Raw genomic sequence first — 71,920 nt, 5'->3', positions numbered from 1 at the left:
TTCGTTTAACAACAAAAACGTTCATCACAGAATACACATTGACCGTTTTGGGGAGTTTCCACAGTGTTAGTATCATTTTCAGCGTTTTGAGAATGGGATTTCCTTCATGTATGGAGAGGTAGACAGTTTTTTTTTAAAAAAACAGAGAGTATAAAACAGATCTATAATAATAATAAAAAAAGAAAAAAACAAAAAACAAAGTCATGGACAAACATTCTCTGAAAACAAAAATATTCAGATATAAATACATTGATTATGGTCTGATGGTCTTAAGGGCATAGAGCTGTCAGTTAAGCATCTTAGTGATCTAAAACTTCAATGGTAGAGTAAACAGGACTTTTCCAGAAGGTTTCTAGGAGTCCTTTTGTTTGAAGCTGGTCAGAAAGTTCCAAGGACAGTGATCATCTGAGCAAAAAAAAAAAAAAAAAACCCCTCAGCGGTGGAAGCTGTTAGGATCATAAACACAGAGCTCCACACAAAAACTGTAGGCAGCGTACACATATAAGAAGACCGAAAAGAAGTCTCAAACAGTCTGCTACTGCCTGGCTTTAAAGGTTTTTTGCTGAGTGACAGACCCATGCTGTCCATACACAGTCTGGTGAGGTAACTGACCAGAGTCTCTCTTCTACTGTTTTACATCACAGAAATGTGTTGTTGTCTGTGTTATAAAGTTTGTGTAAAATTGTCTGTACACAGTGCTCATACTGTGCTGCGCTACATAAGTCTCATCTACGAACACAGACGAGAGGGTGAGTCCAGTCCGAGACGAGTCAGAGACTTATAAGATGAGTTCCATCAGCTGCTCGTCCTCCAGCAGATCCAGAGACAGGCAGTTCATCGAGCGGCGGCCATAGAAAGAGGGCTTGCCTGGGTATTGAGGGCTGATGTCTCTGCAGCCTTTCATCGTGCCCTGGTGGTCTGGAAGTCCGAAGGTGTAGCTGTGGGAGGTGTCAGATGGGGCAGCCGTTCCCAAGGCGACAGAGGGCGGGAGCAGACGCACGTCGTCCAAGCTCTGACTGTGTCGATCAACTGTCCTCCATTTTAAAACCTGCAGTTTGTAAAATAATACACGAAGGGATTTAATGAAATGAGAAAACATGACTATAAACAGGTAGAATGGGAAAGAGGATGGAAGAAAGGACCAACCTGTTCTAATGTGTCTGTGTCGCACAGACTAGGACTCAATCGAATCTCTGTAGAGACCAAATCAAAATAAAAATCAGTCAATCAAATTCACGTAATTCTAGTAATTAACAGAGTATATCATTGCAGTACCCCATTAAAACATTCTACTATATTCTAAAGTTCAGCAAAATATTATTTATATATTTAGTCCAGTTAAAAGAGATCTCTAGTTAAAATGGTTACAGGTGAGTGAGAATCTCTCTCAATTAAGTAATATGGTTTGTAAACAGTGTAATATATTGACTGTCAGAAAGTGGACCCCACCTCTTGAATGCATCTCAGATGTGAGAATGGGACCATCTACAGACACGCCCTCAATCAGCTCAGCCAATCGAATCATCTCCTCAGGATCATCCACAGACACTTCAAGAGGCCCATCCACGCATGTTTGGACTTCTAGTCGAGGAATTCAAAATCAGCAAGTGTGAACGACATCCTGTTATCTTATTATACTATCAAGACTGTTCTTATTTCACTATCAAGACTGTTTCAGAGCAAACAATGAATCATATGCTCTTAAGTTAAACCATATGCACAGAATGCATAAGCTTTGCCATTGTGTAAAAGAAAAACAGAGACCAGGTCAAACATTCTTGTCTCCCTCTTGAACTACAGAGAGAGATAAGACACAAGAGGAATTCTTGCTATGCGTTATTTATCAGAAAAGCTTCCATGATTTATTACCTGCGGAGTGATGTTTTACGCTATTGCAAAACAGCTCCATGGCGCCTAGCTCTTTGCTAAACAATTTATGCTCTTAGACTACAAAGCCTTATACAAATATGTTTCACATTTCAGATCTGGGTTTGCATTTACTTTTAATATTAAAAAAAAAAAAAAAAATAGGTTGATTTCAGCCTGAACGCAGCATGCGGTGGACTTCTCCACCTGTGATTTTCCAGCCACTTTTTTGAGCTTTTCACGTCTCTCTCACCTTCCCCCTGCCACTCGTCTTCCTCAGTACGAGCTTTGCTGACGGTGTCAATGCCGGACGTACGAGAGCTGTCTTGACTGGCCGCCGAGCTGAAGGATTTCTCCGTCCGCCGCAGGGTCTCCTCATCCATGGAGACCATGTCCACGGATACGCTGTGCCGTTGGGTGTCAACCTCGATGCCAGAGCTACTGGTGGAGTGACGCGAAAGGCGGGGGCTGCCTTCACTGCACGGGGGGTCCAGGTCCAGATCATCACTGATGTAAGACTCCCTGTACCTTTTCTTTTCTGAACAGAGACAGTTAGAGCAAAGTTGAAACACAGGAAGAAGCGGTTTGCAGGAGAACCACAGACAAAAACAGTCTTTTTACAAAAGATAGCAAATAACCTTCAGGAGAACACTGTTATTCATCTGGAATAACCACAGACGGTTTCACACAAACTTGAACTTAGCCTCAGGTATCAAACAAAAGAACAGGTAATACAACATTACACGCAACTCTCCATTGGAAATTAGCACTGAACACTATTCAGTGCAAATTGAGCACTATGTAGCGTCTCAGACCAAATGTGAGGCAAGAAATTCAATTCGATTTCAGTCACCCCAATAATTTCTATTGACATGCACAAAGACACATATACAAACACATGTACGCACCTTCACTTTCCTCCAGCTGACGTAGGTGTTTGAGCGCGGGCTGGAGGTTGAGGTAGAGGCGATGGCTGGTGCTCAGGTGGAGGAGGAGGTGGCGGGAGCGGAAGGCCGAGCACGTGTAGTAAACCAGTTTCCTCGCAGACGGCAGACCGTCCGGCTGAATCTCAAACCTCTTCCCCTAAACAATGCAGTGGAAAAATAATTCTTAGAAAAAAAAAACTCCCTCTACAACAAATGTCCTGTGTAGTGTCATTTATAAACCAGAGACTTATTTACAGAGAATTAGTTGGATGACACAACATGCCCTTGAGCTAATAACCAACTGTCAACAATGCAGGTGAGGTTGTGAAACTCCCAAAGCGTGGCGCTTTACTCTTTCTGTTGCTAAGGGAGTTGTTTCAATGAGGAGTGGTGAGGACAGAGTGATGAACACTGTTAAATAACTGAACCTTGAACTTCTGTATGAATGCGCTATACGCAAAGCAGTAATGTGAAAGTACCAGAAAGGTGAGTCTGCCCACATTGGACCAGGGGAAGTCATAAAGCAGCTCACGCACGTTGTTCATCTCCTAGAAAACAAAACAAACAAAGGTGATGACATGGAGGGAGTTATTTCATGTGGAAATGTCTCTCTGAAGCCTACGCTTGAAATTCAAATCATTCATTCAGTGCACTTTTCTCTCCTTTTGAACCATGCAAAAAAAAAAGGACAGATATTAAAGAGTGTACTTTTATTTATTTATTTATTTATTTGCACTCCCCCCCCCCCGCCCCTGCATTTGGATCCCACAGAGAGGTCAGGTCATTGCCTTCATGTATCCCACAGGGCAGCGGGGCGCTAATCTTCCAGACACAGAGTCCTCAGTCTAATCCATGGTATACCCTTTGATGAACAGATCACAGGACTCGGGGGAAAGAAATGCCTCCCAAATCCTGTTTCTGCAATGTCTGTGGACAACCCACGCATTCCTACCATGTCTGCTCCACAGGGTACCATAGCAAAGGGTGGGCATTTTAGACAATGAGAAAAACACAGGGGGGGCAGGGGGGGGGGGCGCTCTGACTCACACACACATACACACCTGATAAATCTGCATTCCTCTCAGAGTGAGTCCAAGCAGAGCCGAGCCTTTTTCCTCTCTCTTGTCCTGGAATAACGACAGAAAACAGATGTGCTGAGATACAGAGCTTCTGAGATAGTGTTGCAGACCCACACTCTTTTATCACTCTGTTCATTCCCTTAGCTCTCCTGGAACTCTGTCCGCAGTAGCATCTCGGCTGGACATCAGCAGTTACTTTTGGGTGAGGTCTTATGCAACTCAACCTTTCACACTCACTACAGCAAATCTCCATAACGTGAATGAGTGACTAGGAGAGACTGAGATAAGAAATTACACAACCTTTATTGCCGTCTATTCTAAATTTATGATGACTGTCCTCTTGGTTTCGGGATTCAGGTGTGATATGTCTTTTTTTTTTTTTTTAACACTTACACAACAGCAGCTCTGCAAACCAAAACTCTAAACACATACACACACACACACACACACACACATATTCCAGCAATAGTGACACAGTGAACATGAATTTCATGTCATTTGGCTCAACTGAACACCTCTCAAAAAATGGACATTTAAAAGCAAATTTTTGTTTGGAATGTAGCTGTAGGATGTAGCTGTAAGTTCCATCCCCCACCATAGGTTGACACTAAAACTGAACCAGTTGGTTCCTCTCTGTTGGCTCTAACCTTCTGCAGCCAGTAATAGGTGACAGGCACATCCTCCAGTCGGCAGGACTCCCGAATGAAGTGCAGGATAGCATCACGGCTTGTCATGCCCCATAGTTCTTTGTGTACCTTTGGCCCGTGACAGAGGAGATAGTCCACTCCACGCTTGGCTACTATCTGTATGAATGGAAAAAGGGAAGGAAAAAAAACCCCATTGCACTACCTCTGTTGATACTATAAACACTGAACTGTGGTATGGCAGTTAAAATTTTGTTAAATATTAACCCCCACACAACACCTAATTCCATCCTGTTTTTTTAAACAGACCAGTTTATGAACTCTCACCCAGGGAGGAAAGTAGTCTTTCGGCTGAAAGTATGGCTTGCCTCCCTCTCGGTGGTCATGCGGAGGATGGTCTGCTAGGTCTGCCTGCAGCGCGTAGGCAGCTAACTGGAAATACACCTCCTCCTGCTGCCGACACTCCGACCGTAACACACGCTCCCGCACATCAGCATAGTACAGCTGTCTAGCCCTCTTCTCACTAAAGAGAGAGAGAGCATGTAACTTTCAGCGGATATAAATATACACATTTTTCACGTTAAACTCTCTTATCAAGAAGACATTGTTATCCACCAAAATGTTCTGAAAAGCTATTCTCTCTACTGCTGGAGTCGTGGGCATATTTACCAAATTAATCTGCCATTCTCCACATAGTACTGCACTTTGAGACAGAGCAGCAGGGGCAGGGACCTCTTCTGTGACACCTACAGAGAAACAGAGAAACACTGGTTTAAGCTGGGTTACTATGGCGACATCTCATCATGTTCCCATTCATGGAGCGCTGTCCCCGAAACAAAGCCCCTTAATGACATGGGTACTGCTGCACTGGAGTCTGCAGGCACGTCCAGGCCGGCAACAGAGAAACACAGCACGTTGCTAGGTTGACTCCAGCAGTTCTATTAACACTGAGAAGCTCAGATGAAGTTGGGAAAAAAAGAGAGGGGTGGAGATGCTTCAGGCCATAATTTGATGGAAAGATTAAGACAATATTTCTCCATTCCAGAGAGAAGCTCACCTTCCCAGAGTCTTGTTTCCATTCCTTGGGGAAGTACTTGACGAGCTTCTCCTCCAGATCCAGAAAGATGTGCTCGTTGTCTGAAGTTTTCCAAAGGGAAAAAAATAAAACCCCAAAAGACAGACAGACAGGAAATGAGAATGCTGTCATAGAGAAAACAAAAGCATAATGAATTCACACATGACATCTGCCTAACAATGACCTTAATTAGAGAGAGGGAGAGAGAGAGAGAGGAGAAGGGAAACAAGGCCTCGTTAAGCCATTGGTGCGCCTTGAGGGTCGCATGCAAAGGACAAACAAACAATGCCAGCATGCCTACATACATCCCCCACACTCTCACAACCAACCACAGAGCAACTCAGTGTTTACAAGTACCAAACAGCCCATAAAAAGGAACAAACTATTATTTTATGTGGTTTATGTAGTTTGGCTTAATGCCAGAAGTTTATATTGAATAGCAAATATCATGCACAGAATAGTCCTTTTACATTCCATTCAGATGATGACTGCGTGAAAGTGCCTGTTTATATCTTATCAGAGAAAGTAAAGATAAGGTTGTGCTATCAGTGTGTTAATTCTCTGAACTATTTCAAATAACTTTATTTTGTTTTTTTACACTCTCAAACGCCCACACTATGTTTAAACATTTTTGCATTATTGTTATTCATTCATCACATTCACCTCTGCACTCCTTTATGCCTCTTTCCATTCACTTGGTTAGACTCCATCAAAACAGTTTCAACAGTTGACACAGAGGGAAAGCACTAATTTGTTAAAATCTAGCGGCACCTATGGCCCTTTAGTTTATAGGAGGAGTGAGACTGTGCTGTTTTATCATCTAAGGGAACAGCCTCTCCAGAGACTCAGGTCACAGATGGAAACTGCTGCATTGCTGGGATCTGAAACCATGATCCCAGCTGTAAATAAATAAATAAATAAATGATTTAAAGGGAAAAAAACACCTCTGCACTTTGAGTTAATGCCTATGCTGGGTGTGCCGCTTAAGAACCAAACCCTGCCAACTCTTCCCATGCACCAATAGCCTTCCCTTTCAACAGCCTCCTGTCTTTCCCACTCTTTCTGCCTTGAAGTGGTGGAATGCCTGAGTACATTCCAGGCTTAATGAAGTTAATATTGGTGGAATTCAGGTCTCAGTGATCACTAGCCCCCACATCAGCAAAAACAAAAGCGTTCTTGTTCAAGAGGTGAGCAACACAAGATTACCAAGGTATTTGCAAGAAGAGAAAGTTGGGGAGCGAACATTAGAGAGGTAAAGAGAGAGAGAGAGAGAGAGAGAGAGAGAGAGGGGAACAAAGTGGAGCAATGGGGTGGGGCTGGTGGGATTAAAGAATGAAATTCTTCAAAGTGTAAACAGACTTAACACCTCTGCTGTTCCTTTCTGGAAACAGAATGAAAAGGTTTTGTACCATGAACATATTGCGCTAACCCAGTTTTTCTGGTGTATTATGTAAATAAGACAGAGTAAGGAAATTACCAAAACGCCTGAGCAGAAAGCCTGTGTGTGCATAAATGCCTTTTGCTTTTACATGTGTCTTTGCAGTGTAGTCTCCAATTATTCATCCAACTACTCCTTGTTACAGTAACATGAAATGAAATCTCTTAAGAAATGTGAAAATTAAAGGAAATAACAGACACATAGTCACTGACCTTTGACCACAGTCAGTCCAAAAAAGTGCAGTTCCTTTATACCAAGTTGTTCCGACACACGATTGAAAACATCTTGCCCAGTGGCCTTCACCTGCAGAAAATACGGCATGACAAAATGGATTCAAGGTCTAAGCCTTATGTATAAAATAGTTTACGATATTTCAGCCAAATAATTTAGACATCACAGGTTGTCATAAAGAAGGTATTTTCAAACTAGGTCAGGTGTGGTGGAAAGGAGGGAGCCCTAAAGGGGTCAAATGAAAGAGAAGAAAGGCCAATGAAGATGTCCTAGCTCAAACCCACCCCTACAGCAATGTCCAGCTGCTCCTTGGTAGGTAGAAGGACACAGACTGTCCTGTCTGGTTTGGTTGAGGTGGACATGGTTTCTGCCCTTCAATCAAAGGTCACTCAAACACTGTCCTTCCTCAGGCACTTCATATTTTTTTATTTCCTGTACATAAAGAAAAATAAATAAAACTTGAGAAAGAGGGAATAATTTAAAAGATGAAGACATATTTCTTTTACCCTAAGGGGAATTTAATATGTTTTAATTAAACAGAATAAAAAGTTTTGCACACAGTACAGATCCCCAGCATGACTCAGACCATGGTGATTATACTCTGAAAAACGTGTATTCAAATAAGGTTATACAGCCTAGCTATATTATATAATACTAAAATGATGATCGGACTCTTGGACATAAAGCTGGCTAATGCGTGTAAACTTCCCACAGTCAGGTTGCTATGTGAGCAGGTTTGTGTTGTTAAGCTATTGTAGTCAGTAATTTTGTTGTACGAGTTGGCCATTCAAGCACAACGAAGACAATATGACAGCCAATCCAAATATCACTGGCTGTGGAAACACAAGGGGAGAGACTGCATTCCTAACATTACGCAGTGCATTCCATCTGGTTCATCCTTTTGTGGCAGACATGAGCATTTTACAGAGCTGTTTGTTCAACGTGCTTGCTCAAAAACAGTAATTCAATAATAATAGTAATGAATCTATAAAATGTACAATCTGTACACAATGAACTGTACATGCAGTATTTTAACTAAAACAAGTTTGAGCAGTTAATTGACTTTTCCTGGACAGCATGAAAATTTGAAAACTTTGCCAACTTATGCTTTTTCTCAAACTAAGAAAACTAAAGGACCCCTTGCTGACCTCTCCTTGAGGCAGCTAAGTGTAGTTAGATTTTGAGTGTGAACAGGTCATAGGATTAAAAGGTTTGAGCTTAGTCAAAGTTTGGGACTCAAACATATTTCATAAAGGGATCGTCTAAAAAAGGTCCCAAATTGGCACTAAATGAGTACCTCTCTCCAAAGGTAAACTCGCGAATCTGAGACTTTGACGACTGTTGTCCTACATACCACTGTCTCCCTGTTGTGATCATTCTGTCCAAACTATTTTGTATTGTATGTGCCAAATTAAAACAGAACAGTTGCATATCAACTCAAAACCATGCAAAAAAGAAAATGAACGAACATTTACCTAATAGCAGTGTTGACGTTTCACCTAGTTAAAAATTAATATCCACAGAATCTCTGTTTCAGCATTATTTGGAATGGATCAGTGTGTTCCAGATTTCCCAAAAGATCTGGAATAATCTATATGTGTTTCATTGTGAGGTGTTTGATGATAATGAAACATAATCACAATTCGTCTAATCTCCCCAAGTGTTTGTTGGGACGCACTCTTCACAGAGCAAGGAATAAAGAAAATATCCCAGTAAACTTATTAACTCAGTTCGACACAGGAGCATCACAACATAGCTCAAGTCAGCATACAAACCAAAAAAAAAAAAAAAAAAAATCAGACAAAAGAGGCAGGTGGGCACCTGCCCTTCCCTTCCCTCTGTCACCGAGGCAAAGCCCCGCTTGGTACAATCCTTTGCTCATTAACGGCAGCTAATCTCTCCAGATCAATTAATCAGATTAATGAAAGCAGCATGCCTATCTGATCCCCCCTCCGAATCCAGCTATGGCCCATTCAAGGGGTAAACATAACAATCAAAGCTGCTCAGTAAACACAGCAGGGGAAAATGGCCCAGTCAGTACACTGCACGTACAGACGCTGTCTGCAAACACTCCATAATCTCAACATGCTGATCTTAACATATGATATCATCGCAGATATGACACATACTCAATACCACACAATCCCACATATTACAGAAATACATCTACATCTGTACATCTAAATAAATCAATAAATTAAGCAATTCATTAAACTGCAAAATAAATAAATCGGGTAATTGAGAGGTATGGCTTTGCTGAGGACTTGGTGTCAAATATACAAGGAACTGACCAAGTGTAAATCAACACACATATGTATGCTCTAAACAATTAAGTGGGCAGTGCTGAAGAACCAGTTACTATATTGGGTTTGAATTCCGAGAAGTAAAGAAAACCAGAAGCCAATGTAGTGTAAAGCTTCTTTCATGGCTGTATGATTATACACAGTCTTTATGGTGTGTGATGCTCTAATGCGAACACAGTAATATGTCAGCAGGTACACGTGTAAACCTATCCATTATTTCAAGTGTTGAGACAACATAACCTGCAAAATGGAGGGCAAAGCAGGTGTCACAACATATTACATTCCTTTTGATTACAGTACATAGATGACATCACTTTTCCACTTGGAGACAAGCATGGCAAGGGAAAAAAAAAAGGTTTGACCTCCTTCTTCAATCATGCCAAGATAACTCATCACCCTGTCATCAGGAATGCTGGCACTGCCTGGCAGTAAACAGGATTACAAGACTGGATTCTCAATAGTTTCTGTTATATTCATAGTTGACCACATTGCTCCAACTGAAACCTGACTAATATACTTGGACTTGAACCAAATGACTGAACAGTCCAATCATGTGGTACATTTGCAATGTAGTTAACCTGTATGGCTGCGATGGACTGGCGACCTGTCCAGGGTGTTTCCCCGCCTTTCGCCCTATGAGCGCTGGGATAGGCTCCAGCACCCTCTGCGACCCTAAATAGGATAAGCAGCTTAGATAATTAGTGAGTGAGTGAGTAAACCTGTATGGAACTCATAGCTGAGAACCAAAGTCTGGGACGTATTTAACGCTACCCACTCACATGAATCTGAAATTCATCCCACCCCCCCAGAGAATGAATGGTATTCCTGCTCATATGCTTTTCAATTTCTACTAAATTTGTAGAGACTCGTTAGAATAATATAATACATGTTGGATTTATTTAATGTGATACATAGGACAGCACTTTGTGGCTCAACATGCACACAACTGCAGCTAAGTGATTCGTGTTGAAGACCTGCCTTCTGTCCAAAGATCTTAGCATCACGTGAGAGGTCACCATTTGCGGATCTTTAATCCCCCTCAAGACTGTTATAATCCCCTTTGTAGAGCATTTGTGCTGGAGAGGCTATATCAGCACCTTGCCTAAGCCAATAACCACCACGAAAACCGGTAAAGCATCAAAATACAAAACAAAACCTGCCTCAAACCACATTCATAGAGATGAAAGTTTTATAGTAATATTTGGCATCAGGAAAAACATTTTACATTGTTTGTTATTACAATAACAATATTAAGACAATACTAATAAATAATATTAATAAATAACACTGCAAGATGCCAGGATGACAAATAAAAGCAGAATTGCTATTAGAGGGACATGATACTGAAGGTTGCTGGCGTAGGGGGTTCTAAATGTAGGTTACCGTGTCATGAAATGATGTTGAGGGAAAGAGCCAAAATATGAATGAATGATGGGCTGGTAGACAACAAAAGGAGCCTATAGGATAATAAAAGGAGCCTATCTTTTCTGAACGTTTGGGTCACATTTGGCTTTGTTTTTGACCACTAAAGCAGAAAGGAGAGTACACATAAAAGCCCTCTACACGCACCACATAGCTCCATGCTCTAACATGAACTGATGGCGCAAGAACTATTGAATCAACATTTTAATCTTGCCTTGCACGTTGAAAGATTCATCGTAAGTTTAAGTGTAATTTACTTTCCAGTTATGAGTGGGCATACGAGACAAGCGAAACGTCAGTGGGAGGGAATAACGATTACTTTAATAGAAAACGATCGATACTCGATCATCCACCCATTTCAGACGGCATTCTACTTAAGTCACGGTACCCATTGGATATCTCGGACCGTTGGAATAGGAGGTGCAAATTATTGTAGCTCCCAGGAGAAACTGACAAGGTGTACTAACCCCAATGAAATTTCCGGTGCTGTACAGCCAAAACTGAGAGCGTTGAAGGGTGTAGAAAACGTTAAAAAAGATAAATAAATAAAAAGAAACGCAATTAATCTGGGAGACACCTGCAACACTGTTCTTTACTCAGTCCTTACATCAGCGAACCGATCCACTAGAGAAAACCCATCACATCACAGTGACAAAGCGGGTCATACATCTAGAATTATTTTATGTATGTGATCTATATTGATTACCACGAATTTTTGCAACTGTTTAGACAGTGCAATATTTTAATCAAGAAGTACAATGACACTAAATATGTAGATCATCTTAGCAGAAAAAAACTACTTACCGACAGGCATATCAGAGAAGAAATGTAAGCGATGAATGTCAAAAAGTTGCTGCGCGATATATCAGAGATCGAACACAAATAGTTGCTCGTAAGTACAGTCTCAGTCCCTAATTTACGCCTGTTACAAAGTACATGCCCACTTAAAAACTTTTCTCTCCCTGAAACAAGGAGGAGAATGGACTAAACCAATACTATTCACTTACAGGGGGAATCAAATTCAGGCATTTTGGTCATGGTGCACCTAAGAATCAACATATATTTACTGTTAGTCTATTGATAGTATTGCAGGAGGATTAAGAATTAGAACCCCTCAACTATGCTGTTTATTATTGTGGAATATGTCATATTTAATTAACATATTTTAAAATTGACCCCTCCGCTTCTCATGATTCCTTTGGACCTTCTAGTTTAAATTAGCCAACAACAGGTTGATATGTTGTCCTCTACTGTAAAGGCTAGTGTAGATTATAAAGTATTTAAATGACAAGGCTCAAACTACAGGTTACAAACTACTTTCGATGTTTTCTGTTCAGGTTTTTATCGTCATGTGCTACTCATTGTGGGGGTTTTTTCCGCGCGTGCATTTCTTCGCGCGCGTGATTGATTGCACAACGACAATCATCCACCGGCAATAGAGTTCATGACGCAGCGTAAGCAATTAAATGAATGCTTTACTCCCCAACTCTCCGATAGAAGCATTGAATTAATTAACGATGTCATACATTCTTCTGGAGTGATGGCGTTACTCGATAATGCGTATTACTTCTTGATTCAAGTGCTGACTCAGTCTTTGAACCCGCAGTGTAGCTTTTGTGAAATGAATCACCTATATTTGTGGCAGAGGAGGAATTTTGATAGTGCTGATTGAAACAGCAAATGTTTAACCAATGAGAAAAAAACCGCAGACATCCGTTACAACTTTATTTATAGATTGAAATAGACAACTGATGCAGTCCAGATATTAGATAGAGTTGAAGATTTTAAACGAAATCACACGCAGTCTATAAAGTCTATAAATGCAGGCTATAGCGCAGAGTTGAAATTTTTGAGACTACTGTTTTGGGGAAAAAAATCGGAATCTTAAACTGCCCATGCAGAGCTGCAGGATTAATCCATGAGAAACAGATTAGTACGATTAGAATTAGTCTGAGATTACACAAAATCAGGCCACCAGAGACCACTATCGTCTCCCAATTAAATAATCTTTTAAATGCTGCTCTGATTTCAGTCTAAAGACAACTGCACTCATGCACATTTGGATTTCATTCGCTATTTTAAAGTGTGGCGAACCACGTTATTAACTTTGAACCAGTCAAACAAATTTTGTTTTCCTTACATTAAAAAAAAAGAAAAAAAGATTAACTCTCTTTTTATCGTCGTTGAATTTGGAGATGAGGCAAACAAAACAGACTCTCTGCAGTTAAGGACAGTAATGGTTCTGATGTGCCTAGTGTACACAGAAAGAAAATAGGTCTCTCAGAGGGATGAGAGGGCAGGAGAGGAAGGGGGGATTAGCGACTCCCACCACTGTGTGATCTGGACAAACATATTCTCCCCCGACTCTAGTCACACCTGGTGCCCTCTGTCTGTCCGGTGTTGCCATCCGTACACAGCTCCAGGAGGGAGAGTAGGTGCTTTATTGTCCCCAGTTATTGTCTCTGAGGAGGATGAGCACTCTGTTACACATTCCCACTCATCTGAAGACCTCTGACCCTGCCTCAGAGCCCTCCTTTCTGCCAGGGGTCAGCTCCCACAGTTTAGCTCCTTCTCGTTATTCGCCCACACATTACATCACCCCACAATACCATCCAGCTCTTAAAAGGGGCGGGGGGTTGGTGTACTCTGTGAGCTTCTTCTATTTAGGACTCAGGGTTTCCATGGAGAAGCGGCATTCCAATGATGAGCTGGCAATGGGAGGCCGCATACAACAGCATCATATCAGCCAACTCCAAGAAACGTTTCCAGAGAAGAAAAGACATTAAAAAGAGTGCAGCACACTGCATACATAATTGCAAACATTTTTGGATTCACTTGGCTTGGAAACATTTTTCTTCTTTATATAAGAAAAGACACAGTGCCACCTAGTGGGGAGTTGACCTCAAAAGAATTATACTTTTAAAGATTTTTGTATTCTTATTCAATCATTGAATAACTTTAAACGTTTTATAAGTTGACTGAATTAAAGACTAAATTTATGAAAATGAAAATCAGAGGCAAATTTGATTTTGAATACATTTAATGAAGAGTGCAGTTGATGATACAAAAACCATTTTGACATAAAAATGATAAAATTGATGTTTTTATTTAAAATACCATTTTGTTTGATCACAATCATAAATAAATCCCCTGGAGAAATCAAACATAAATACTTTCCTTAAACCATATTATCTGATAACCTTGAATTGTGCTAACTACACACACGGAATCCCTTGACTATACACACCCCTATGCCAAATCACATTGACTAACATCAAAAGTTTTAAAATCCATGTCGCAAAATTCTAGCATGCTATAATCCCTGTTCCTTCCCAACTCCAGGTCGGGTTAGAGTTATGCGTGATACTGCAGTGGCCATAAGAGATAATATAGAAAACCAATGCAAAGTCCAAGACTGTTTTTTTTTTTTTTTTCAAATTTTTCCTCAGCTACAATCAGAATTCTTCAAAGTTCATCTGGAAGCTTCTGTCTTTGTACTAAACCCCCCCGCACCCTTAAAAATGTGTTTAGTAAAATGGCATTTTTTTCCCCCGTAGCAAAAACATTTTATGCAGTTCTGATGAAAATCAATTGTAAGTACATTTGGATTTTAGACAAGGATGGAGGTCTTCTAGAAGATGAAGACAAGAACAAACTCATATGACTAGGGTCATCTCCACAAAATAAATAAAACTTTTTCTCGTTTTTTTTTCCTTTTTCTTTAGCAGCTACATTTCCAGTTCAGGATCATCACCGTTTAATTGAATGAATTGTAGAATAAATCAGTAAAATAAAAGTTAATGCATAAATAACACTGAAAATACCACAACTGAAAAGACTGATTTCATTACCATAACAGTACATAAAAAAAAAAAACAATTAAAATCATTCTTTAAAAAAAATGGCAGTAGAAAAATAAAAATGATAGTTCCACAATCACAACCGACTAATTAAAAACAAAAGAAACAAGATAAAAGAAAAACACTGATATCATTTTTATGCCCCCTATATGAAGGCAAAAGCATACTTAAAACAATAATAATAATAAAAATAAGGTAATATTGAGAATGTGTGTTTGGATGCAGTGAGGTAATAGCTCTGCGCTCCACCTGGCAGGTTACTGAAAGAATTTGAGTCCTGCCACCAGGAAGAACTTCTCCAGGAAAATCTCAGAGTCCAGGACAGCGATGTGTGCTGCCCGACCAATCAAAGAATTGGCTGTGTTGGGCAGTGCATGGATGACATCATAACGCACCAGGTTACAGTCTTTGTTCTGAAGAACAGGCACCAGCAAATTCTCAATCATCTCTGCATAAACTGGGCCTGTGGAAACGAAAAGCACGCAAAAATAAAGACAACAGAGGAGACGGAGGAGGAAAGGGGATCAAAAAGGACAACAGATTCACTGAGTCTTTTGGGAGAATCTGAGAACTAAATACGGACACGTAACCACCTCTTATTTATGTCGTTGTTTTAAAGTTTTCTGAGTAGGGATTATGAAAGGATATTTAAGAGGAGCTTCTGGACCTTGCTGAAAAAGAGAGGAGTATATGAAAAACATCCTGACCTGTCTGCTTGTCTTTTAAGGCCGTTTTGCACATCTCGATACGAGCGGAGTGATAGGGCACGTAGCGGTCCTGCAGAGAGCCCACAAGCACGACGTTCTTAAAGAACTGCAGGCCTGAAAAAAAAAAAATCAAAACAATCACACACAAACAGAAAAACACACAGAAACCTCAGAGTTGGTTACAGCACTTTCACCACAAGACACATCAGCAGGATCATCAAATCAACCTTTAATTTAAGTAAGACGTCGTACCCGCTTTCTTGCTGAGTTTGTAGAGGAAAGTCTGGCGAGGGTCAGAGTGATCTCGGCAGGTGAGCTGCAGCAGGGAGCCAGATTTCTTCCACTTCTGCATAAACCACAACCCTGAGAGAAAGGACAGAGTATCTCATCAAGACTAGTCGTTAAAAACAGGTTAACAGCTTCTTCCATTGCGTTAGTCACTTCCTTCCACATGAATCCAGGTTCTCTTCTTCTTTGGATGTAATACCCGTCCTATACAGATAAACGTGGCAGGAACACATCTAGAAAGAGGCAACAGCAGGCATCGCTGGTGTTCTCGTCTTACCTGTGTTGACCAGGGCGGAGCTGTTGTACAGGGTACCCAGGTGAGGACCGGACAGGGAGAGGAAAGTGTGTAGCCTGCTGAGGTAACATTTAAATCGAGGTCTCGCAAGCACAGAGCGCACAATCAGATTTCCCAAGGAGTGACCCACAAAACTGAGAGAGAGAGAAAGAAAGAGGGGCAAGAGAGAGGCAGTGAATGAGGGGTGGCCTGTCCTAGTCTTATTTTACGACGTAAGAACAAGGTTTTAGAAGGATATGCATCCCAAATGTCAGGTCACTCTTAGAAACACACTGTATGAGATGGTGTTTGAGAGACCAGGATAACGATAGTCACTCTTGAAATCACACTGTATGAGACGGTGTATGAGGGATAGCTGGACAATGATAGCTGAAAGTTCTTACCTAATTTTTGACACTGTGAGACTGTAAATCTGGATGTACTGCACAATTTCATCCAGCAGTCGGTCTGTCATAGACTCAAAATCAGCAAAGGTGTCATTCTGTGGAAGAAACAAACAAGCAAACAAAAAAACAACAACAGGTCAATAGCCTCTGAATTTAAATGGGTTACATAACAAACTGAAATTCAGTCCATTTATAGCTTTCTTTCTGCACCTATTTATCATATTTTCATATACCTATGAAGTACACTGGACACTATTCCAATGTATACTTCACATACTGACTATAAAGTACATTATAACATGTAAAAAAGTACTTTAAATTGTCAAATACGTCACATCTTTTACAGTTAATAAACTCGATCCTCCATCCCAGTCTAGACAGGTAATTACCTGGTTGCGTTCTGACATGAGGAAGTCTATACGGGCCCCAGGCAATCCCAGCTCTAGGTAAGTTTTCACCAGCCGCAGGTCTGCACTGTTGCCTGAGGATAAAGAGCCACAATCATGTGTCGTGAATATCTAAGAACCCATAAGTGTGAAAAGCTGAAAAGGATTTCAGGTAATTGATATTAATATCTAAACAAGTGTGTGCAACTTAAAGTGACAAACTGCAAGATTAAACGTTTGGTAGTGTACACAACTGTCTCTGAGTGCAGCTGAATGTGTGACTATAACTGACCATCTAGGCCATGCACACACACGATGAGGTGAATGCCTTCATCACAGCTGTCATCCTCCTCCATGCTGAAGTAGGGGACGCTAGAGGCCAAGTCAGCTACCTCACTGTACAGGAAACCAGGCAGCTTCAGCTGTTTCAAGTCTTCTTTGGCCTGAACAAAACTAAACATGCAGTCACCATACAGTTAGGTGGGAATGTGACAGGGAAACAACAGGACAATGGCTTAAATAAAAGCTTATTTCAGTAACACTGTTTTTTGACACTGGGGTCAATGGAATAAACCTGTGATGTGGTGCCACTGTTTAGATACTCGTGCACTTACATTGAATGCTATCAGACAAATGAAAAGGACTCACGCTTTCATATGGGCAGCGGGTGTACTCTCATACCAGCGAATGTTGCTGGTGGAGAGGGTGGGGTCAGAGGGGCGTGGCTGTATAGGACCAGAAAAGGGACGTGTCTCCTGAAGCCGCTCTAGTCCGAGTTGCTCGTAGAGGTGACTCCTCCCTTCTGCTCCTCCATGCCCCTCCCCACTCTTCCCCTCCTCCTCCTCAGGTAGACCGTTTATGTAGCCCAAACCATCTGTCTCCTCGTAGTAACCGTTCTCAATCATCTCATGCTCTTGTTCCTCCTCCTCCTCTTCTTCCTCGGCTGTTGGCCCCGTCTGGATTCCCAGCGTGACAGCGGCTGTTTCCACAGGGCTGATTTCGGACACATCCGTGCTGGAGCGCGAGCCGAAATAGTTTTCCACTAGGCCTCGTTTTACTAGGTCTGTGCTGCTAGTTGCTGACATGCTGGACTGAGCAGCTGTGTGGACTTCGTTGGAACCCTCAGGACCGCTGGTGGCTGCCCCAGCAGTGCCAGCCCCAGAATCCCGCCTGTCTACCCCAGGGTGTTCGCTGGTGGACTGGAGAACAGATACCTCATCCTGAAACACAGGTTCATCTCCATGGCTACCAATAGTTGTTTTGTGAGTGGTTGCCATGGATCTGAAGCTACCTGTAGAAGTAGCCAAAGGACGGCAGTCGTTTTCTCCAGAGAACACCAGGCTCTGTTCTTGCACCACAATGCTGGACTTTCTCCCTCCCGTCTCTCCCTCAGGCTCGTCGTCTGAAGGGAGGGAATTAATGGAGGTCAGGGAGGACTGCACTCCACTGACACCGCTGTTACTCTCTGGGCAAAGTCCTTCAACCATTCCCTTAGAGGCAGGGCTTAACTGAGCAGGCTTGGCTGTGTGGAACTGAGGTGGTCTCTCTGGTTGTTGCTGAGCCCAGTCCAAATCTGTCCCAGCCAATGTAGTGACTGTCTGTAACCCCGGCATGAGCTGGGTAGCAGAGCTCGGCTCGCTCTCAATGCCCGAGTCCGACAGACGGGACGAGGCACTGGGAGCGGCGATGTCTGGCAGGAGAAGGGTGGGGTTGCCTTTCCCCGCTGCGGCACAGCCATCAGTCCGAGTAACCTCTAAAACTCCCACTCCCACCCTTTCACCCTTGGTGGGCTTGGACTGAGAGAAGTCTTTCTGTGTGATCTCAGGAATGTCCCTCTTGGAGGTCCTGTCAGTGTGACACGGCAAGAGGACGGTGACCTTATCACCCTGGTAGGGGTCCTTGTCACTAGGTTTTACTTCAATGTGCCTAAGCCCTGTGGTTGGTGGTCGTGGCTCTCCTTTCTGCATTGATTTGCTGACCTCAGTTCCAGTTCCAGTTCCAGTACCAGCTCCAGTGCCTGCCTGGTGCTTGCTCTGTGCTTCCAAATTCAACAGATTAGTGAAATTGTCCCTCTGGGTTTCAGCATTGGCTTGGCTTTCTCCATCGACAATGCTGTGACCAGTGACACTGCTCACAATGTCGATGTCGTGACTGTGTTTAGAGACAGTCCTCAAACTGCTACTGGAATTCCCTAGCATATCCTCACGGTCCTCTTTCTGACTGGAGGGCAGCTCACCCTCTTTGGCCTTGGCTGTGGGTTCACCTTGGGGACCCTTCAGGTTTTTGTACCCAACCAGGACCACGGAGTCTTTTGAGCTCTGCCTGATCAGCTTCTTCGAGTTTTCGGTCTTGGCGTTCTTCTTCAGTTTGATGGACCTAGCTTTGGACTTGAGGGACGGCTCGCTCTGTTCAGGCCAGGCTGTGGCTAGGGCGGAGTGCCGGGTGTCTGGGTTGGGACTGAGGATACCCACTCCACTGGCACTCGGGTCTTTGGAGTTGGGTTTTTCCCCTTTACCGGATACTGACCCACTCCGAGTGGTATGCATACCGAGCCATGGGCCATCACGATCTTAACAAAGAGAGAGGAATATTACCGACATGGTGAATATTTTGCTCAGCAACAGTATGTTTTCTAGGATCTCAAAGACCCTTTCTCAGTAATGGGAACTAATTTTTTTTTTTTGTTTCTTTCATATCATTTACACTTTTCCTACTTCTGTATGTGATGATAAGGTGAATCATACATCATCCTTAAAATGTGCTTAAGTTTCTGTCATTCATTATAAAAGTACAACATTTAACAGACCTTCTGTGATGGACTCAAGGTAGCGATCCTCAAATATGATTGGCAGAGAGTTAACATCACCATCTAGCTCTGCACATTCAACAGGAAGTGGTGGCAGGGACAGGAAGTAGGAGGAACTCTTGATTGCAGCTGTCATCTGTTGATGACTGTGTGCACTGTAGAAGCATGAGAGAAGGCATGTTCATCAAGATATTTGTGTGCACATCACTCCTGTCTCAAATATCAAAAAGCTGGAGTAACAGTCGTTCTCTGGGGACTCACTGAAGTTCCTGATAGGCCAAAGCGGTTTGTCTTGGGTGTTCGAGGCAAAAAAAGGCCTCAGCAAATCTTCGTACCTATTGAGTCCATAAATGACACAGAGAACACAAATGACTCTGTAATGGCCAAAGCTAGTCAGAAAAACACTCGACCTAACATTCCAAAATATAGAAAAATTCTTTTCATTCATATGGCTGCTGTACATGTAGAACTTGACCCGATGTATAATTAGTCTTCTTGTCTTGCAACATGGCAACTACACATCAGCTAATACAAAATAATTCTAGGACATCTATTACATACTCAAATGGCGTGCCAAATGAACAATCAAGGCAAATGACAAAACATTTAATCTGAAAATGGAGTATAAACCTAGGGCATGTGAAGCAACCTCCTGTTGTCCCGTCTCTGTGGGTAAGTTAGGTGGCTAAGCGTAGCTTTAGTGCAGACTCACTCTGAGCGTGTGATGTTCCTGGGCCATCATAGCCGCGATGCTTTCGTGCAGTGACACCACCTCGAGGAACTGACCCCACAGCGCCATGAGAAGAGAGCACAGCTGGGCCAGATTCATATTCACCATCTCAGCCAGCTCGTCTGGGCTCTCTGCCTTCTGCTGTAGAGCAACAGCAACACACAATACACCAATCAGCCATCAGGGGGCACCAGCCAACAAACTACATCTAAACTCTACAATATCAAGACACATCTCCCACTGGAACAATTACTTAGGATTCAAGTGAACCACAAGGCATCATTAAAGGAAAAATATCAAAGTTCCTAAAATTTCAATATCTTTGAAATTGTTTTTCCAGAGATGTAAAAACACCAACAGCTTTCTTATTAGCAGTTCGACCATCATACACGGTGAAACTTTTCATCCTTAAAGGCTGTGTACCAATAGCTCTGGTGCATCTCAAAAGATAAACTGGAGTTCAGAGACACTACACGTACAGGGATTTTATCAGCCTCATCTAAACTTTCTGACAAAAAGAGTTATATTTAAGCAACTGTTACATCAACAAGACCCCAACCAATTTTTACTCAGAAATAAATTTATGTTCTGATCTGTATTGCAGGAGCCTAAAATGGGGGTCAATATGAAAAATACATAATGGCCAGGATGAATATTTCACAGCTTCTCAATTTTTGATAAATATGTAAAATATTCAAAGGGGCCAATAACTCTGAAAAGTGACGAAAAGTTAGCTGAAAATCTAAGATTTACAAATCCTGTCACAAAAACAAAATAGGTAACATTTACATCGCAAAAATTGGGAACTAACTAATCATAGAACATCTATTAACACTTAACATACCTTGACTTGATCAGAAAGATCTGCAAGACGTGTCTCCACATCAAGTTTTTCTGAAAACAAACGACGTGTGCAGATTAGAACAGTCTGACAACACAGAACAAGTCAACAGGAGGAGAATTACTAAGATAAAGACATAATGGTTATGTCTTTCAATGGAGCCTGAGATTCAAACTAGCAGAGTAGAATTAGTCACAGGAGAGAAGGCTTGTGAGTGGACTTTTAGAATGATGACAGCGGAAAAAGCACTCAAAGCCCAGGAGAGAGAAAAGGCCTGAAATATTCCAGCAATGTGACTGACCCTGAGATCAGTCCCAAACCCTGAATCACTTAGGAGAGGAAGGAGAGAGAAGAGGACGCGGCAGGACGGAGGAGTCCAGCATCCCTGAAGCGAGGAACACTAACCCCACACAGACACACACATACCCACCCGCACACACACGCGCGTGGGCGCACACAAACCCAGGTGTGCACACACACAGGCACACACACACACACACACACACACACGCAAGCTCAAGAGGGGAAGTCAAGAGGAAGAAATGCAAGAAAAAAATGGAAGGCGAAACGCATGTTGATTGGAGGGGGGAGGTCACATTGGAGGGACATACCTATGTAGACGTGCCTTTGGCTTCGGGGATAAGGTCTTCTGAGAACTCGCTCATAAAGGACCTGCATGCTGGGCTTGGCTAGTTGTGGGATTGCACATATATAGGCACGTTTAAAACCTCAAATTCTTCTCATCTACTCATAACAACGTACTATGTTCCCTTAAAATCAGGCAGTGTGTAACAGTCCAGTGCCAACTGGGAGTGATCAGTTAGTGGTTTAAGTGGGTGAGTTAGTGGGGATATGAACTGTTAGGGTCTCGAACCGATTTCAGGTCCCTTGACTAAAACAAAATGCATCCACACACGAAAATCTGCCAGGAGATTATATGTAAATTATTAAGTACATTCACACTTAGCTGTTGAAAGATCACACACATGCATACAAACTTGCGCAAAATGGCGAGTTCAACATATTAAGCTTCAGTTTGGAGAATAAGTTATAGTACTCTGGCTGTTCACAGTTAAAATTGTGTTCTCTTTTCTGGAAATGTCTGTTAGAATAAGTGGTACATAGATGTCTGTAATATGGGTGAGTATCTAACTGTGCCATGGTTACAGTGCCAAGTGCAATGCATTCTGTTAGATGGGATCAACTAGCTGAGTTTTACTGTGTTAGTGAGATTAAAAAAAATGGTGTGAGGTTTAAACAAAAATCTGATGAAATAAATGGTAACACACAGAACATGAACAAAAATCAAAAAACAAATATATATATAAAAAAAAGATCCTTTTAATCATTCAAGAAAGAGAGGTTCTCTCACAGAGATTTGGTCTTGCAGGGTGTAGAAATAACTAACATCACTTAACTGTTTCTCATCTGACATTTTCTCTGAGGTTAGGTTCTATTGAGATATAATTTGATTTTGAGCAATAAACAAAAAATGTGTCCTGTTGAATAACATGCTTAAAGCAAAGGTGTGCGTCGGGGACTTGCTGTATACCTAGTTCCATGCGATGTGAGGAAGGGAGGTTCTTGGTCACCGTGGTGAAGTAGCCGAACAGGCCCTGATAGGCTGACAGCAGGCTGGCACACAGGCTGTGGTGGAGGCTAAACGCATGCCGTAGACACTGGTCTGACACCAGGAAGGTCTTTCCCTGTGGAAGAGAGACAGAGAGAGGAAGGCCTAACTATACTGTACCGAGCTCCATTCATCCTACCTGCTACTACTCAACAACATATTTTTCTGGGCCAATCAAAAATCTTCACAAATTGCTACGGTGACAAAAATAACATAGTTACGGATGACATAAACAATGCTAGCTGGAATCCAGCCAACTCCGCTGTCAGCTTGCCGTTATCAATAAAAAGCTGACATAAGCTGATGTAAAATGTAGAAATTCTAAGTTGCTTTGGGTAAGAGCATCAGCTAAGTAAGCAATCTGTAATGTAAGCACTCTCTAACAAGCTATTGACTTTAAGATTCATGCGTCAATGGGTTTGGGCCAAAATGCTTCACCATTTGAGTTGCCCTAAAAAAAAACAAACAAACAAAAAAAAAAACAACACAACAACCTTGATTGGGAGTATCAACTTTACAATCTTTGCCTCAACAGTTTTTGAACAATGAACACTCAGGTCAAGACAAAAGCCTATCTAAACACTGTATAACTGCAATCCATGAAAGATTAACTAATATTAAAATGAGTTTGCCGCAAACTCCAGTGCTGTTTACACTTGTGCCAACTTCCCCTCGTTCACTTCTATAAACCCCAGAGAGAGTTAATGAGGTTTATCTGGGAGCTGTCTAAAGGAGCGTGGACAAAGCTTATGCACTAACTAAATGACTAAATGTACTATTTCTCGTCAGCTGCGATATCATCTCAAGCTATCATGCTCCGTTACACTCGGCAGTTATGTAACGGCACTGAGCCTAATTCTTGACAAACACAAAAGGTCAGCTGAACTGCCTTCATTTGAAAAATCCTATCAAAATAAAGTTAATCAGCTTCCTTACACGTCTTGCTTTTGCTCTCAAAAATCCAACTTAAGACCAAATAACCCATTGCATTAATGAGATTTCAGAAGCAAGTGTCTGTGAAGCTATACTGTGATTAAGCCCCTGCTAAGCCTTTGATATAAATTCAACTTCTTGTGTTTTTCATCAACGCTGCATGCATGCATAACAATCTAAATCAGTGTGTATGAGCGGAGGTGTATGTGTGGTAGCTTACATCTGGTGACACCTGTTTGACGTAGCTGCTGCCAAAAACCACACACTCCAGAGGAGGAATGAGTGAGTCTTTGCTTTGTGCTGGGGTGTTTCGGTTTAACCAGGTACTCTTGACTGGTCGAGGGAAACTGCAGACCAAATAACACTCAAAATAAATCACTGTAATTCTTCTGTAACTCCAAACAAATGCTGCCTGCAGAATTTTCCCTTAAATCATAATGTGGACGTATTGAAAATCCAGGGCCAGGCAGTAGTAGCATTCTAAAATCAGTGCGTGCACATGTACAGAACCAGTGGATGGTGATTGTGTCTAAGTTGTATCTGGACTCACTGACCTGATAAGGGGTTGATGCAGGGCCACCAGAGAGGCGTGGATGACCACAGAGATGACAGACAAGTGGAAGTAATCGAACATGACATTGACATGCTGGTGGATGCCTTTGTGAAGGCTAAAGTGCAAACGAAGGGTACGGCTGCTGATGCTCTGCAGAGAGTTGGGATCTTCTGGCCTGGAGAGGAACAAACATACAGTGGCTTAGTCACAATACACTCACCTGAGCCGTCTGAGAAAGATCGCTCTGACATCAAAACAGATACGTACGAATAGTCACCGTCTGTGAAGAACAGGTCCAAACACAGCTGAAAATCCATCTCATTTAGGGACTCCTCCACCTGAGCATGTACAATATAACTTAGAGCTGATAAGGGCTGTTTAGAGGCAAATTCTGATGTACATATGAGGGAGCGAGAGGACAGACCAGCTAATGGACGGATTCTCTTACCTTCTTCTCATCGAGCAGCATCATAACCTTGAATACGAGGACGTCGTTGACCACTATCTCTTCATTCTTATAGAGGATCTGAAACGTTTTACTGCAGATGACGTCATCCTGAACCGTGGCAGGGAAAGCCAAATCTGTGCCTGTCCAAAAACAAGAGTTTAAATTGTGAAAACCCACACGACAGCTGACCTGACAGACCATCATTCTGGTAGAAAACTTCCAAATGTTCCTTCCAGTCTGCGAACGTTTACATGTTTTTTTTCCCTCTGGTTTAAAGTCAGTCTCTTTGTTGGGATGAGCTCTCTTATGTGTAGAGCAAACAATCATTATCACCAAATTCTCCATCATCAAAACAGTTCAAGGACATCTGTACACAAATGACTTCTCTGGAACAGTCTGACCTTAGGCAATAACTCTGTTCTGTGTGACAACTGTTTTGTTCTTTTCATAATATTAGCTTAAAACTACACCGGTGGCAGGCCATGTAGGCAACCTAAGTGCCTTAACACAACCATCCAAACCTCTGATTTCCAGGCAGAACGGAAACCATAACCGGAGCTTGACTCACGGCCTGTTGCCTGAACAGTTCCTCAAGTCAACTAATCCTTGATGTGCCTGGGTTTTCAGTGTATGGTAGGCTCTGGGTTGTCAGAATAGGAAATTTATGTCACCGAACAGATAAACTAAGAGTGCCTACACTCTCCATGGCTCCAAAAACAACACCATATGTCTAAAATTAGATCATCACTTCTACATCCATGGCAAACTTCAACCAGACTCCATGCCCTTTGCTACGATGCAACTACATCATTCAAAAACATAAAGGTATCTACGGCTGGGTATCGTTCAAAAATTGCTGACACCAGTACTGGTACCAATACCTTAATTTCGATACTGGTTCCTGAATGATACTTTTTCCTATAACAATTTTATAAAATCCATTTTAGCAAAAAGAAAATTACATTACACATTACGGCACAAATCTTTAGTTTTATTTTTCAGGTCCTTAGCATTGTTACACACTCAAAGCAGTTTCATAACATAAAATATAAACCTATTTACCACAATTTGAAGTTGTCTATTAACATAATATCAATAAATAAAACTGTACAAAAGCCAGAATCGAGCTAGGAACCTTCAGATTACCAGATGACTGCTGTATCTCCTGAACCACTGCTGCCCCAACAAAAATATTAGAGTACAAAGTGCTCTACGTCAAGCGCTTTTTGACAGCTGACCAGTCACAAGCAGAGTAGTGAGACCTGTTGGTTCTCGTAACAACCACCAAAAATGGAGAAGGTAGTGGTGGAGAAGTTAATTGTGCTAGTTTTCGAGCACAGTGAACTGTACAACATGACAGTTAAATAGTATCATAATATTCACCATAAAGAGGCCGTCTGGAGTCAAACTGGAAGGATCCTAGGGGGGTGGTGTTTGTGTTTTTTGCTTGTTGTCAGCAAAACTAGTCTGTTAGCTGCTGTTGTTATGGCAACAATAGACGCTCTCAACTGCTTTTTGGAACAAACGCTGCAAGCGTTTCTTTCTACCTGAAAAAATGCTCTGGTTCACATGCTATATGTGAACACACCCTTAGACACCCTTACACCCACTACGCAACGCACACTGTAGTCAAGCCTCTCAAAATACAACACACACACACACACACACACACACACACACGTGAGCCCTGTCTCATGGAGTAACGTAATGTTTTTCCTGCATGCCTCTACGATGTGTTCATGTAACGTTACTGTAGACAGCCCATTGCCAGCATTATTAGATCTTGGTTCAAGCATGCTGCATGCTCATTGCCCCACTGATGCTGATATGACTTAGGCATTCAAATTTGGTACAGAATGACGAGAAATTTTTCGATACTCGTTAGTATCAAAGCAATTCGGTCTGTGCCGAGGTTCGGTACGCAGCCCTAGGTATGACAAGAATAAAATAGCAGTATGTGGATATGAATTGGAGCATCAGCGAACCAATACATGACACTCGTTTGATTTTCATCTTCAGCATCTGTTTCTTTTTAGATGAGAAGTATTTTTTAGATATTAAATAGCGGGGTGGTGGGGGGTTCTGGAGAGTTAAAAAAGATCTGCAAAATCTTATTCCTTAATACCCTGCAATTCCTTCCAACTAAAACGTATTATCTCACAAAGCAGTCATGCATCCTAGCTGAGAAGGCCTTTCAACAAAGCATTACTCATGCTCTACTTGTCCCACAAAGAGGCTGGCGCGGCTTCAGTCTGAAGCTTTATACTGTTCACAAAGATGACTTACACACAGAGAAAAAGTTAAAGGTGAAAGCAGATATCTTAACTGATGAGGGCTAGCAGTTGCGCATTTTCTATGAAATGACAGCGGTAATAACAGCGAAAAGCAGAAATGAGAGAATGAGATGACCCTGATAAAAAGATGAGGAGAGTGGAGCAATCAGGAAGTTTCCGCTCTAACGTCTCGCATTGTTGACTGCCGCCATGTTCCTTCTCACAGATCTCATTCCGGAAACTAGAATACACTCCTAGTATGTTACTAAACCAAAATCTACCCCTGCCCAAAGGAAATACATTCCAAACACTCAGGTCAAACTTCATTTCTCAAAAAAAAAAAAAAAAAATCTGCAAATTCACTAGCAGGACAGATGAAAAACACATCAGATTCTGCTCAGTCTGCCTTGAAAATGAAAAGAATCCAGAGATGGAATTCAATGTTGTTTTCTTGAGGTCTAAATTGTGCAACACTTTTAGACAGTCAATATCCTGAAAATACCAGCTCCCGGTGAGCCTGAGAGAATATCTACGACCCGTCGGCTTGACAGCCTTGTCTGTCCTATGCAGACGCTGACAGGAGGAGTATCACAGCGAATAATGAGAAATTTAACTGCATTCTGCCCTCTGGGCATAAGACATTACACACTCTGCTGCACACGTGGAAGCTGTTAATGTCTGTCAACATCTTGACTTGAAGGTAAAGAATCCAACTACCTGCAGTGCCAATCTTAACAGGCCTAAGGGAATCACAGAGCACGTCTTCACGCAGAGAGCCAAGGTGAACAAGGTTACAGGGCTGTTTTAAAAATATAAGCCTAAAAGTTGGGATAAAATGGCTTGTGACTGACGTTTCTGTGTCTTGTTAATGGAACGGATCTCTGTGTCAGGGACTTTATTGGAGCCCAGTACTTAACTCGTTCCAGTAACTCAAACAAAACCTCAAGATAAAGGTCTAATAGTACACTCTGTGTGTCAAAAGCATTTAGACAAGATAGTATGTGACTGTTCAGAGTGTTTCAAGACTTCAGATGGTTGCCAGATAACTCAAGAGAATCCTCTTTAACTGGAATCGAATTTGCCCGTTCCTTTTCACCCTGGGAAATGCTGCTCTTGTAAGAGAGAGTTCATCCCCAGGCTGAACGAGGCGTCTTTAAACGATGGCGTGTGACGTTAAAAATGAGGGGAGCAGAACAAATGGCCCAGTTGTTTGGACAGCTGTGGGGTACTGTGAGGACAGTCACTGACCTGATGGATGGAGTAAACTGGCCTCCACTCGGTGAGGGACCCGTGGTGGCACTTTCGCACTGGCACGGATCTGATAGAACCTGTCAAAACAAATGCAACATTTTCAAAGGAAGTCAGAGAAATCAGCCAAGCAACGTAATCGGAAAATTAGAATGTTTGGAACACAAGCCGTTTCAGCATCCATATTCCTGTAAATTGCGCACATGTTCTAACACTCACTCACATCCACACACACACACACACACACACACACACACATACACACACTCTGAAGGGGTCCACACAGATTACTGTGCACAGGGGATGTGAAAGCCTCTTTCTAAGCCGAACTGAATCTGTATAACGTCTAGAAAGTGTTGGGTTAAGGAATCTGACCAGGATCAAAACCCAGAAACCAGAGAACCAAGAGTGCAGGTCACTGGATACAAAAGCAAGTAAACTGACACCTCATGAATGAGTAATGGATACTTTCACTTCACCACACTCAATGACCTGTTAAACTCAATCTCTTTTTCTCCAAATGGCAGCTGATGCCAGTTAAGTGAGTTTAAAACATGTGATTTGTTCCGTTTGTTTGTTTTGGTTTTTTTTCCCCTTCCCTGAAGGAAGCTGAGATGTGTGAGGTAATTTTGGCGACTGAAAGGAGGTCCGCTGAAACCAGTCTGAGAAGTTGTGAGTTTTCCTACGTCTACGCTTGGCTGAATAAGCCGGATACACCATGGTGCATCACAGAGAGACCCCGTGGATGCTGTATCTACGCCTCTTTGCCTTTTTGCTTCCTGAGTCCCTGTGTGTTTCCAAAGGAAGGAAAATTCACAGACTAAAAATAGACAGAAATGAGCAGTATGGGGGGGGGGGGGGGGGGTTATCATTTTATAAAATGTGTGTTGTTTTGGGGGGAGGTCTTTAGGAGACAATGCAGCGGCCGGAACAGTGGCAGGGAGCAGGAAGAAACACAAGCCCCGTTGTGGAAACTCCTGAGGGGGAGCGGGCAGCACAGTTTGCTTCCTGCTCAACAGCTGAGCAAAGCCCTGAATCTCTCTGTGATAGCTGGTGTCATAGTGATAAAGTCAGCACTGATGGAATGTCAACTAGAGGTTGTGAACTGCTGTGCTAACATCACAACCCTCTCCGATGTGCTCGTTTAAGCTTTTCAGGTGGTTTCCTGGGTTTGGAACTGAAGCCTTTTGCTCCTTCATAAAACTGAAGTATAAAGTATTGTAAGGCGTATTGTAATTTGATACTCGTAGTTACTGTAAGCAATAGTTTGACAACCAGAACACTGTGGTGCATTAAGCACTGTTACTAAGCTCACTGTATTAAAGAATGGCTTTGTTGTCAGAAAAATGGAGTAGAATTACTATCTAGCAGCCTTTTTGATGAATACACTGAAATTGGTTCTGAACCTGATATTTAAAGTTGATGATGTTGCCATGACGTTCAGAATAGGCATCTTCATGTTTCCTGGTGACCTCTGCAGAATGTTTCACCCGCGTATCTGCTGCTGTACAAAGCTATGTGGAAATGCCAGTTTTCAGGGAGCTTGGCGACCAAGCAAACCAAAAACACTGAGATTCGTGCTGATGCATTGTGTACCTATTACTCCATTAGAGCAAGACTCCTGATCCATAAAGACTCTTCCGGAAGCCCGGTGTGGGACAGGATTCTGTTTGACTGCATGGTCAAATGGACAGCACATTGATTCAACTTCAAGGTCAACACAATCAAGGAGCTCCACCAAACACTCAGAAACAGTGAGCTTTAAAATGTTCTCAGCATCAACACCTCCTCAGCAAAATAAAATCAATGAACTAAGCACTCAGTGAGGCCATTAGAGTCTTTAGAGGATGGTAATGGATATTTTACAACAAGCCCAAATGCTCATCCTGTTTGAACAGTAAAGCAATGCTCCTTAAAGTGGCCAAGATCAAGTCGACTGGACAGCACTCTGCAGCACACAACCGTAATTAATGTCACACCAATTCTTTAGTTGGTTTCTTACCACCCATAAAAGAAAATCAACTTTCTAATAGCATGCCTCAAAATAGGGATAATCACTGTCGATGGTTTCATACGATGTGATCTAGAGCAGCACACAGACTGCAGTTTTGTTTAAAATGGGGCTGTCACAGTTAACACGTTCAGATGGCAGGAGATAATGTGATAACACAGCTGTCTCTAGAGAAGAGATGGTGAATACAGTAGGCTGCAAACATTTGTGTGTTGTAGAGTATGTACCTGCTTCTTTGCCATTCACTGGCACAATGGAGTCCTGTGCTTTTGTTTGCTAATACTCATATACATAGTTACTGGGTAATACTTTACAACACGACCCTTTTGTGTGTTAGAAAATTTTTAACAGTGTTGACCATTTTAATACATTAACTTACATGCCTCTAAATACTCTCTTCATATAATCCAAAGAAAGACATATAACCCAAAGAAACACAAGATGATGCATGCATAGATGCTCCCACAGGAATAGCACAGAAGAGCATGTACTGGTGAGAATAGTTTAGCGTTTTCCAGGAAAACCATACTTACATCCAGGATTATTTGTGTCCCACAGCTGTTTAAAATACTCTGATGGGTTTGTTATTAGTAACACCAGTGCTGTCTGAAGGTTTATGTTAACACTCATCAAATGAAGGAGTATTTTTCCACACTTCCCGTCCCTTCTCTGTTGTGCAATCATTACATTAAATTTTATTTTGGAAAAAAAAAATTTTATGTTACACGCAGGGGCTGTCATTCCACAACATTCAGCAGTAAAAGATAAATGCTAAGAAAAATTGCATATGAAGCCATAAAACAGCGATGTTTACGGATCATATTTCAAATTAATAATAATATACTAACAGGAGTCTTTAAGACAAATGCCTTTTTTTTTTTGCTGTGCTATCCCAGTTATCTCTTTTCTCAGCAATAGATCATAAGCTACCATATATGAGCGCTATGGTGTGAAGAGTTTTAATGGACAGGCAAAAACATCTCGTTCAGAGACATCTGTTGACGTGTTTCATGAATAACTAAAGAGTTTCACTTCCTATGACGTACATTTTTAAGACTACAGAGACTGCAGCGCTGGCATTTATGTGCGCAAGACTCAGCATGCACATCAAGTAAGTCTTGTTTGACTTTTTCATGAACACGTCAAAATGACACCAAACAGTTTTTAGAGTTTTACTCGCCATTTAACCGATACGTTCAAATGTGCCCAAAATCTTTGTTTAATACACACTTTGTTTAATACACCTCTTTCCTGCAATCTCACCTCAGGCTTAGCAACCACCGTCTATGCAACCAGCCCCCAGCAAGGGTGTTGCTACTTCCTCTGCTGAAAATAGGCACTATGAGTAAGTCCTCGAACCCAGCCAGACCTTCTGAGATACAGATCTGTTTTCACAGCTGCTGTCCACTGTTCGTGTACAGTTCATAATCATCTGGTTTGAAAACGGATAATGATACAAAGAATCGACAATCCTCTACAGAGGTGGCACTTCTAACGTTACGTGAGCAAATTCTGACCAGTCCACTTCATTTAGAAGCCAGAGAGTAAAAGCAAAAAAGGCGCTGTGCTAAAAGGGAAAGGGCTTGCTAAGAGCAGCTACACACTTCTCCATCTCTTCTTTTTAGACATGGTGCGTGTGCGTGTGTGCATGCGTGCGTGCGTGCCGAATCAGAGAGTGTGTGTGCTTTTACATGGAATGCAGCAGAAAGTGGGGGAAGGCTTTAGCCCACACACACACACGGCAGTCAGAACATCCGCAAAGCACATCGATTGATTTCAGTGGAGAAGGAGGGGGCTTTGGCTAACCTTTAAATGGACACTGGCAGGATCACAGGGTATCTGACTCTCCTATTTCCCATGCAGACAGACACACACACACACTCACACTCGGTGACCTACTGCTAACTCAGTTTAGCAGAGGCGGTTGTGTTCACACATCAAACTGGTGCCAGTCAAAGTGACCACAGTGAGCAGACATTTTTTCAGTTGTACGGTACACTGAAATCTAAATTCAACATATGCTTCTCTCAGTCTAGGACTGAGTGCTTTCTTATTTCACTTAGGTTGACTTCTCATTTATTCATGTATGTGACCATGATACTTCCAAGAGATCTTGAGCCTTAAGGAGTCAGGAGGAATACACACTCACCCTCTCTGGAATAGATCCACATTGTAGAACTTGTGGAGCTCCACAGAAAACTCCACTGTGGCCTGGACCTCACTCATATTGGGCTTCAGAGGTGGACACCAGCCAGTCTCACATTATCTGTGGCAGAACTGCACAGCAACATTTGTCATTCAGCAGAGTGACACCAAGGCAAAGAACATTTTACACTGTAGGTTGTTACTTGTCCTACTTTGTCGCACTGATCAGCTCTAGAGGTGTGTGTATGTATGTATGTGTGTGTGTGTGTGTGTGTGTGTGATATGAAGAACATTTACAGGAACCAAAGCCACATTCTTCTGACAACCCTATTTTCCACATGTCCACAATTTCTGTAATTAGGTGACATGACAGTCCCTCCCACAACTCAACATGATGTTGACACAAAGTATGAGTTATATTTCCATTACACGGACCAAACAGGAAAAAAATCTTGAAGAAAATTACGATTTATTCTCTCCGATTCACACCAAAAGTTAATCACAGCTCAATCCCCTGTGCACCTATCCAGATTTTTCTTAACTGTGCCAAATTCAATTCTCATAAAAAATAGGTTAGGTTTACTGTCGTATAGCCTATATCAAAACACGATGTGTTGATTTATTGTGATATGGATTTCTGGCCCTATCACTCACCTCTAGTACACTCATTCACATCTGAGCTGGACACTTAATTGAGCCTGTCCATAATGAGAGTTGTGAAAAGCACAGACTGAGTGAAGTCCTGCGCTGGAAATAACATGTCCTTCCTAATTGGCTGACAGATTGGCCAAACATAGAGAGGGCTAGACAGGCAATGAGAACGGAAAGGGCTATGAATCACTATTCAAAAATAGCCCTGCAACAAAATATTGAGGCTTGGACGATTCAGTTGGATCGAAAGAAATCATTGTCAAATTCTGAATTAACAGTGTGGACTAACCAGAGACCACAGCTGAAACGAAATGAAATGAAATTCTTATAAGCATTACTTCTCTGAGGAACTATACACTGACACAAACACTTTCCGTGTGGCGCTATCATAATATTGCATTCTGTGTTATTCAATGTGAACCCCTCGCTCAGTCTAGAGATAATAAATAAAGACAATTATTTTTGATCCTCCCATTTTCCTAGGAGGAGAAAAACTAAAGCTGACACTAGAGCTTTACTAACTGTTACTTTGCTGATTACATAAGAGAAACTGCATTCACTCTGAGGATATGGGCCAATTCCAATTTAACTCAAGTCGTTCTAGAAGGAATGACTGAAAAGACAATACAATTCCCATTCAAGAAATCAGAAGACAAATTGATGGTTAGTGGTAGTGAAATCATAACCCCATGGATACTCACACTGCAGCATCTGGTTACGATGGTCCAAGAGGGAAACGTGATACACTAACTGTAAATGACTAATTTAGCCAACGGCTGAGAACTCAAGCAGAAGTACTATTGTTATATTGCCTAATAATAATTACATTCTTGATCTTCAGAATACGTGGCAAGTAAACAAAGCTGTGTAGCTCTTTATGAGTTAGGAATACTACTGTTTAATAAAAATTCAGCTGAATTTAGGCTTGTTTTTCTGCTTAGGCAACGTTCTGTTGGAAAACATACAAAGCATCAAAAAAACAAACAAAACGAAACAGAACATGTCAGAGAGGGGCTGTGAGAATGGAAAGTTAATGGGCAGTTGAACATCACACTGAATCTCTTGTATGAGAATCTTTTTCTGTCTCCATTTACTGCGACCCAGATCAGACTGACAAACCAGAAAACAAGCTCCAGACCTTGATATAAACACAAGTGGAGACCATTATCACAAACTAGGTTACTGGTATGAAATGAAAGGCCATACAGATACGAAGCAGTATTCAGAAATCTATAGATTTACTTCCAAAACAAACAACTTTACCTGCATGATGCACTAGATATAGTCTGGTTCCATACAGCTACACAGCAGGCTGTCTGAGATGATTTGGTTAGGAATCATTTGCATAGACACACAGTTAAGTGTGCTGTGGTGTAATGAAAGCTCCTGATAAGAAAAGCTGGATCAGTTTAGAAAATGCTTTACTGTCCAGTGCAAACATCACTACCGATACTGATAGTATGACAAGATCGCTTGTGATTACCAAAACACAATTTAACTTTTCAATTAAATTACGTATTTGCCTTGTTAGCGCTTCATATGAATGAAACAGGCTTTACTTACTACAAAAGTTACATTACTCAGCCACAATCAGTTCAGTTATAATGCTAAGGATTTCGTTGATAACTGATTACTTGAATTCACCTCCTGAGCTGGTATTTACTGCAGGTGTACACGGTACACCCAACAAGCCTTAACATCCAAACTGACGTTTCAAAGCGTCAGAACTTGACATGCCAAATCTTCTTTAATACACTTGCATGTAACCGATGAATAATACTGTTGTCGCAAGATCACTTGTGCAATGTCACCCAGTTTCCTTCCTTGAACTTCAGGCTTGCTCATTAGCTCATTAGAATTAGTCTGCAGATAGTCTGGATCTAGAAACTTAGCTTGCTCCTCTATCCTCACTCGGCCTTCCTTCTCTTTAGGCTAACACTCAGCGGTCAACAAGAACAACGCCGAATAATTTGGTCTCAGACAACCGCGTTCATGTGTATTAAAAAGCAAAACATTTTACATAAGCTGCTCCACTTTTCATTTCTTTGTGTATTAGCTATAAAAGACTTGGCTGAAAATGATTAAGATGAGAGATACAGCGACATGCGACGGATATGTGTCTCGGACACTTTTACTTGGGTTAAATAAGGTAATAGACTACATTAAGTTTCTGCAACTGTTCAAGCTACTCACCCACCATGACTCCAGCTGGTAGAGTGCTCTCTTCTCGTACGGAGCAGAATCATTCTCAGTTAGTGAGACCCTTGAGATCCATGCCTGGGAATAAGCGAGGGTGGTTTTAAAAAAGAGCTCTTCTTGATGGGCATTAAATAATAGTTGTCTATAGTTCGTTTTGATTTTGTTTCATCCGTTGCTAACAGTGGGTGTTGTGGTTAACAGTTCCATATAGCAAGCTTTTATAGGTTCATTTTCTGACAACTTATCCGGCTAGCATAACCATTTCTAAAGCAACCTATCAGTTCAAACACGTAACCTAACTCGACAGGTCTATTAAGTAAAAAAAAAAAAGTGAAACACAGTCACTTAAGAAATGTTGGGATACAAGTAGCTCGTGCTAAATTAACTAAACATTTTCCACACAAAAGCAAATCACTCCGGAGGCTGACGTTTACGTTGAGGTCAAACGCTAATGTGAGCTGGTGGGGATACATTACCCAGAAAAGCTAGGGCTGAATTTTTTTGACAACGACTAACACTAGTTCTCTAACCAAACACTCCCTTATTTAGCTTCGTGATCCCGACGCTAGTTCTCGCACACCTAACGCGAAGTTAGCAAACAGCGAGAAATTACACTCAATTTGATTTTAGCGAACCTAGATAACCGGTTTGTCAGCTAGAACACAGACGATAGCATGCTCCAGCTACTAAGCTACCCTCACAGACTGTCTACCAAAACAACATGGGTCCGTAGCAAGCTAGGTTAGCAAGTGTTACAGGTTAATAAGACCTGATCAGTATCTGTAAACTAGGATAATATATCAAAGTGTGACAAGTTAAGTTCAGCATACCTAGTTAAGGCTACGGTAATCAGAGAGTCTTCTTTATTTGGACTTTGTCGATACCATTTTCTTTTGTCTGAAAATAGTAAATTACTGGGGCAAGTTGCATTATTATGCCGAGTGATCATGTTCTGGAAATATTACATTTAGCACACTGGCAAATAAGCTTCTGATATCTACAAATAACTTAAACAGCAATAGAACAACCACACTTTACACCTGTGTAGACAGTAATCAAGCCAGCAAACGCTAAACAATATAGGTTAGCGTTAGATTAAGAACTGCAGTGATTACAGCATAGCACTCATTGTCAGACTGCTAACCCAACTACTGTAGCTAGCATGCTGGGCCAGGCTATCGGTAGACACCTATGCGCTAGCTAGCTAACCAAAGCTAGACCTTTTTCGTGAAGCATACAGACCGTTGACTAGTCAACTTAACTGGTAGTAGCATTTGGGAAGCTAAAGGCCGTTACATGGCATAGAGGCTTTTTGCCTGTTATCGCTCACCATACTTTTGATAAGGATCCTACCTTTCCCTAAAGGAGTCGACGTAAAACGTTTGGGCCAAAGGCACCAGTCTTGATTTATGTCAATGAATTGCTCAATCCCCTCCTTGCCCGGCTTTCCTCTCACTGCCTACCGTTGTAAACTCCTCCCGTCACCTGAGTCCCGAATTTTGTTTCGAGAGACAACATAAACTGCAGCATAAATGGGACCGAAAAAACCCCCATCAAAGTTGCATTCATGAGTTATCGAACAAAAACATGATCTGTAGGTTGATAGCTCCAATATTTGTCCGGATAAAACACACCGCCTTGGATACACCGAATAGCAGGGCAAGTTCTTCAGAACTGACAGGAGGTGGAGTTTCACAGTTTTATACAAGTAGGCAGTAATGATGGCTGAGTGACAAGACACGCCAAGAAATTTTGCAATCGTGAAGCTAACCGTTCATCAAATGAATAAGCGTACTTTTGGCAAAAGCAGTAAACTGAGCTCAAGTCTAGCTTTCCCATTGAACATAAACACAGTTGGTCCAGGAACACCTGAAACTGCGTGTACCCCCATACAGCCACAGAGAGAATTCTTAATACAATAATGAATAATATAGCCTATCATAGTTAATTAGCAACCTACACTGAAAGTCACAATAACTTATCTCAGTTCTTAACACTGGACCAAGACGAAAACGGTGACCGCATCAATAAACGATTTCGCACAGAAACTCGGGTCGAGTTATTTTCATTTCCCATAGCCCACTTTCTGTCTTTGGATCACAAATTTTTACAGCGGACGTTAAATAAGTTAAACTAACTAAGATTAATGGAAAAAATAATCTGCCATTTACAGCTACTTAGCATGTATGTATGTCTTTCCTCCTTGAATTCCTCCCATGCAAATCATTACTGAATGAAAGTATGGTAGGAGCCCGTGGATATAGGCCTACCATATGCAGTGCCATATTGTTCCAATCTTGTTAATCACCCGGCCAGGCGTTTTTCCATGAGCCTTCATATGGCCATTAAATGCATAGCTTAAACACACAATATCTTCTCAGATCTAAATAAACCTAAAGAGAAACCTGTGTGGCTACATTCAGGGCTGTGTGAATGGAACTAAATCTAACTGACTAATCTGCTCAGAACTGACCTTTCAGTGTTCCCTTTTGTTCCTGATATTACAAAGCACCAGTGAAGTAATTCGTGGTGAAAAACTAGATGTTAAATGGAATAAATTCAGGAGTATCTATTCAGCCTTAAAATACCTTGCTAAATATGGCAGTGAGTCCCATTATGAAATAAGAGCACTGCACAGTTTCAGTGGGCCGATCATGACAAATCATAATGTAGTCAGTACATTGCAAATCTGATTCAGAGTAACTTAAAACTCCCTGTCCTTATCCAATCTGACTCCTATTTTGTGACTTCTCATTAAAGCAATTTTGGTTGCTAAGTGACATTATTATAACTCAAGCTCAGTCAAATGGCAGAACTCGTTGTGTGACTGAAACCCAGCTCCCCTCTTTTATGGAACCTGGGCTGGGGCTAGGTATTCTGTTTCATTAGAACAGCATAAAGACAAGATCGGCACTTCCCTTGGAACATACACACAAGGGAGTCATCTGAGAACAAACAAGTTACTTAAATCCCACTGGTTTGAAGACAGTCTCTGTGTAGTATCAAATGATTCATATTAACAACCGGTTACACACAAAATAATATAAAACACCATCTCAGTGTGATTAAATCTTACACACACACACACACACACACACACACACACACACACACACACACACACACATCTATTTGTTAATGATGAAGCCAAAAGAAAATATGAAAATGAAATTAGAGGTGCTTTGGATCATGACCACCCTGAGGGTTGCCTATAGATTTATAATATATTACACAAAGGCCCTGAGACAGTGCATGTAATTGTTATTATCAGTGGTGACTTGGCACAGTCTTCTCCCAATGTTCTTTAAAGAAGATAATGGTCTACTCACTGTTAACCATGGTAAGGAAGGTTCAATCATATTTGTGAGGGAGAAATGAAAAATCTATGATGTAGGATGTTTTAGGACCAATTTAAATTGATAGTTTAGGAACTGAAAATGTCTGGAACACAAGGCATCTGAACTTAAACAATGACTGTGTTAAATTCACAATGTGAAAGTTATTCTGAAAATTAATTATTTGATGTCAAACAGTAGAGGATCTTTGAAATATTTTACTTTAAATAACACTGGGTCCACACCTAACCTGAGCAAACAGGTATGCGTTTTATGAGGGAAAACTGTTTATGTACACCTATAAATCGCCTTATTGCACGCCCCTAACTTAATACCCTCAGCCAGTCAGGGCCAAGTAGTATAAGTCAGACAGTATAAGACAGTCCCTTAACTTGGTCCAGCTTCTCCAAGCACATTCCGTCGAGTGTTCCATAAGGTGGTGACAACGATAAAAGCGCGTGGACACTGAGCAACCACAACAACAGGGTCTGGCATGGGCATATTCCGAAGGTAACGTTATTTCTATGGAGCTGCATAAGGCAAACTCAAAGACATATTCGAATACTCTTCTCAAAAATGATGCTGCACATCAAAATGTATAATATAAAATGAATGTTGTCGATGATGATGTCTTTGCTGTTTAGGGAAGTCGTCATTTACCTTGTGTGCAATGTTATTCCGCAATGTTTCAGCACCGGCCTTCACGCCCAACGTAAGTAGGCTAATGTGTACCGTTAATTGATTAATTGACGAGAAGAGACTCATAAACGCCTTAACAGAATTTTTCGAGAAATGCATTGCAAGCAAGAAAATCTACTATAATATGTTTTGAGTAAAATTAAATTAAATTGCACCCCTTGTTGAAAACTGATGTTATTTTGATTTGAGATAGAGATGAACGGCTTCAAAGTGTGCTGTTGTAAGCGTGGTGACACCAAACTCCTTCAGGATATATTTACTCTCGGTCAAGCGGGGGAGTATTGGCACAGCTTTTCAAACACAGATTGATTTTACTGTCCACACAGTCAACACAACTTTTTTTTCTCGTTTCACAGGAAGATGGAGAGTTGACTTGACAAAAGCTATGTAACCATGTGCTTGTCAAGCTTACACACACACACACAGAGAGAGAGAGAGAGAGAGAGCGAGAATGAATAGTACAGTGTAACCTGGTTTACCTTTTGTCTCACAGGAATTTCTTTTCCTTCCGGGAGTGATATACTACATACTGAACAAACTACTTGTCCTCAGACCGTGGTTGGGGAGGACCGATTTCCAGGTAATTCTGTAAAGTAATGCAGGCTATGAATTGTAGACTAAGCAGTCTGATTCATTCTAACCATACATCACCCTCTCTATGTTTGTTATTTTTTGTAGGGTTTTATATTATGTCTCAATTTCAAATTGCTGAGCTGGCAAGAAGAGGTATCGTGAAGAAAGTGGCTGGATCATCGTCTCAGCATACTGCATTTAAAATAGGACCGGAGTTTAACTTCAGAATAAATACAAGGTTGTCGTGAGCTCTCATTATGGTAGTGGTTAGAGTTCATTTATTAGCGTGTGTCGGCACCTACTGTCCGCCTGAGGTACTTTCTCTGTCCATGGTACTGAAGCATAAAAGTTTGTCAGACTGACAGCACGCAGTGTTAAAACAGCAACCCCTAAATCGTTGATATATATTTGTACTTAAAACTGACATTGCTGTACAATAAGCAACACTTCTAAATACTGCTTACATGTAACGTGTTAGAATCTGTAAAATACTTCTTCGAACAAATGTTCGAAGGAGACGGTATTTCCCATCTAATATCCTCTTTTTACTGTAATTGTCACACCTACGTACCCGGGAGTGTTTAAATTATGTGTCACCAATATTTTGGTTGAAATATATGTTTGAAAAGTTAACATACAAATAAACGTGACTGCATACTTCTTTGATATTTCAGATCTGCTTATCCAACGGGTCTACCGGAGGAATTTGCATTTCAGTCTGTTTTTCGGATGAATGGAAGTACCATCAACAAGATCTGGAATATATGGCAAATGCAAGACATACAAGGAAATGAACAGCTAGCTGTCAGACTCAATGGGGAGGCCCTGGCATTAGAATTTTCCTACACAACAACTGATAATAAAAAACGGACGGCAGTTTTCCCATATTTGCCTTTTCTCTTTAATGCACAATGGCACAAGATCTTGTTGACCGTTAGGAAGAAGTCTGTGACACTTTTCGGAGACTGCTTCCTGATCGATTCGATACCACTGCCTCCTAGGCAGAAAGTTACCCTGGATGGCTTCACACATATTGGGAAATTAAAGGATAATCCTGCTATTGCAGTGCCGGTGAGATAAATGAATTACACATCGCTTACAGTTTGAACGGGGAAAACATGAGATGAGCATGCATGAAAAACGCAAAGTGTAGCGGTCTTAACTCTACCGTTTAAACTACAGTTCATTTTACACATTTTATTTAATCATTTATCATTGACAGTGATTTTCAAAGTGAGAGTTTAAAAAAAGTAAGCAAAATTAGTAGTTAAGCAGTTGTAAGTGAACACTTTTAAATGAGAGGGACATAGTTCCTCTCTTTGAAAGGAATCTCTGCTCTAGGAGATTTTTACAGATACGTGGGAATTTTAGCAGCGAGGTTCTACTCCAGCAGCTGTGGTTTACTAGACTGGTCCAGTAGCCTGTTTCCCCCACATTACAACAGTAATGTGATTGGTGTTGAGCTGCTCATTTAATTCCTACCACATTCCATTATTATGAAGTTTTCACCAGCAACCCTCCTGACTCTCTCTTTCTCACTCTCACTCACCGTCTCTCTGACTCACACAAACACAGGCAGACTTGAGCACACACACTTTAGTTTATACACAAGATTATACTGCGTGATGAGAACAGACAAGAAATGAAATAATATAACCAAAAACAAAACAAAATAATAACCATTAAGACAACAATAATCTATGCAAACAATGCCAGTTATTTAGGCCTAGATAGTTGAAGCTGAAGTGCGTGTGTAAAGTCAAATAGTAATGATGTTAAGAGCTGAGTGAATATAAATAAAAACACCTGGATTGTTTGGCTCTTTTTACAGTTCGAACTCCAGTCCATGCTGATCTACTGTGATGTTACGCTCTCACAGAGAGAGGTTTGTGGTGATCTTCCAGCCCGAAGATCGGTGAGACCTCATCACATTAACATAGTTGAATTTACACTTTATAACTATGAAACGTTGTTTTGTTTGTAGCCCGCCCTCTTTTTCTTATCAAAACAATTTTCTTGGTTGTCTGCTTCAAGGTGTTAGGTCAAATGTCACAATCATGTTAGATTTCCCGCGGAACTTTTGAATTTGTCTTGTCTGTTCAACCCCTCAGTGTTTTTTATCCTCCCATTTCCTCCTATTCTCCTCCAATCACTTCCCATGACAAACGGTGTCATGAATATACATGAGCCTTTCGTGGTTATGGTATCCCCTGACGTTCAGTTAGTTGAAACGGATTTAGTTGGGTGGCTTGGTCAGGGGGTCCGTCAACCCAACTAATCCCAGAAAAAGGACTTTTTGCCCTCTGTATACTGTGGGGAGACCATGGCTCGCGCCACCTGTTTGCGCGGGCCCCTCTTGGTGCTTTTATTGGAAATTGTGCTCCTGTGCTCTGCTCAGGTGAGTTTGCCTCTGAATTTTGTGCTTCTCTTTTCAGGTTTCCGAGGCAGAATTTGAGGTGAGCCAGAATGCTGATTATTGTGCAGTAGTTCAGAAATGCACATTCCGATTGCTCTCGGTGTGTTCTGAAAGGCTAGAGCATTCTCTGTAATGAAGGTAAAACTAATAGTGACATTTAAATGTTTCCCAAAACTACGACACGTAGTTTCTACGCATTTACATCGGGCATTTACTTTGCTGAAACATACTGGCATACACCTGTTGTAAAGCGGATACTCAATTAGTAACTCTAGTAATTAATTAGTTACAAGACATCGTCGATAAAAAGAAAAACTGGCACCTTTCTGATCTTGTCAGAACGAGCCAAGAATTATTAGTAGTCGAGTGGATACTATATGTAAACTTTGAAATATCAAGAATGGTTCTGTTTTGTAGTTCAAGCTAACTCTAGACCTACGACGGTATAACTGAGTGTTATATGCGGAAATAATATCGCTTTCATTTGTTTTAAAACAGAGAAATGGAGCCGGCCCACCAGGCCCTCCAGGAGTTCCAGGAATTGATGGAATTGCTGTAAGTTAACTTTTTAAACAGAAAAAAGAAATTAATTTCACTTTCATCTAAATTATAATGTGTCAGTCTTGCATTTCTATGGTTATCTGCCTTTCAAAATGAATATGTTGCAAGACACCCACCTTTCACTTATTCCTTTGATAGACAAGTGCAGCAAAATACAAATTTATTTATTCTCGTCTTGTCTTGCAGGGAGAGAGAGGCGACGATGGAGAAGATGGGCCACCTGTAATTATTACAGTTCATTTTTCTTTGCCTAGTCATTTGCTGTTTTGTCTTCATTACATGACGTTGTTTATGTGTTTTTTAGGGACCTGATGGAGATGCAGGTAAACAAGGCTCTGCAGGCTTGCCAGGACTTCCTGGAGCTGATGTAAGTGACTAAGCATTTTTTGTTATATGTTTCCATTGTTATTTTATGGTTCATCACAACTCTTGATGGGTACTATCGAAATTCATATTTTGTTTGAGGGATCTGATCAGACGTTTACTTTGTTTCTGAAGAGGGCAGGTTCTTCAGACATGCCAAAAATGCAGAGAATTTCTCGTGGTGGGCTTAGGTAAAGAAACGCCACTGCGCTTCCTTTTCAGGACAACAGTCTTTTTGTCTGAGCGAGAAAAACCAAGGCCTGGACTTAATTAAATGCTTGTCCCTGTGGAAGTGGAAGTATGGGTTAAAATAACCTAGCGGTTTTGATGATTCCCCACATGAAAGCAGATAACAACGGAATGAGACAGGTGGTCATTTTTGGAGGCCATGACCACAGATGATCAAATAATTAATCATTTAGTTAATTTTTTAATTAAATATCTTGAAATCTCACTGCTCCATCCATGTGAGGAACTTAGTTAAACTTTGTGCTGACCTAGACAGATCACATAATAATAATAATAATAATAATAATAATAATAATAATAATATTGCACAACTTTGCAATAGAATTAATGGTGGAAGTGCAATCTAAATGTTCTCTACCCTTTTTGTTCTCTTCTAATGTCATTATAAATGACTCCATAGATTTTCCATGTTTTGGATATTTGCTGTTTGTTGATCTCATACATGTGTAAAATCTGATAGCATGCAATAGTGAAACACAAGGGTGCTCTTTGCCTTGTTTGTTTTGTGAGAATTGTCAGACTGATGAGGAATGGCGTATGTGAGTGGAGCTTGTCTAAGAGCATCTTGTGGACGACTGAGCCTGTTAAGCTTATAGTGCTGATTTCATGGATTTTGTTGAACAAAAGGATTAAAAAGAAGATGAAGAGGATTAAATAAGACCAGTTTTTAACCATTAAAATACCATTGTACATTTTTTCTGTATAATTTTATCTTCCATTGCTGGGTTTATATTCCTCTTGTTGGTAAAGTCAGAAGTTATTTTGCAGTTTGTGTTCTCTTTGGTTCCTCTTGAGCAATACCTGAAATAACAATTTTAACAAAATATTAGTAAAGATTCACACTAAAACAATGCTGAACCTTTTATTGCACAGATATTCATATGTTACTGAGGTGTATTGAATCTTCCTTGGGTTTAAAACTGGCTGGAACAGTCAGTACTCACTTTATACTAATTTGTGGCTGATCCCGCCCCGAATTGACCCCCACTGTGGGAGGTGCAAAAGGAAATCTAGCCCCTTGCTGAGGTCACTGATGCTTGTTCTGTAATACCCTTCCTATTGCTGTTGCAGCAATTGCTTTTAAGAAGTGTTATGTCTGCTTGAGCAATGATTTGACATATTATAATAGTGTAGAGTTAAAAGTGTATGTTCTGCGTTACACCCAGTGACTTTATTACTGTGTGTAGTGCCTTGCATGTTCTGCTGTGTCAAAATGCTATGTCTTCTCCCCTCTTTTATTGTAGTGTTATATGTCGAGTTGATTTTATAATTAGTCATTTCGGATTACATAGGTAGGTGGTAAAGTATAAAATCTAAACAGTAGTTCCGAAGATATTGTTGTTTACATGTGTAAATGTAAACAAACAGATGTTGTGAATATCCTGGTAGAGAATTTTAAGGTCTATTCATTGTTAGCTGTAGTGTGCCAAAGAAATGAACAAAAATGTTATGTACAGTGTTAGAGTTAATCGTCCATAATCATTGCTGAACTTATTGCCTGGTCTCTATAGCAATTCCACATGTGATATGAGAGACTTAACAGGCTTAGGTTTGGCTGTCCTTGGATGATCTTTGCCTTTCTAAGGGTAACTGGTTATAATTTCCCCTTCTCTGTGTTTTTCTCAGGGCTTGATCGGCCCTGTAGGAGATCCTGGCCCAGACGGTCCCCCTGGACAGAAGGTGACTATTTAATGAACTCTTTAGCTTTGTGTATGAGAGACACAAAGGAAGAGGCAAAATGTTGCCCACTGCCCAGCATTGCAAAGGGAATTACAGTGTGCTAAGCAATTCCTCGTGACAAATCAGCTTTAATCCTGTCTGTATTCTCCCTAATCTCCATGGACAAGTAAGGCTCAGTATCAGTCCTTATTAAGCTAACCAGCACTGAACCACTACACTGGAGCACTGTCACGGGATTAGCTGCATGTTTATGGTTTCCACTTGTGTATAGATTAGATCCACATCTTTTACAAAAAGAGGTTGACTTGAATAGTTAAGAAATTGTTAAGATAAGGAAACAAAAACACAGTGACACCCCCCCCCCCCCCCCCCCCCCCCCCCCCAAATATTTAAAAATATTTGGAAAATGAGAAACTGACAGTCTTTTTTTAAAATAGGGAGAACCTGGGAAACCTGGACCTCGTGGGGAAGCTGTAAGTAACACACACTTTACATGTGATACAAAATCCAGAGTACAATATCTGAAAAGGAAAAACAAATAACATAGCTGTGCTTTTTAATATGCAGTTTTTACATATGCCTTCACACAGGATCTTACACAAAACACGTCATTCTTAAGCAGGACCAATATGGATACAGAGATTGTTAAATTATAGGCTTGTTTTTGCTCATTCTTGTATGAGTAACAAGTTGCTATTTGTATTGTTTTTTTTTTCTCTCTCTCTCCAGGGTGTTGGGCCAGATGGACCCCCTGTAAGTCTTCACATATCTCATGACTAACATGTTTAGAAATGACTTGCACTCTGATATTGATCATTTCTGTGTAAAGAAGGCATAGTGTATTTGTTGACTACGGACACATTAATCACGCTCTCTGCTGATACCCACTGCCTGTTAATAGGGACCTCCTGGGCCAGGAGGACTTCCAGGTGAGCTGGGCAAAGTTGGACTCCCTGTAAGTACCTCTTACTTTCTCTGGAAACCTATCATTGACACATTCTCAGTCTTTGGGATCTTCTCCTGTCCTAGTCAGCTGTGTTGACCTGTGAAAACTAAAGAGGAATTACAAAGTTGCAGAATTTTGTACTGTGTGTGTCATTTTGCTTCATTTATTGTTGTAAAAACTTGTAGACCTTTATTCCACTTCAAACAGGGATGGTTTTTAAAAGAGAACTACAGAAATCCAACCTGGCTATTGTATTAAAGACTGCATCGCTAATGCGGCGTGTTTTACCTTATTCCTTGCACTGTGTGGTGACGGCTACATAAAGACTGTACAGATGGAATCCAATAGCTGTTAAAGGAGCAGTAGGAGATGACAGTGACACATGGCATATGAAAATTGTTTATTTTGCATTATGTGTAACAGGGAGCCATGGGAGTGAGAGGACCTCAGGGACCTCGTGGACCCGCAGGGCCTCGTGTGAGTATCAAAGGATAAAAATTTCAGAACATTTTGATCAAAGGGAATGAAATATTTAAATCTGTGGGCGCGAAGTATTAGACGTGAAAATATCATACTGTTACATCCTGAATAATCAGATGGGCCATCAGTGAAAATGTGTTGGTCATGTGACACTTGGCTGTTATAAATGTGCGACGTTGGCAATAACATGGGAATGACATATTTAATAAAGCAGAATTATTGTTGTAATCTCTGTGTTATCATTACTTTAAAAAAATACAAAATCCACACTAGGAAACATACACTAATTCATTGTTTCTGTGTTCGCAGGGTGCTACAGGCATGCAGGGCGGGACAATGGAGCTGGTAAGAGTTCATGTACACATTTTCATATGGGTCAGTGCTTTGGCTCTAAAACAAAAGAGTTTATCTGTTGTCGTCTTCTGAACTGTTCTCTTCTGTCTAGTGTCCTAATGCTTGTCCGCCAGGGGCACCCGGCCACCCTGGTCTTCCTGGCATGAAAGTGAGTCAACAGTCCACGTCAGACATGTAACAGTGTGCACACAATGAAATCTAATTAATGAATTAATCAGTTTTATTTTCAGTTTGGCCTTATTTTTATTCCTTGTGTCTGTCTGTTTGCTAGGGCCACAAAGGTGTGAAGGGAGAAGCTGGAGAGCCTGGAAAGCAGGGACACAAGGTAGGGTCACCGTCAGGCACTTAGTGTCTTTGAGTTGTGTAAACTGTAGAACAGTTGATTCAGTTTAATCCCAGTAGGAGGTTTATGAAATACCAGTACCTTGTGTGTCCTGTCTCCTAGAAACAAGAACATGATTAACAATGTGTTGATTAAAATGACATTTAAAAGGCCAGTGGGGAGGCATGTCTTGGTGATGATAATGCATGTTTTAGATAGATTTGTAGCCACTGGTGATCTTTGGGATAGATTAGATGGTGGACTTTCTGCGATTGAGTGCCCTCAGAAGGACCTCTGTCATACTGTATAATTCAGTGAAATAAGCCATTGCGGAATTACATACATACAGCACTCAGTATAATAAAATATGGTTTTATAACTTAACAGGTTTATATGATGAAGATGGAAACTGTGTCATGTACTCTCACTTTAACCTCTCTCTGTGATGGCTTGTTTTATAAAATATTGTATATGTTAATAAGGCACTTAGCCTATTGGCCATGGGCCACAATTGCTCAGCCTTCTTTTTGATCCAGCCCACAGAGATGAAACAGATAAGTGTTTCGATGGTTAAATTTCCCTTAAATATTCAAAAATAATTTATTGTGCATCGTGCAGTGCTGATTATAACTTGTTTGGCACTGTTTGGTAGCAAACTGCTACCCTTTAAATGAATTTGTTATGTCTAGCGACTTGCAATATTATGTCTTTCAGAAATACCATGACTCTTGATATATCATGTGTTCCTTGGAGACCATGTTTGAAAACTTCAGGTTTATATATAATATATAATGGTTTAGATTTCAAGGGCTTAGATTTGGAGGGTTTATACATGCTTACATGACCAATTTGAAAATCAAAACTAATGTTCTGAGAATACTGGCAAAGAGAGATTCCCCATTGGGTCAAACTGTTGCTTTCTTTTTATTCTCTTACATACATACATCACTGAGCATTCTGGGGCATGGATTGCATGCATTTTACTCCATGCTCCAGTGGATTGAATGAATCATTTCTCTTGAAGCTCTAAGGGCATCAGAACTGTGGAACTCTGTGACTCGCTTACTCTGTTTAGAATATAAAAGTAATTGTGCACATATGACACCATGTTTCATCATGTATCCTTTAGGGACAAGAGGGAGAGCAGGGAGCCCCTGGGGAGGTTGGAGCCCAAGGTCCACCAGTAAGATATTTAACTGCTTAAATGACCATGTAATAGCAGTGTGTCATTCCTTTACTGAGGACAAAATAAATAAACACACTCCACTACTGCACCATTTCAGGGTCCTCAGGGAATTCGTGGAGCTACAGGAATGATGGGTCCCAAAGGAGAAACGGTAAGTGAGCTGTTCTCAGAACAGCAGATGATCCAATTTGATGACAGTTAGCAAATCATGGGATGCCTTTCTAGGCATTTGATTAGAGAAAAATGAAAATCATTGTGTTTTCTGATAGGGACCCAGAGGCCATGACGGAGAACCGGGTCCTCAGGGTGTCCAGGGAGCCACAGTAAGTTCTAGATTGTTCCCCTCATTTACAGTCATTATATTCTGCTTTCATTAATACTGTGGACTATGGGTTTTGTTGGGGTTGAACAAATAATTGATTTTCAAAACTCTTCAGGATTTTCAGACATATTTCTATGCGCAAACATGCTGACACAGTGAATGTGTGTCAGCTGCTAGTGATCGCACGACCTGTGTGGATTGCAAGCATCACTGGCTACACTGTTAAATTTGAACCCCTTAAGTAGCCAAAAGCAGCCAATCAATTTGGTCGTATTGTCCTGATATAACTGTTTATTATTACTCTAGGGAGACCAAGGCCCGAGAGGTGTGATGGGAGAACCTGGGCCTAAAGGTGAAGAAGTAAGTAGAAGAACACAGCATGCACATTCTCCCAAATCCGAGACTGCATCTCCAGAACAGTCTCTTGGAGAGTGGATATAACTGAACTTTTGTTTTTACCTCATATCCAGGGACCACAAGGGCCGAGAGGGATCACAGGACTTCCTGGACCAAAGGGTGATCCTGTAAGAAAAATATCCATCCATATATCAATTAGTTATGGCAAACATATCATATCATCCCAGACAAAAAAAATGAATTTGACATATTGAGTATAGCTGATAGGTCACCTCTTACTCGGTGAGACTCATGGCTCAGCCTTTGTGGTGCTCTTTTATTTTTTCAGGGCTTGCCTGGTGTGGATGGTCGTGAAGGAATTCCTGGAATGCCAGGGGCTAAGGTAGACAGCGCTGTGTTTTGGTTGCTTTAGAGCTCTAAAGTTGCTTTGTTTTGGTAAACTGTTCTCGATGACACTTTGATGATAGTCTAATTCTGGAGGTGATGTTCTTCCACAGGGCACCACTGGGAAAGCAGGATCTCCCGGAGAAGTTGGCCTCCAAGGACTTCCTGTAAGTTTGACTTCTAACCTCAAAGAGCGATGTAGAATTGGAAACATTGGCAAAAACATGACAATGTGCATTTTTACCTAAAGATATATAATAGGCATAAGCAGGTTACTTAGGAGGTTGAATGACTGTAACTGAAGTGTAATTCTCTTGGACATGTGGCACATGTACCTCCATCTACTTGCATGGAAATGAAAGTCTTTCACCGGTGCGTCTTGACAGTCAAATAGTTTGGTTGAAAAGGAGGACAGACTGCAGATATTTCTTTTGAAAGAGAAGCATAAGAGCAAGATCTTTGAACTATGTGTGAGGAGAAAAGTTCATGGTCAAATCCTTTATAAAATATGTTTAACATCTGTAAATAAGATGACTGCATTCCAAAACCTGTTGCGAGACCCAACTGATATTGACTCTTTGATCAGGTGATACACAATGAATGGCATTGCGAACAATTTTAATAAGTAAAGCAGCAATGTAATTGCTGTGTATTGACTAATGGCTCTGTCTTTGTCTCTATAGGGTTTGCCAGGTATTCCTGGGCCAAAGGGTGCTAGTGGTGAGAAGGTGTGTAACTTACTTACAACTGTTTCCATTTGTTTCACTTAGAGCCCTTACCAAGACAACAGTGATTGTTCTAGTTCTTTTTTACCAGCTCATATCACAATGGAGCTCTATGTAAACAGCTTTTCTTTAAGATCAGTTCCAATGATCATAACTGTTATCCTGTTGTCCTTGCCTCTCTTGGGTGTTTGATGACAGTATTTACCATGCTATTTGAGCCTATATGGTCTTACACAATTCTTTTGCTCCGACATATATGGAATCGCTCATATTATGTGAAGATACAAGCGAGATCTGGCAGCACATGGAATAAATCTGAATTCCTGCTCTGTGCATTCTCATTTAATTTATATTACATCCTACAACCACATTGTGTTTGATGAAACATCTGAACTGAGTCTGTATTTGTTCTCATCACAGGGTAGTGCTGGTGAACCTGGTCTCATTGGTACAATGGGCTCTGCTGGTAGACCTGTAAGTGGCCACGAAAACAGTCAATTGTCACCATAATGAAGATATTTGGATGACGGTCAGCTGATGTCTCTCTGTCTTTTTTTAGGGAGAGCGTGGAGAACAGGGAGAAATAGGACCTCTTGGGCCCATAGGACTACCAGTGAGTTTTCATCTTTTTATGCACTATTTTCTGACCTGTGCTGTCTTTTTGTGCCTTTAGTTAGGCATCCAATCAAAACTCCTTGACAAAGGTAGTGAAACAGTTTCTCTTGCTTTGTTTAGGGAGATGTAGGAGAGCAGGGACCAGCTGGGCCAATGGGGAAACCGGGAGCCAGAGTGAGTATCTCCGTTGCAGTTTTTGTTGATAGTTTGTTTGTATATCTGTGTGTGTGTGTGTGTGTGTGTGTGTGTGTGTGTGTGTGTGTGTAGAAAAAACACCAGAGCACATTCCCTCTACCTGAGAGATTAGATTACAAAGACGAGTACATGAAAATCACCACTGTGAGTGTCATTCTGTTAAATTACATTATGTGTCTAGATGACAGGAGCCTTTGTGAGAACTGGCATAAACAGAACACTTTTGTCGCTCTTCACTTCCAAAGGTTATTTTCTCCATTTCATTTTGTCGCAAAGTTTGAAAAGTAATTGCAAAACACAAATCAACATATTGTTTGCTGACAGCTGTTTGGGTTCTTTTCTCAGTCCCAGGTTCTGTGATAATGTTTCAAGATATATTTTTTGTTTTATTTCATCAAACAAGTGTAATTATAAAGGTAAACGTCAGAAGTGAAAACATGACTTGATGAGTATTGTATGAACCTATATGAACTTTTATGACCAACTTTTGTTTTCAACATTTGACCTCTGATTCTCGAGAAACACCCTGTTTATTTCAGCTGTTTTCAGCAGCTGTTTCTGTAATATGATATAATGAATCAAAATCCAAAGAGACGCTGTCGAGATCTGCAACCTTCAACATTGCTGTCAAACTGCAGGCAGAGCTCCAAAGCTCCGGTTTAATTAAGTTGATTTTGCAGATGGTGTTTTCTACACCCAGCAGTGATGGGACATCCAGCAGTTATGCTAATTTTGATGTTAATGCATAGCTGAATGTGATATGGTACAAGGACAAATTTTGGGCATTTTGGTCTCATTGAGCATGCAGCGCAGGGGGCAACACATTGTTCAAATCTATGCATATTTATTGATTATCCAGATATATGTCATGGTGTTTTATAAAATGGTTAAGAGGAATCAAGAAAAGTGAAGACAGGAGTAAGGGAGGAAGGGCAAGGTGAGGGGTAGGCCACCATGTTGGCTGAATCTTTAGTGTGGCACCAATGGAAGTCTCTGGAGAATGGAGTTGAATGGGATCCCACTACAGGGCTATTTTCACAGTAAAGAGAGACTACCTCAGAGCTGGCCTAAGTGAAAGAGTCCTCTGTTCCTCTGACATTCCTCAGGCAGTCCACAAGGGATCAAAGACTAAAACACACACACACACACACAGAGAGAGAGAGAGAGAGAGAGAGAGAGAGAGAGAGAGACTAAAGCAAGGTGCAAATACCTGCTCTTGAGCAAATCTTTTTTTTTTTCACTCTCATACTTTCAAAGTCTTTGGGTTGAACCTTGTTTTATCATCATAGGATGGTCTTTATATGTATGTATTCCTTTCACAGCCTTACATATACTGTTGTATATTTCTTCGTACCATGGTGTGTTTTGGAGCTTTTGAGCTTTGATAGAGCTGTTCAGAATTTTGACTGAGATACAAACTTTGAAGAAAGCTCATATCTGATTTTGGTTTTGCCTATAGGGACCTAAAGGTGATCTTGGTTTGCCTGGACTTCCTGGACCCCCTGGTGTCCCTGGAGAGAAGGGAGAGAGAGTAAGACCATGTCTGCATTTTATCTTCCTAACAAAGTACATTTCTCTGTCTTATTCTGAATGAAGTACATTTTTTAAGTGACACAAACAGTTATCCTCTCTGTAAACGTACTCAGCATGGGGTAAGGCAGCCAGTCTTTAAACTTAGACCGAATGAGTTGAACCTAGTTTGTGTGAAACAGTTGCCAAGTGTTGCTGACCTACTCTGACTTGTTAAATACATGAAAATCTATGTCCTCAATGAATATATCCAGAGCTTGAAAGCACTGGTTTGAGCCATCACTATTAAAAGGCAAAGGACCAATGGTATCTTGATGGAGAGTGAACTGCAGTAGAGAAGGAAGCTGCAGAACAGAGTATTTATGTTTGCATTTGCCAAAAAGTTATAGATGATTGCTCCCCCTACTGGTGGCATTTTGAACAAGGTCTTGGGGGGAGGAAAAGAAGTCTAGACATTCCCTAACAGTGTGTTTTTTTTTAATCAAAAATTCATTTCTTCTTTTTTTTATCATTTATTTTTTTAAATTGAAAGTTTCAGCACATCAGCATACTTCAGCGTTTCAGCTGTGTCAGCTAATTATAAAAATATGTCTAAAGTTGATACATTATTTATTAATTCTCTAATGGCACTAAAATGATCCGTTCAAACACTCTGTCATCCTTTGAGATGAAAATCAAGTTAATTGGACTTTTGAAGCGGCTGTTTTAATCTTACAGGGTGAGCCTGGAGAGATGGGTCCTAAAGGAGAGCAGGTGAGAGAGCTGTCTGCAGCTAACACAGCCTGTCACTTACTCTTCACTGCTTCACCGCATTACCAAATATAGATTCATAAAAATGCCAGAAGGCATCCAGAGACAAGCAGTATTCCAGATCCCAGTACACTGATTAATTAAAAAATTATACATATTTGACATGCCTTTTTACATCAACATTATTGCATGTATTTTTTTTTTCCATTATGTAAATTCATTAACTTTTTTTTTTTTTACTGTAGGGAGAGCAAGGTGCTGAGGGAACTCCGGGAGACAAAGGAGATGTTGTAAGTTGTTGCTATTCAACTTAGAAATATGAGGATGCCAGTCATAACCTCTTTTAGAAGGCAACTCTGATGAAAAATACAATATTTGAACAAATTACTTCTCTATTTGTAGCTTAAGGAATGGTAACCTAATTTTGACTATTTTTTTTCTTTTTTAGGGTGACTCCGGAGAGCCAGGACCTAAAGGAGCTGTGAGTTTTTAACAGACAGGCAATTTTTCATGACAATAACTCACATTTTTAGGCATAAACAGACCTATGGAACAGCTCAAAGCAATTTGCTGGTAATTTGGATGTGTTTCATATGTATACATGTTCTCACTCCTCGCCCCCTAGTCTGGCAACCCAGGAGAACCTGGAAACAGAGGTCCAGAGGGCGCCCGTGGGCAGCCTGGCATTGAGGGACCACCTGGTGCACCTGGACCACGTGGCATGCAGGGAGACAGAGGGGCACCAGGATCCAGAGGGTCTCAAGGACCAGCGGTAGGTTTTCAGTTGCGTGAAGGAGACTAGAGAAGACTAGTATGAAATGTTCTCCTTGAACACCTGTTTCCAAAGCACAGACTTAGCACTTTTATAGGCTTCACTCTAGTGCCCCCTACAAACCTGACAGAACATCTGCTTCAGGGAATTTTTCCATCAGACTTAATGTACAAAACTCCTCATTTGGCCATGAAAATGTGTGATGATCAGACCTCTTTTGTATCCTCCATATCCTATTAACAATGTCTGTAAAAATTCTATGAAAATTACATGAATAGAAATGCTTTGTTGTTTTGTCGTGATATCTTATAGATTTCCTGCGTACATTAAAATGAAACATATTTGGATCTTATCTAATAGATATGACAGTAAAAAGATATTGTATGAAGTTATTGTCTTGAAGTAATTTGACTTTAAATTGGAGACATGTTCTGACAACAGGAGATTTGTTGTCAGAACTGAAGCTAATTATGGTCTTAAAAAGGATTCTCTCTGTTTTTTTTTTTTTTGATGAAATCTTCTTGTTTCCAGGGTAAAGAGCCAAGTGATCAGCACATCAGACAAGTTTGCATGCGAGTTATGCAGGGTAAGTCTTCTGATCTTCAAGAATGTTAACATCGCCTTCATCGCCAACATTGTTTGATGTTTCTTCTCATCGTTGCAGTCCAAGCATTTGTTTGCCCGAACACAGACGCACAGATTATCAATTTCTTATGGCTTCACAGAGATAAGCACTGACCACTTGGAGGGAGGCATGAAGATGACAGACAATAGCTCAATATGACTTTTTGTTTAAGGGAACTGATAAAAGGTTCTGTTTGATACTCAGGCTGATCCTCAGTAACACTTTGCTTTAGTTAGAGAGTCAGCCCTCTCCTCTTCCTCTCCCTTTCCTCTCTTCCTTACGCTGTTCTAGCTCATTACTATTTTATACCTGTCGTACTAAAAAATTCATCTGCCCCATCAGCTGAGCTACACTCTCTGCTCACGGCAAAGAGTTAGTGCCCCCTCCCATAGAAAAAGGGAAAGAAAAAAAAAAAACTAAAAAAAAAAAAAAATCAGTCAGGCAGGCACCACATGAATTTTCATAGAGAAGCTCTAAGCTGGAATTGGAAATTCACTGTTCCCTGTATGGATACATCACCCATGCTTCAGTGCTGGATTCTTCAAAACTCGAATCCTCATTTTTTTTTCACCCCCTTTTCTTGCCGGATTGAAAAACGTTTTCTCCAAAAAGCAAAAGTTGTACTCTCTTTCTACTCAATTTACCACAGCATGAGAAAAAGAACGATCAAAGTCCAAAGAATGTGTCGACGAAGAGAGAGAATTTCTAACAGCGTACAGGCTTAATTTAATATCTTAAATCCTTTTGAATTAAAATTCTGTCTCTAAAGACTTAATGCTGCAGGTGCATCAGAAACAGGGAAGCTGTGAAACAGGGTAGTAATTTTCCCATCTTAACAACCCACTAATTCATGCTAGGGATATTTTTAAGCAGATTTGTGACAACTATTATTAAAAACACAAGATGTAAAGAAAAGAAACTGAAAATAGGTAGTTATCTGTGGCTATAAGTGTCAATAGGAGAATATAGTACACATTACTTGCTGTATGTGGAGTACTCAGTTTTTTAAGCGTGCACCTATGGGAATGTATTGGGAGTAACTCAGTAACACACACTTTGACCTTATAAATTTCAGAGCAGTTGGCTCAGCTGGCAGCTAGTCTGAGGAGACCTGAGTCTGGAGCAGTTGGATTGCCTGGTAGACCAGGACCCCCTGGTCCTCCTGGTCCCGCAGGAGACAGTGGCTTCTCAGGGCAGGCTGGTGCACGTGGGCTCCCAGGCCTCAAAGGGCCTCCAGGACAGATTGGACTCAAAGGGCCTAAAGGTTGGTCCTCTTTTGAACATCCTTAGAAGATTACACAAAGATAGATAGTTGGGGACAGTTTTAGGAAGAGTCTAACTCCAACAAGTCAGCAGAGCTTCTTATTTGTAAGTGAGTGAATTGAATGAATTGAGATGCTATATATATCAAATACATGACATACATATCTTATCAGTGATTTCAAAATGGAATTATTTCACTTGTTGTTAAATTGTTCTCTCTTATATGTCTAATTAATATAATAAGTTAGACTTGAATAGTTTAAGCACTCTGTATGTGTCTGTGTATATTCATGTTACAGGTGAGATGGGTGATAGAGGTGCCAGAGGACCAACTGTGCGGGGACCTAAAGGAATGCCAGGACCTCCCGGTCTACCAGGTCAATGCCCACTTTCATGCCTTTCTTGCTTCCTTGCTGGTCCTGCAGTCTAACCAATGAGTAGATTATGCCTAAGTGGAAGCTGATTTTCATTTGTTGGAATATGGCTGGCGCAACTCTGTTTATGAATTCAGTCTCTTTTTGAAATATGCCTTATGAGAAATATACTTGTACTATATTAAGAACCAGACAAATGGCGGTCCATGCTATATTAAATTGCAAACTGTCTGGTAAATTCCAGATTCAAATAAGATATGCAGAGTACATTATTGAACAGTGTTGCCTGGGATGACTTTCGTTCATATGATTATGTCTGCATGAGTCACTTTACTCTTTCATATGCTCAGTCTGTGCTCTAACACAGTCTGTGTGACTGGTGGGCTGATCACAGGCTTCAGTGTGCCCCTTGGCACATTGGACATTCCGTTTGTGTTGTTAACATAGTTTGAGAGCCGTGGGAATTGTGAGTAATCTCAGATGTGTAGCCAGAGACATCTCTGAAAGGCCATCAGCCATTTGGGTCTTTGAAATGGAGAGGAATCTTCGCTCTCACAAGAATTTTGTGTATAGAAAATTTTAGAAAAAGTCATTGAGATAACTTTTGACACCCAATAACCTGTGTCACCCAAGGTGGAAAAGTTGTGGAGATGAGTACTGATGTTTGACTGGGTTCCTGTTCCCATAGGTGAGCCAGGGAAGCCCGGTTATGGCCAGGATGGTAGGGATGGAGAGAGAGGTCCACCTGGTCTACCTGGTCAGTCAGGTGTTCCCGGACCTCCAGGACCTGCAGGTCCTCCGGGCTACTGCGACCCTTCTGCCTGTAACCTGAGCCCAGGTGCTGCCCACCAGGCCCTGAAGGACTCAAACTTGAAGGGGCCAGGAGGTAACTAAGCCCTAGACATTGAGTGGGGCAGAGACAGAGGGAAACAGACACAGAGACTGATGGAGAGCTCAGCAACTAGCACAAAGCATTCTCACTGCCTCTTCACTGGTCCACTCATACAGCCAAACTGCAGCGGCGTGAGAATGTTCTGTGCCCAAATGTTCTGTGAGAGTGTTCTATGCTAGCTTGACTTGTAATAACTCTGAAGGACGTTCCCGGTCTTTCAGTGCAGAGGCAACATCACTATGTCCCAACATTTGAGTCCCGTTCTGAAACGTAATGTGTGTGGGGGGTTTTTAATATTTTTTTAAACTGACTTTTTTGTGCTCTTTCATTTCCAAAAATGGTTGGTAACTGTTGCTAACATTTCACCCCGGTCTTATAACTATCATTAAAGGAGGCAAGCTTTATGGGAGTTTACTTCAGCAGTGGTCATCTATAGTGCTACTTACATTAAAACACTACAACATTCCATCCACAAAGTGAAGGGACACAAGGATGGCCTTGTGCCCAAGTGCCTTTATTTCTCTTATGTGTAGCCTCCAAGCCTATACTGAACTGTGTGCCAAAGATAAATCTGCTGCAAACCCTCATAGTGTTATCAGTTTGTACAGAAATGATTGTAAATTACATGCTTTCTTAAATAAAAAAGGGAGAGAGGTTTCAGATTGCAAGCCACCCTACATGCAATGTATTCTGTACATCTTTGTAAATGGTTTGAATTGTGGTTTTGTTTCAAAGTTCTGTTTCCTGCTAAGTCTTAACAAAGAATGTGCCCCCCCCCCCCATTATTCCAGAACTCTGGAGAAAGAATCTGAAGGACGTCATGCCTTAGATCCCTCATGGATGGAGAGGCAAAAATCCAAATCTAGTATTTCTATTTATTTTACATGGGTATTACGTATGAAGATGACACTGAAGGTTGTACAGAAGCACGAAAGAAACACACATTTAATAAATCCTTGAATGTTTTTATATGGAGTCCAAATAAAGTTAGACCTCAGTTTGTTCTTAAAGTTGTTTTTCCCACTCTTGGAGTATCCACTCTACTAAGTTTGTTAAATCTGGAGTGATGCACAATTGTCTTACAGAAGAACCTTAACCTTTGTCCTGACCTCATTAAATTTCAGCACCTACATTAACATTTTCTGTTTTCAGCTAAAATTTAAAAATGTAATATATAAATGCAATACAATATTGATATAAACATAATATTGGATTTAAAAATACCAATTTACAAAAATCAGAAGGTTAAGTTGGGGAATCTGTCTTTTTTTTAATATTATAGAAACTGCATGTTGAGATTGAAAGAATTTTACATTTGGGTGATATAAATGGAATCCTGAGCCAACTGCAACTTCCAAATCATGCAGTCAACTTACTGAACCTTGAAATAATTTCTCATTAACTTAATAATTCAAGCAATCAAAACTAAAGAGAATGACATCCTTGTGTTCCACATGAGCAAACATTTCATTTTTATTTTACATTTGTATGCTTGCCTGGATTCTACTTTTGAAGAGTACACACATTTTGACATGGAAAAAAAATAAATACAAAGTAAAAATAATTTTAAAGGCAATCATTAAAGAAGAAACTGTAAAATCAAAAATATTATCAACAAGGGGTTAAATTGAAACACCTGAAGTGAAACAATGCAACTAAAAGAGGATCAACAAAAGAGTAGCTATGTAAAACACTTCTTTAAACAGCAAAACAACTGAAGAGAATATTCCATAGCTTAAACCAGTTGTGTTGAAGCCCTTGCCACTGGGAAAGCATAAAGTGTAAATTGGTGAGATAAATCTAACCCTGAAGATGAGATGAATATTCATATACAGGTTCAGTTGATAACAGTCCTATATTATGGAAGCAGTGAGACAATATTTAAACATACTGAGGTCCCTTTCATTTCTAACATGAGTTATCCATAGTCTTGCTGTGCATTAGAACTTTATGTAGAACTTTATGTACTCTGACATAATTGGTGAGACACTGAATATAGAGTTTCTAAAAGGTTTATTCTACACTGCAAATATTCAAGAGGCCAAAGCTGTTAATGAATAGCTTTCTATAATTAATACTTGAAATATTTAGAGGAAATGAGATATTAAAAAATCCATACACCTGCTACTTCAGTGCAACATTTTATGAATAATTATTGATATTACAGAGCTCAGTTTAATTAACTTAAGATAAATTACCATAGCTGTATGCCAAAAAGACATTTCCAAATATATCCAAGCAAGCTGGGCAAGGTGTATATAGTTTTACGTAACCTGAAGGATGATGTACAAATAGTTTTGGATCAGGATCAAGTTTGCTAAAGAATGTAGCTGTTTTCCCTTAAGAACTCTGCTTGTATATTTTATTTTAAGCTCATAACACAAGCTGTATCCAGTTCTAATTTATGCATGTAGTTAAAAGTGTTAAATATACATGATAAACCTGCATTTTAACCTGAAATTCAGGCGAGTCATTAAGTTAACGATGAAGCCAAACCAAAACAATATTCACATAACACGCGAAGAATCCCTCTTAGAGGTTTATATGTTCAAAAAAAAAAAATATCAGAAATTAATAAAACAAAAATGAAAAGAAATGGACAACAAAAGTTGGCTATCACTGTACCACATCTATAAAACCTGTGTTACTCAGCCACTTATGGTCCACCGAGGTGTTACATGTTGAATTCAGACGTCAGCCATCATAAAGGTAGCTTAACAGAATGGACATATCCATTTAAAACATGCCAAAACACAGTGACCAGGTCTGAACGGAGATTTCAACCATAATGAGAAGCCAACTCTGTGCTCAGCTGTGCTGCTTTGACCCTGATCATGAATCATACTTACTGAGATGCATAAAATGAATGGTTGCCCTTTCGAATGAAATGATTTCCAGCAGGCATACAGTACAATCATGTATAACATATTCCATCACACCTCAACTGCGCAGACCTGCAGGACAATTATACAGCAAATTAGCCTTATCAAAAGATTAAGGCATCCATACTTTGAAAGATTGTAATACAGTACATGTAGATTGAAATAAGTTCACTAGAGGTAACATGCTATTCGTAGCACTGCATAATTCAGCAAATTATAATGGAATACAAGCACAAATCATGTACAGAACAGCGGCCGAGGCACAAACGCATCATCACAAAATTTCATGAATAAGACTTCTACACACAGCATTCAGGGGCCTCATTATTTAACACAATAGCTACTGGCACTTCTCAATTACATCTGCAATTGTTTGCAAACACGAGGACAATTTATAAATGCAGTTTGTCTTACCCAGGAGGAGCTTGGATTACATTCACATGCTCATTAGGAAAGTGTAGCATTTTCCTTATTGATTTAACTAAGTCTTTGAATCAGAAATGATAAGTAATATCTTTTATGCTTTATGTTTAAATGATTAATAAAAAGTGTAGTTTGAAGAGAGATCTTCACAGCAATTGTATTAAGAATGAACCACAAGAGGGCCCATTTCACTCATTACTTTTGAGTTAGCATTGTATGAGTTACTGTTCATTGGGGATTTTTTACTTTGGTCTTAGTATTCACTGTTTCATCAGAGGCTAGATAACTTTAGATAAGATTTATCAGTATTGATTTAAATGTGTAAACTGTTTTTAAAGAAAAAAAAAGATGTAAATGAATGCTTTAAGTATTCCATTTGATGCTGTGTAATTTAGCACCTACATCCTGCCATCTGTATGCTTAATAAAAACTAACAACCAATAAGAAAAAAAAATCAAATCTGAACAAAAGCCAAAAAAAAAAGACCAGAAATGAAACATTTCTGTGAAGTGAAATGAACAGAGCCGTGACTTCATTTACATGACAATGCCTCGAATCATCTCTCAGTCCACCAGAGTACAACCCAGGTGTATTAGTACAAAGAAAGCATATATTAAATTTCAATAAAAGTTTGGTTTCTCTTTCTGTCTTTGGTGCAACAAAAAAATGTGTGGGAAGAGAGAAGAAGTGTATGAAAGCCTAGCATAAAGAAAAACAAAAGAAAGAAATCATAGAGGATTGAAAAGCCCAAAAAGAGTACATCAGAAAATGTCAAATACACCCACATAACTTTGGAGACTTTAATCATGCAACAACAGAGGAGAAATGAAGCCAGATCTGTGAAGTTGAAAGGCCCCTCTTCTCTGCTCGGAACTCAGTGTGCACTCAATGAAAACTGAAAATTCCTCCTCAACTCAAAAAGGCAAAACTTTACTGAGATCTCTCTGATATGCGCTGGCTGTAAGGGTTGGCTCACTAAATTCATTCTTTTAAAAAACTGTCACTGACAACACCTGCATATCTGCCAAGATATTAAAAAAGAAAGAAAGAAAGAAACAAAAAAAAGAAAGAAAGAAACCCCAAGCTGTTACAGTCTTTATCCCTTGTAAAATGAAACATAGAAATAAATACAGATATCAAAAAGAAATGCAATTTTAAGACACAGAATATTTAACCATATAAAATGGTCAGTGAATAAATTTCAAATAAAAATGTCTGGGTTAAAGGAAGACAAAATATGCCACTTCCAGAAACATGTTAGAAAAGAAAATTCAAGTACACAGAGAAAAAAAAAATCCTCAGAAAAAAAATCATAAATACAGTGAAATATAAAATATAGTGTTGATAAGATTAGTCCATAGTGTCTTCCTTTGGAAAAAAAAAAGTCAAAATATACATACAGCACCAATGAAGTCAGGTGAAAGAAAAGCTCGTAAAGAAGATTGAGCAAATTCCATGTAAACAATAAATGCTATATTCTGTACCCCAAAACACCGCCCCCCCCCCCAAAAAAAAAGAAAAAAAAAAAGAAAAGAAAAAGAAAAGGAGAGGCACAGTAGCATCTAGTCCTATATTAGATATAATTAACATATCCCTCTGAGTGAATGTGTAAATCTTAGAAATAATAATTATACTTATCACACCATTTTTTTCTCTTCAGTGTACAACAGGCTTTTTGCTAAGTTCCAGGTCCCATTCCATGAAAAAATAATATTGTGAAAATGGCAACTCCTGAGCATCCAGTGCTGATAATGGCAGCATGATCCTGAGGCGAGAACTAGCTACCTTCACCAGATACTCACCGGCAGTAAGCACGCTAACTTTCAGAGAAACTATTAAAGCCTTTGCAATTATGATAATGAACAATTTAAGTTTTGTCCCCATCATGCAGCTCCTCTGCCTGGCAGTTTCACAATAAAACGTTTTCAGTGCCCTTAATGTGACCTACAGAACATTATATCATGCAAGTTTTTTTTTCTTTGTTTCTTATGATTGCATAGCTCTATCATAATATAATTTAAATGTGTATTCCATTTTAAATATCTGCTTAAATATCTGCTACAAATGTGTTTTTTCGCTTAGCTTGTCTCTCACCCTCTGCTACAGAAAAAAAAAAGATTAATTCTGTTTCGAAGTATACTTGACCCATTCATGCTCCATATTTCTGAGAAAAAATGAGATGTGTGAAAATGGAATGCCTTCAGTCACACAGGAGGAAAAGAAGGTGACCTGACCAGAAAAGAACATTTTGGTTTTTATAAATGAGGAGAATAACGTAATATCAATAGCTTACTTCTATAGGAGTATGTATGTTGCCCATAAATATAATGGATGAATTGTCTATATGGCAACCACAGAGGAGTTTATGTCCTTTTTATCTTCATGTAGATGCTACTGACAGCCATGTTCAATGCATAACTGGAGACTTGTGTGAGATGGGCTATCAGTTCTTGTTCTCTTTAGCTTTCACACTGCATTCTCTCCAGGCTGCGAGAACAGAGAAGGCTGAGGTGAGGAGGTGCGTTAGCCGTTCCGCCTGGCCTGGAAGAGACCATGTTGGCAGTCACTGGGGTCACATCTGCCATGTGGCCCCTGGGGTCCTGGGGGACCTGGAGGTCCTTGGATACCTATTCCAGGTAAACCTGTAGAGAAACAGAGAACAACTCTATAGATAAAAGCTGTAGGGAACACTGTGTTAGAAAGGCATCAAAATCAAATCATAGGCAAAGATGCAAACCAAACATGCAGACAAGCTATATTCTTTTTGTCTGTTATGTAAGTCAGTGGAAAGACCACTTCTCATCTCATTATTTTGTTGTCATGTGGTTGTACTTCTGAAACATGATGCTTCATATTACATTATAAAACATGAAACATGAAACTAAACTGTATGTATGTTTGATAATGATTTCAAATATGAAATATAGAATTTAAAAGCAATTTTCCAAAACAGAATTTTTAACACCTCAAACTGAAAACACTCCACAGAGTGGATTCAGAGTGTTCATACTCCTGGTGAAACAGGAAAGATATGATATCCTGTCTACAAACACACACACACAAAATTTCATAACTTAAAATGAAAACACATTCTATTTCCTTTTGTTTTTACCAACTCTATAAATATAAATGCAAATGAATTCGAATGTAATTGTCTTTATACGTTTAGAGCTAATAATCTGTAATCAGATGAATGACATGCTCAGACAACTGATTTGTGTGTTTCATTGCTGGGTGAGGTCTGGACACAGGCATTTACCTGGTGGGCCAGTTGGACCAGGGGCTCCAGGAATTCCCAAACCTATTTGACCCCTTTCTCCCTTTTGGCCTCTGTATCCTGTTAAAGTACATGTTACACCAAATCAAACAGATATCAGGCACAGAGTGACATTTTTCTCTAAATGGATGCTCCAGTTAGATAAGTTAGTCTTGGCACACACAATAATCAGGGTGAATTCTGATAGTCAACAAAGACCATTTCAAAAGGTGAGCTCTCAAGTGGTACACACAACCGAGCAGGTAAAATCATTGATCGTTTTTCTTACAATCATATTACAACATGGTGTTCCATTGGGACTTCATGAAGCTCAACCAAAATGAGTTTTAAAGTTTGATTTTTCTTTTCTTTTCTTTTTTTTAGGCTCTGTGAGAAATGAATTCCATAAATGTATTATTTTTCAGTTTATGGAGGATCTTGAGTTTCCAATTCAAATGAGGCTAGTTCAGACCTGTGAAGTAATGGTGATTCAGCCATTCTCTACCCACTGTTTGAATTTCATAGGCAATGGACTGTGACCACAGAACAACGCAGCATAAGGCTGGACTGCACACATTACAAAGCAGCATACACAGCAAAGCAAGCACAAAAGCCACAACCTATCGAAAAAGTACCTGTCTTTTGTGTTTTGATCTGTCACTAGCGCATATATATATATATATACACACAAACACACAAACATACATACATACATACGCACGCACACGCACGCACGCATGCACGCACGCACGCACGCACGCACGCACACACACAGCCGCTTAGGTACACACTCCCACCCACATACTCACACACACCTAAAAGTATGAGTATGATATCAACTGAGTGTAACACATTAAGTTATAAAATATGACAATCATCATATCAAACAGTAGTAAAAGAACCCATATGCAAATTTTATTTACATTAATATGTCTTTAATGGCATAACCAATCACAAAATATAGTCCATGCAGATATCTGGAGTGATGGAAAACCAAAACCATGCCATTGTAATTGTGTAGATCTGTGCTAGCTTTAAGCATGTTTTCCCAGGAGACTGTTAAACCTACATCTAACATGCACACACTGAATGATTAGAGCCTGCTGGACAGGGCATATAGGGAAACAAGCCAAAGATACCAAGGAAGAAGCACACACTAAAACCAAAGAGAAAGCTCAAAATTGTTCTTGCTCAGAATACAGCCAGCATCATTCTTGACAGTGTGTCATACCCACACACACCCACACACCCAACCACACACATGCTCACACACTCCACAAACACACACCTACCCACCCACACATGCACAAACACACACACACACACACACACACACACACACACACACACACACAGACAATCCACAAACGCAAACACACACAAACACACGCCCTCCACACACACACACACACACACACGCATCTACCCTTTCAACACACTGAAACTCATCCAGGGAGATGGCATTCCATGGGAAGATTGGCACTGTACCTTAGGCATCAAATCATGTACTTCCTGTGCTTTCACAGACAGACTGCTTTAGACTGCTTTCTACCTCCCTGCCTGAATACCAATACAAACTGTGCAATGCAGCAGACTGAAGCAGGGGGCAGTGTGATACAATACTTTTAAAATATGGCTTTGTTGAAGAAAACACAGGCTGAACTCCATACAAACTAAATGTTTAATGTTGTTCCCATACACTGTGTCATCTATGTCTCCTGAGTCTTACAGAATAACACAAACAGTTTCTTCCATTTAACAATATCCACAGCTGGACATGGGGACATGAGAAGGAGGGAAAAAAAAAAAAAACAAACAAACAAAAAAAACAACAACATTATGCTGAAATCATTTTTCAGTGTTTGGGGATATCTGCAGTACGAATGAACAGGTGTCTGCATACATAGAGTGCTAAACGTTATAAAATATGTGTGATTGACTAAAGCCTGGTACATTGCTTCTCATGAAATCCCACTGTTTGACATGGTAACACCTCATTAAACATAATTACAATCATATGTATTACTGTTTTTTTTCCCATGCATGAACAGTACATGTAAAACACCCAGTCAGCTAAAACCATTAGCGTCATATAGTTAGTCTGAGAAAATACAATTGATTTAAAGATTACACCAAATATGAAAAAAGAACACAAATATAAGTAAATTAAAGCAGCTATTATTTCGCATATGAAAAAATACCAATTAAAATAGCATTAATAACAGAAAGGACAACACAATTAAGTTAGCATTAGAATATGGGATGTTTAGCATCAGTAGTCTGAGGAGAAACACTGCAGTTGTGAACAAATATTTAGTAAAGAGACTCTCCAAATATATCCATATATGCATATATATGGCTCACAGATTTTAGGAAACAGAAGAAAAAAAAAAACTTAGGGGAAGAAAAACCCAAAACAAAAATAAGTGTAAACTCACACGCGCGCGCGCTCACACACACAAATCAAAAGAAAATCCAAGAACAAACAGTTTGCAAAACCAACAATCAGAAAAGCAGTGACAGATTTAGTGGGACTGCCAAAAATAAGATGAGAAAAAAAAAAAAAAACCAACATAAAAGCAAAGGACACGTACAGTCAGCAGTGCCTGAATGCCACACCTAAAAGCTGTTTACAGCTTTTCACATACCCTGGCAAGAGCTTCCACGGGTAGTTTTCCTCAAAGCACATCATTTAGCTCCCCAGAAAGAAACCCAGTAAAAAACAAATTTAAATGATGTGGTGTGTGAGTGTTCGTGCTTTTGACTCTATGGGATCTGCAGTGGAAAACTGACCCCCCTTGTGAAATCAAGTTTTAGAACTGGAAGTGAAAGCATTAGAGGGGGTTACATTTCTCCCTAAACTTTTCATTTCCGCACATTTCAGAGAGAGCCAAATTGGATATTCCAGTGGAAGACTGAATCCAGTGGAGGGTGACGAAAAATAATGAGGAAATATTACCCTAAACTCTCTCCTACATAACACAAATTAAAAAGTTGTTGGACTACCAATTTACCAAGAGACCAAACTTTTTTTTATCTCTCTCTGAGAATTTATTTAACTTGAACTGGCATCTTCTTCTCCTTTTTTTTTTGTTTTATAAAAAACGACAGGATCAAGACACCGTAAAGGAAAACAGGAGGAAAAAACCCCCACAACCAATTGGGAAGAAGAAAAGAAAAGAAAAAAAACCCCATTTATATCAGTACGGTCATGATCCAGGATGTGCAATACTGTGTTGGGTAAATTGCTGAATGCTTTTGACGTGACTGAGGGAAGTGAGGTAGATATTTGTGTACGTAGACACATAAGAGCACTTATTTTATCTATTACATCAACATATGAAATGTCTAGACTCCGCCAACAGTTTTTAAGGCTTTAAAGGAGCAAACGGTTTCCACAGACACCGGCTGAGGTGAGGGGGAGGGGCCAACACTGGCCGCATTGCTCGGTAAAGCTAGGTAAATCCTCCTCAGTTCAGATGGAAGTGACAAATCTGAGTTGTAAATCATTATCGATGAGAAAGGTTGTGTAAGCAGTCAGACTGCTGCCCAGGTTTTGATAAATGTTCCCCTTTCTTTTTCTTGGCTATGCTCCTTTTTTTTTTTTTTCTTGGTGTGTCTCACAGAACCCTTTCCAAACCGAGTGAGATATTGCAAGACCCCCCCCCCCCCCCTCTTGCCAGTCTGTCCACACTGATATTACATTCTCTTATTTTCAGTCACTTCTTCATTTGTCTTCATATGTCCCCCACAGCCGCTGCGCACCAAAACTCTTGGCCATTTTCTCAGCGTCCTGCCCTTCAGACTGCACTGATAAATGTGGCTAGTGAGAGAGAAATACCCATGAATCCTTAAGACACAGTTCCACTCGGCTCTAATCAACTCTCTCAGATATCCTTTTTCAAAGTGCTTTCCTTTCCCTCCCCCTTTCTGTCTGCGCTAGACATGTCTACAGCCTATACTTCACGACGCTTCAGTTTGGTTAACCTCTCTCTTCCGATTCATTTCTCTCTTGAACTTGGTGTGCTGATGTCTATTCTTTATCCGCCTTTGTCCTATTCCTCTCAATTTCAAGACACTCTTCGCCAAAGACAGTGTCGCTATGGCCTCTTCACTGACTGTTGAGTGTAACTTAGAGGAACAGTTGGGCTAAAACTGGAGAAGCAGCCGTGAATGTATATATCCACACACGCGCACACAAGCAAGCACACATACGTGCCCAGGCGCTCAGATAAAAGACTTTCATAAATGGCTTTGCCTAGCCCTCGTTGTACGTCACCTTAAAATTACTGATACAGAAAAAAAAATCAAGTCATAGGCTAAAGCCAAAAGCAGGACACTGTGTGTTCTGCAGAGCTCCTGGGAGTTCAGTCAAAGGTTAGAAGTATTATTCTGTTGAAGATATTGAGGTAGCAAAGGCTGGTAGAGGGGAGTGAAGCAGAGTTAATGCCTGTAGTTGATGCCTCTTCCTTCTGAGACTGTCTAATTTCTTACCTGGAGGTCCTGGTTCCCCGGGGGGTCCTGGGGAACCGTCGTTGCCTGGGGGCCCCGGAGGCCCCTGTCTGCCCTGCGCGGCCAGTATAGCTGCAGGTGTCTTCTGGAGCATGGCGTGACTGGACAGGCGTTCTGCAAACAACCATTTTCAGTATGCATCAGGAAGTTTATGGTAATTAAGTAAAATGGATGATATTACATTTTCATTAGTTGTCTTATCTATAGGATCTCACATACCATAGCGCATCATAATTCCAGTAATTGTATGACTCATACACACAGTCTGAGAGCCCACAGGTCCAGAGTTAATACCCTATTATACTAATGTTGACAAATGTCTAACAGGGCATCCTCTGCACTGCCAGGATCCAAGTGAACGTGAAAAACCAATACGCCACTGAGAGAAAATTCTAGAAGATAGCCCCAGTGATGGCAGATGTACCTTCAAATACGCGCAACACTTCATTCTGGATAAACAGCTTAATTTCCTCCATGGCTTGGGTATCACTCTGTGAACAAAAAGCCCAGAATGCAAACATAGTTAAACTATGTTTTTGCAGATTAAGAAAATGCAATTATGAAACCGTAGGGGGATGTTCATGTATTATTCATAGTAAAATGGCAGTATCTTAGGAGATAAAGGGATGAATAGGAACGTAACAGCATAATCGACAAATCTCTGCATGCCATCTTCCTCAGCGTGTCGACTGCCTGCTCGTAATTTGTGCAGGCCTGGAATGAAAAGAAAACTAGACGAAGAAATCCCCTCTCAGTAGAGTTTTACTGACTACTCCGTCCAACACCCTTAAGACCCAAATCATCCTAAGATATGTGTATGCTGTGTTAAAAAACAAAAAATAGGGGAGGAAAAAAAAGGATCTTTGTCTTTGTTGCAACACTCTTTATGGAACCAACTGAAACGGGGTGCTGAAATGAAATGTTTACAGTGTGTTCCTTAAAGTGTGATTGTTTTTAACTGTAAATCTTTACATGTGAGCTCTCTGTGTTTGTTTGTGGTGTGCTAATGACTAATGCTGGTGTGATGTTATGAAGAGCGGGGAGAGGAGTGACTGCTGCACTGAGGGAGAAGGCAAATGAGCATCAATCGCTCTAACTCAAATATGCATCAGGTGTAAGGAGTAGCAGCACCCTGTACGCTTACACAATACTTAGTCCTCTCATTGAACATCATTATAATTAGCTCTTCACACCTATTTCAATCCTACTGAAATAACACTTGTTTAAACAGTCCTAAATGTCTTCTACTTGTTAACTATTATAAAGTCTCAGCTGGTCTATGTGCGAAAGTGTGCATGCGTGAAACATAGATGTCTTTTGATCTGCAGTGTGCTTGGTGCTCCTACAGCACAACCCTATTGCTGGTCTGGTTTTATTAGGAGTGGGTGGTGTTCAGCAGAGACGGCACAGCATGTGTTACCCTGCAGCTTACAGCTGCATCTGCTGTAACACAAACAAGACAAAGCCTGCACCCTGATGTAAAGTCAGAGAGAGAGATAGAGAGAGAGAGAGAGAGAGAGAGAGAGAGAGAGAGGGAGAGAGAGAGAGAGAGAGAGAGAGAGGTGTGGGAATGTCTGAGGTGGGAATGGCGTGGATATGTCAGTTACCTCTTTGAGAAGTCTATGTACAACAAACCCCACCCAAAAATACAGAACAACAGATAACAATCATTTTTGCCTGTAATGTGGCCTTGAACAAAGGATGGATGGATTTTATTTATGTACCAGTGCACTTAAGGACCCTGGAGGACCGACTGGACCTGGTGCCCCAGGTTCTCCTTTCCCTCCCGGGTCTCCAGGTTGGCCCGCAGGTCCTCTCTCCCCTGGACGTCCTCTCTCCCCTTGGATACCCCTCTCTCCAGGTATACCAGGGTCCCCCTGAGAAGAAAATAAACGAATAAACAAATAAATAAATAAATAAATAAAATCCCCAATTCTAATATGACCAATAGAGGTGGGGTTTTAAACCTCTCTCTTTTTTTAATGACAGAAAGCTTCCTTTGCCTTTTGATTGATCACAGTCCTTGAGTCTAATACATGCAGAACACGCTCTGTGACTGTTACTGTTATTGTGTTCAGTCACGACTCCTTGCGGATTTGTGGCTGATTATACAGCACCGCATTTCAATTATGATTCTTTATTACTGATATGTGGAAATAGATGGGGGGGGGGGGGCATGCTTTTAAAGATATGTTGTGTTCTAAATACAATTGGACACAAACAGTTTGACGACTCAAAAGCCTTATCAAAAATACAAACAGAACAGATTTTTTTTTTTTTTTTTTTTGATTGAAGAGAAAATACATGACTGTGTCACAGTACTGCTGCTTAAATGGACTCATTTTCCTTGAAAATAAAATTGTGTTGTGTTTAATACTGATTTAAAAAAAAAAAAGGTGTTTTTTTTTTTTTTTGTTAACAATCGAGGGACTTACGCGTTCTCCTTTTGAACCTCTGTCCCCGGGTCTACCCGTGGCTCCCTTTGTGAAAAAGAGAGAGAAAAAGATGGAATTATTGAGTTGTACTGAGGAGGGTCGCAGTGAAATGCACGGTCAATAGTGGAGATGGTCCCCTTAGAGAATCAGGCACTGGAAAATAATTGGATGTTTGGAGTAAAACTGACCCCTAGGCTAAATCTCTCGCCCACAATTCTACTGCACAAGCTCACTGCTGCTGTCACTGCCCTAGCGCCTGCACACACACACACACACACACACACACACACACACACACAGAGAGGAATGTGTCTGATTGTTGTCTGATTTTTTTCTTTTTTTTGGAGGATGAGTGGTGCTAATGAATGTATAAATTTGACTTACTCCTCAGCTGAACTTTGAACCTAGTGTCATCAGGTCGAAAAAAAAAAAAAAGAAAAAACTTTTTTTTGAATACTTTCTGGAATAAAAAAAAAATCTTATAGAACCAGAGTTTCAGAAGTTTCATCAAATGACAAATCTCTCTCACTGGATTCATCACAGCTCTTCTTCTTTTCCGACCTGTCTTTTTCCCTCAGAGAGGGGAGTAGAGGGAAACACCTGTGACTTGGTGCAGGGGCTGAGGATGCTACACTCTTAAATCACTCTCCTCATTTCCTCGCAAGAGCACTCTCAAAAATCTCTCCGCATCAAGACACTCCCACCGTTTACCTCCGGGAGAATATCAGGATCAGTTTCTTTCAGGATAACAGCAGCCATGCAAAATACAATCTGGCATTAGGTGGTTTTAAAGCGGTGGCACTGACTTTTTTTTCCCTTTCTTTCTTTCTTTTTTTTTTTTTTTTTTTGAAGCGTTCTCTCTCCGCCTGCTTTCATCTTGCGGGTTCTCCGTATTCCCAAATGTCTGATGGAAAAGCTTAAATCTATCATCGTACCCACTGAATTGTGCTCCTGTTGGCTTCACAGTGAGAAGCAATGCAGCGTAGAAAAGACAGGAGTGAGGAAAAAAAACTTCTCCTGCTAGATGGCACTGTTGCACCATCAAATAGTTGAAAAGGGGCGAGAGAGGG

General features: G+C 40.5%; 3 protein-coding genes across 3 annotated transcripts; 1 reads left to right on the top strand and 2 right to left on the bottom strand.

Annotated features, from left to right (window-relative positions):
- Positions 1–778: 778 nt before the first annotated feature.
- LOC115810330 (FERM domain-containing protein 6) lies at positions 779–7,621 on the bottom strand. Its single transcript, XM_030772260.1, has 12 exons — positions 7,544–7,621; positions 7,241–7,331; positions 5,573–5,652; positions 5,185–5,261; positions 4,843–5,038; positions 4,519–4,674; positions 3,854–3,919; positions 3,272–3,340; positions 2,775–2,949; positions 2,120–2,404; positions 1,445–1,581; positions 779–1,048 (listed from the first exon to the last, which is right to left on the bottom strand). The coding sequence occupies exons 1-12, from the start codon at positions 7,619–7,621 to the stop codon at positions 779–781; spliced, it is 1,680 nt and encodes a 559-aa protein (XP_030628120.1).
- Positions 7,622–15,078: 7,457 nt separating this feature from the next.
- Positions 15,079–36,998, bottom strand: fam135a (family with sequence similarity 135 member A). The gene is made up of 22 exons (XM_030771752.1): positions 36,728–36,998; positions 35,369–35,452; positions 32,529–32,656; positions 28,369–28,448; positions 24,848–24,987; positions 24,667–24,737; positions 24,401–24,574; positions 24,067–24,193; positions 22,836–22,989; positions 21,895–21,972; positions 21,287–21,336; positions 20,425–20,583; positions 19,974–20,047; positions 19,713–19,867; positions 17,555–19,475; positions 17,199–17,359; positions 16,910–17,001; positions 16,518–16,615; positions 16,117–16,268; positions 15,804–15,914; positions 15,552–15,665; positions 15,079–15,307 (listed from the first exon to the last, which is right to left on the bottom strand). The coding sequence occupies exons 3-22, from the start codon at positions 32,603–32,605 to the stop codon at positions 15,102–15,104; spliced, it is 4,194 nt and encodes a 1,397-aa protein (XP_030627612.1). The 5' UTR covers positions 32,606–32,656; positions 35,369–35,452; positions 36,728–36,998; the 3' UTR covers positions 15,079–15,101.
- Positions 36,999–39,202: 2,204 nt separating this feature from the next.
- Positions 39,203–57,344, top strand: col9a1b (collagen, type IX, alpha 1b). The gene is made up of 38 exons (XM_030772259.1): positions 39,203–39,219; positions 39,402–39,421; positions 39,902–39,988; positions 40,087–40,219; positions 40,656–41,052; positions 41,813–41,896; positions 42,417–42,437; positions 42,896–42,952; positions 43,145–43,180; positions 43,263–43,325; positions 45,197–45,250; positions 45,688–45,723; positions 45,980–46,003; positions 46,152–46,205; positions 46,620–46,673; positions 46,986–47,021; positions 47,122–47,178; positions 47,302–47,355; positions 48,482–48,535; positions 48,636–48,689; positions 48,808–48,861; positions 49,167–49,220; positions 49,331–49,384; positions 49,546–49,599; positions 49,715–49,768; positions 50,285–50,329; positions 50,747–50,800; positions 50,886–50,939; positions 51,062–51,115; positions 52,596–52,667; positions 53,384–53,419; positions 53,662–53,706; positions 53,865–53,897; positions 54,042–54,188; positions 54,720–54,774; positions 55,889–56,077; positions 56,376–56,453; positions 57,139–57,344. Exons 1-38 carry the CDS (start codon positions 39,203–39,205, stop codon positions 57,342–57,344), a joined length of 2,730 nt encoding a protein of 909 aa, XP_030628119.1.
- Positions 57,345–71,920: the final 14,576 nt, after the last annotated feature.

The sequence above is a fragment of the Chanos chanos genome, chromosome 4 (assembly GCF_902362185.1).
Source record: "Chanos chanos chromosome 4, fChaCha1.1, whole genome shotgun sequence".
NCBI classification, from domain to species: domain Eukaryota; kingdom Metazoa; phylum Chordata; class Actinopteri; order Gonorynchiformes; family Chanidae; genus Chanos; species Chanos chanos.
The sequence above is the reverse complement of the archived record's forward strand: the minus strand, read 5'-3'. Positions and strand labels throughout refer to the sequence as shown.

Coding starts and splice junctions, on each gene's coding strand:
- LOC115810330 (XM_030772260.1), bottom strand. CDS start 7,621: ATGTCCACCTCAACCAAACCAGACAGGACAGTCTGTGTCCTTCTACCT. Junction 7,332..7,543: donor AGCTGGACATTGCTGTAGGG/GTGGGTTTGAGC, acceptor TATTTTCTGCAG/GTGAAGGCCACTGGGCAAGA. Junction 4,675..4,842: donor AAGACTACTTTCCTCCCTGG/GTGAGAGTTCAT, acceptor CCATTCATACAG/ATAGTAGCCAAGCGTGGAGT.
- fam135a (XM_030771752.1), bottom strand. CDS start 32,605: ATGAGTGAGGTCCAGGCCACAGTGGAGTTTTCTGTGGAGCTCCACAAG. Junction 28,449..32,528: donor GTGGATCTATTCCAGAGAGG/GTGAGTGTGTAT, acceptor TTGTTTTGACAG/GTTCTATCAGATCCGTGCCA. Junction 20,584..21,286: donor ATCTTTCTGATCAAGTCAAG/GTATGTTAAGTG, acceptor GTTGCTCTACAG/CAGAAGGCAGAGAGCCCAGA.
- col9a1b (XM_030772259.1), top strand. Junction 41,897..42,416: donor ATCTTCCAGCCCGAAGATCG/GTGAGACCTCAT, acceptor TTCTCTTTTCAG/GTTTCCGAGGCAGAATTTGA. Junction 54,189..54,719: donor GAGGGTCTCAAGGACCAGCG/GTAGGTTTTCAG, acceptor TCTTGTTTCCAG/GGTAAAGAGCCAAGTGATCA.